At 42.2% G+C, this 72089-nt stretch overlaps 1 protein-coding gene across 2 annotated transcripts; it reads right to left on the reverse strand.

Moving 5' to 3' along the window:
* Nucleotides 1–11935: 11935 nt before the first annotated feature.
* On the reverse strand, nucleotides 11936–53681 carry RBPMS2 (RNA binding protein, mRNA processing factor 2). 2 transcript variants are annotated; one of them, XM_089652364.1, is made up of 8 exons: nucleotides 53381–53681; nucleotides 21307–21384; nucleotides 19860–19898; nucleotides 19721–19783; nucleotides 17809–17959; nucleotides 17344–17492; nucleotides 14631–14703; nucleotides 11936–12868 (listed from the first exon to the last, which is right to left on the reverse strand). In XM_089652364.1, exons 1-7 carry the CDS (start codon nucleotides 53429–53431, stop codon nucleotides 14641–14643), a joined length of 594 nt encoding a protein of 197 aa, XP_089508490.1. In that variant the 5' UTR covers nucleotides 53432–53681; the 3' UTR covers nucleotides 11936–12868; nucleotides 14631–14640. The 2 variants fall into 2 exon arrangements, with proteins under 2 accessions (XP_089508490.1, XP_089508491.1); XM_089652365.1 differs by lacking the exon at nucleotides 19860–19898.
* Nucleotides 53682–72089: the final 18408 nt, after the last annotated feature.

Raw genomic sequence — 72089 nt, forward strand, 5'->3', positions numbered from 1 at the left:
ATTTGTGAATAAGCCCTATAGCCGCGCTAATTAGATGGTATAATACACTATTTTTATACTGATTCACCGGTACATCTGACCTATAGAATAAACACACCCACGGATCCTTCTGTGTGGTTATCCCCAATATCTTTTGTATAAATTGGATAATATCTTGCCAAAACCCCTGTATTTTTGGACAATCCCACCATATATGAGCCATTGTTCCCTTAGCTCCACATCCCCTCTAACAGAGCGGTGAGATTTCTGCTCGTTGTCTATGTGCAACACTCGGTGTCAAATACCATCTCGCTAAACATTTGTAATTCATTTCAACTGTGTTCATATTCATCACCCCATGTGATAATTTAAACATATTCTTCTGTGATTCATAAATTTTTGTTCCCAGCTCCCGTTCCCATTTCTCTAAGAACAGAGGAGGACCCGCCCCCCTCAATTCAGTAAGAATCTTATAAATCACAGAAGTGACATGTTTTGCAGTCATACTACAGCCCAACATCTTTTTGAATGGGAGCATGTCCTTCGCCATCCTCAGGGGTTGTGGCAACTTCGAAGCAAAATGTCTTAATTGGTAATATCTCAATTCATCTAATGCTAAAAATATCTTTTTTACTCTTTAAATCTTGAAAAGTGCACAACTCCCCCTTAACTACTATATCCCCCAACCGTGCATCTACATCCTAAACCATTTCCCCAAAATATTATCCTTTCCCGGTGGGAAAGTACCCACCGGGAATAAACAGTGAATTATATTTCCAGTTCATTTGTTTATGTAATCCATCCCATACTCTTAACACCTCCTGGGTCAGTGTACTACTGGTCTCAGCCATATTACAAAACTATCTCTAATCGTGTGTTACAGTGCCTTCTATTTTAACCCAATTCCTCCCCTGTGAGTTATGTGTCCAATCTACAATTCATGACAGTATCACCGCAGTGTAATTCTTAATATCCTTAATCCTCCTTTTTCTTTCTTATTACACAGAAGTTCATACCAGATTCTTGGCTTCTTATTAGCCCATATATATTTAGGTATTCATTTTTTTTTATTATCGCAAAGAAGGATTTTGGAATGTGGACTGGGAGCATAAGAAATTTATATAGGATTTTTGGGACTATCACCATTTTAACCACAATTATACACCCAATCCAAGAAACCCTTCCCCCGTTTATTAATGGGATATAGTTTACCCAGTATATATTTTTTATAGAAGGGGTCAATTTTACTCCTAGATAGCTTAATTCCTTTCCCCTCCATGAAAATGGGAAGTTCTTTTGTAGAGTCTGCATCGCCTTCTTCGAAATATTAATATTCAAGATCTCTGATTTTATGGGGTTTATGTTCAAATTTGAAAGCTCTCCGTACTCTTTTAATAATCTCATTAGGTTAGGTAAAATTATCCCAGGGTTCCCAATATAAAACAATATTTTATCAGCGTATCCCGCTACCTTATGCTCTATCTCACCTATCTTGATTCCCCTAATATCTACACTATTTCTTACCGTCGCCAACAAAGGTTCCAAGGATAAAACAAATAATAATGGGGATAAGGGGCATCCCTGTCTTGTATCATTTACATCCTAAAAGGCTCAGAGAGAGACCCATTTACCTTAACCACCGCTGTCAGGCCATTATAGAGCTCCTTTATCCAACCCATCATCTTAGTACCTATTCCCCAGACCTCTAGGGTGTCTATCCTGAACCCTCAGTCTATCCTGTCAAAAGCTTTTTCAGCGTCGATCAACAATATAATTGTTGATCATTTTTCTCTTTTTGCCTTCTGTAAGAGAAGCAATGTTCTTAGACCATTATCCCTCCCTTCCCTTCCTGGGACAAAGCCCACTTGATCTAACTGTATACATTCAGGCATCAGCTCTTTTAACTTCGTAGCGAGCACCTTTGCAAACAGTTTTGTATCTGTGTTTAGAAGTGATATAGGTCTGTAACTAGCACATTGTGAGCTATCCTTTCCTTCTTTTAAAAAAATCATTATATACGCTTGCAACGATTCTGCTCTTATTCCCATTCCCTCTCCTAAAGCATTTCTATATATATATATATATATATATATATATATACACACAGAACTTGGGGACCAATAGGTCTCTAAATTTCTTATAATACCCCAACGTATACCCGTTGGGTCCTAGGCTCTTCCCCCCCCCCCTCCGCTGTATTCTTCAATGCCTTATTAATTTCCTCCTGAGAGACAGCTTGTTCTAAAGACACTAATTTTTATTTTGCTATTTTTGGCAGGTCCGCTGCGTTTAGATATTCCACCCGTTTTCCCCTATTTTCTCCCTCGGTAACTTTTGGGTTCTTAGATTTAACATCAAACAGCTTACTATAGAATTTTTGGAACGTTTCAGCAATTTTGGTGGTGGAGTAGACCAGTTCTCCTTTTTTTGTTCTTAATTTTTTCAATATAATTTTTTTATATTTTTCCTTAAGTCTATTCATTGAATATTTTCCTGGCTTATTCCCCCACCGATATCTTTCCTTTGCAATCTTATTGAAAATCCTTCTTGATTCCTGTTCCAATAGGTCAGCTAAGACTTGTAATTTTGTTTCTTCGAATTTTATTTCTAGGGGCTCTCGCAGGTTTTTCCATATTCTTTCCCTGTCCTCATAATGATGGAATCAGACATTCACGTCTCTAGGGGTGTCTGATGTTACTCCTGGTGGGCATTTTAATATGTGTATTCTCTCGATCTTCAGAAGATCTGTGGCTGATCTACCCGTCAAGGTGTTTAATACCTCCAACTACATTTCCAGATTCTATATCTGCTGAGCTTGTGTCGCTATTCTCTCCTCCACTTCTTCTATCCTTGTTAACATTCGTCTAAGATCCATATCAATCACTGCCATTTCATTTTTCATAGAAAGTTCCAGTTTTTCAAACATTTCTGCCATCTCTTTTGTGGGGATTTGTGATATCACTCCCTGTTTGGAGACATTTTGATTATTTACAACATTGTTTATCGATTCATTACTCAAATTCTCTTCCCATACTCCAATGACAGTCTAGACTACTCTCAACTTTTTAATCCTTTCCTGGTGTTTCCCCAGACTTTGTAACTCTGGGCTTTTTTCCTGTAATGGCAAGTATTTCTTTATTGTGCTAGTATTTGAGTTGGACTGCAGGTTTTTTTTCTCCCCCCCCCTTAGTGGATCTGTTCTTCATATTAGCTACACTTGGCTGCAGATGTTGCACTCAGTGTTCAAAATACAATGTTCCCACACCCCTGGAGGACCTGACCTCCTTGTTCTTCTGCAATGACTTTACAGTCCCAAGTAGTGTTTTTAGCACAAGCACGTTAACACATATAGGTCCCTGAGATACCCCAGCTCCTTGGTATTCTAACCATTCAGCCCCACAGCTCATGTATACAGTTGCTAGCAACAGAAGAAAGAGCGACTTAACTTACTTGCCATTGCCCCTGGCAACTCACCCTCTGAACCCAGGCTTCTAGATCTGTCTGTCGTTATACATTCCTCTATCCCAGTCAGGATCTCGTGCTTCAATCTGCAGAATCACCTGAGTGGGGGTCTGGGCAGGAGCCCATGAAGTCCTGTATCCTGGAGCTTCTCCCCATTCTCTTGCCGCTGGGATGTAGAACCAACTTGATTCCTCCACACATGGACCGTCCCTCCTGGGAACCTGCCTTGTTCAGGCACCTCCTCAGCCTCTCTCTCTCAGCACCACCCACACTCCAGAAAACACCTTTGCTGGCCAATGCTGGTCCCTTCAGTAACTCTGGGATCCCAGCCTTAGACCACTGGTCCCTCCACCAGAGACCACTGCTCTTCTCAGGACTGACACCATGGGGACACTGCAACACCAACAGGATCTGGTAGGATGTAGGGTGAGATGAAGATGCCTGGGGGCCCCGATATATCTCCTCATGGCAGGCTTCAGGAGCTTCTGCACTCAGCAGTCTCCCAAGACCCTGTTCAGGCCACTCCCCTAAACTTCAACTGAGCAAGCAAAGCGGCCCATTTAATACAATGTTTTACAGATTGTGTCAGCTCAGTGGAAGTGCTAATGGCTCTGGACTCAGAATAACCAATAAAATATAGATCAGTGGGGTGTGAATGAGATTTCAAAGCTAAAAGGAAAAAATATACAGGTGAAACTCGAAAAATTAGAATATTGTGCAAAAGTTCTTTTATGCAGTAATGCAACTTAAAAGGTGAAACTAATATATGAGATAGACTCATTACATGCAAAGCAAGATAGTTCAAGTCGTGATTTGTCATAATTGTGATGATTATGGCTTACAGCTCATGAAAACCCCAAATCCACAATCACAGAAAATTAGAATATTGTGAAAAGGTGCAATATTCTAGGCTCAAAGTGTCCCACTCTAATCAGCTAATTAAGCCATAACACCTACAAAGGGTTCCTGAGCCTTTAAATGGTCTCTCAGTCTGGTTCAGTAGGAATCACAATCATGGGAAAGACTGCTGACCTGACAGTTGTGCAGAAAACCATCATTGACACCCTCCATAAGGAGGGAAAGCCTCAAAAGGTAATTGCAAAAGAAGCTGGATGTTCCCAAAGTGCTGTATCAAAGCACATTAATAGAAAGTTATGTGGAAGGGAAAAGTGTGGAAGAAAAAGATGCACAAGCAGCAGGGATAACCGCAACCTGGAGAGGATTGTCAGGAAAAAGGCCATTCAAAAGTGTTGGGGACTTTCACAAGGAGTGGACTGAGGGTGGAATCAGTGCATCAAGAGCCACCACACAGACAGATCCTGGACATGGGCTTCAAATGTCATATTCCTCTTGTCAAGCTGCTCCTGAACAAACATCAAAAGCAACTTACCTGGGCTAAAGAAAAACAGACCTGGGCTGTTGCTCAGTGGTCCAAAGTCCTCTTTTCTGATGAGCAACTTTTGCATCTCATTTGGAAACCAAGAACCCAGAGTATGGAGGAAGAATGGAGAGGCACACACTGCAAGATGCTTTAAGTCCAGTGTGACGTTTCCACAGTCTGTGTTGATTTGGGGAGCCATGTCATCTGCTGGTGTTGGTCCACTGTGCTTTATTAAGTCCAGGGTCAATTCAGCCGTCTACCGGAAGATTTTGGAGCACTTCATGCTTCCTTCCGCAGACAAGCTTTATGGGGATGCGGACTTCATTTTCCAGCAGGACTTGGCACCTGCCCACACTGCCAAAAGCACCAAAACCTGGTTCAATGAGTGTGGGATTACTGTGCCTGATTGGCCAGCAAACTTGCCTGACCTGAACCCCATAGAGAATCTATGGGACATTGCCAAGAGAAAGATGAGACATGAGACCGAACAATGCAAAAGAGCTGAAGGCCGCTATTTAAGCATCTTGGTCTTCCATAACACCTCAGCCGTGCCACAGGCCGAAAGCTTCCATGCCATGCTGCACTGAGGCAGTAGATGCTGCAAAAGGGGCCCAAACCAAGTACGGTGTACATATGCATGCTTATACTTTTCAGAGGTCCGATATTGTTCTATGTACAAGCCTTGATTTATTGATTGCATGTAATATTCTAATTTTCTGAGATTGTGGATTTGGGGTTTTCATGAGCTGTAAGCCATAATCACAATTATGACAAATCACAGCTTGAACTATCTTGCTTTGCATATAATAAGTCTCTCATATTAGTTTCACCTTGTAAATTGCATTACTGAAATAAGTTAACTTTTACACAATAGTCTAATTTTTCAAGTTTCCCCTGTATATGTAAAAGACTAAAAGGATTCTCAGCAAATGATGCATCAGAAACTAGGTCATACTTGTGGTTCTGCAATGGTTTTGGATTTATGGATAACCGTGAGGTTAACTGACACAGAAATAAAGTCTGGAAAGCTCCACTGTCAGAGCTAAATGCCCAAAGATGACTTAACATTATCTTGCTTGAAAAGGAAGTAGTTAGACTAGGTCACACCAAATGGCAGTGCCACAGCTCTGAACCTGGAAAGCGCTCTAGGACTAACAATGTATACCGAGGTCAGGTAACACCAATGGCAGATCCTAGTGCCTAAGGGTCATATTCATGATTATCCCTGCAATCTTTGCTGCCATAGGATCTTGGTATGGTCTACAAAAGGAACTGCTGAGAAAATGCCAAATAAATAGCCACATTCAGACAGCACAATTAAGTCTTTATTACAAAATTTACAAAAAGACAAAAAAAAAATTCTCTAGAAAACCAAAAAAAAAATCTTAATTGAAACTATAGAAAAAGGTTTTCCACAGCAGTATTAAAAGCAGAGTTCCACTCACTGTCAAAAAAATAGGAGTCAGCAGCTACACAAACTCAGCTGTCTCTCAGTCCTGCAGCCCATTTCATCAGCTGTCTTCTCTCCCTGGGCGCCAGCATCTTCAGTGTGGGCACCCAGCTTTGACAGCTTGCGGCTTCACAGCCGGATACCCACTGCACATGCATGAATAACACTGCACTTCCAGAATGATCCTGTAGTCTGAGACCTGTCGTGTCACAAAAGACTACAGGGTGTGAGGGAAGGGAGAACACCTTCCACTTTTGATCGCCTAGACCAGGGGTGGGCAACTGTGGCCTGCCAGCTGTTTGTGAACTACAAGTCCCATCATGCCTCTGGGAGTCATGCTTGTAACTGTCAGTTTTGCAATGCCTCATGAGACTTAGTTCAACAGCTGGAGTGTTACAGTCGCCCACCCCTAGACAATTAGAGAAGTGGGAGTGGGTACCTGTTAAGGATTGGTGTCTTTGGGGGGCAGGGGGAGCAGGTACCCAAATTTAACAGGGAGCAGGGGGACCAGTCTTTAAAGTGTCTACTCAACCCTTTCTTAAAGTGGAGCTCCACCTAAAAGGGAAAGGTTCGAAGTCCAACCTCTCAGAACACTTAAAAAGCTGATACATTATGGTTGAAAGGAACTATTGAGGGGCTGGTTTAACAGTGTCAAAAGCTCCTGTAGACCTCAGTAAAACCCACATATACACTATTCTACAATCATATTTCTCTCCATAGATAATCATGAAAGTTTTGGCTTTAAGCATACCTTAAAACCCAACTTCATATTTACTTAGTCTCTTAATTGCCAGCTTGGCCCAAACAAGCTATTTTGTACCTATATGTGCCAGCACTGTATAAAGTGTATGTAGCACAAGCTTCAGAGTTTGATTTGAGTCACCTTATTTCCATATATCTGTCAGGGTGTTTGGTACAGGCCAGTTATCAAATCACTGCTTCATGGTCTTTCCATACAGCTTGTGTGAAAATGAAATGTCGTAAGTGTCTTATTGATCAGGTAACCAGATCCAAGATGATTTTCTGCACACATTCCCTATATTTTGTCTGTCAGTCACTCTGTTGTATGCAACATATCAGATGAAAAGCAGAGTCATAACAGATCAGCTGCTGTATAGCCAAAAGAGGAATTGTTGGAAGCTATACAAAGATAGCTTAAGAATTCTGGCAGAATAACTTCAAACACTGCCTAAGAAAAACACCTAGGCCAAATAAAATTAAATCTATATTAAACACAAAAAAAAAACCCACAAACAGTCAAACACATCTAGGGTTTTTGATTCAGGTAGTTTCTCTGCAGTACCATCTTCCGTGCAAAGATTTGGGTTTTATGACCTTTTATTCCTCTTGAACCATTTTGTTAATTTTTGTATTTCAAAGCCATTTGTTCAAGTAAATTCAGTGTTCAACAACCTGGTTGGATCTTTAGCTTAAAACAAAAAGTTGAACTTGTTTTCTAAACGGACAGATTCTAAATCGCTGTTGGCTTCTGCACTTAAAATTTCCTAAGTCATTTTTTTACATGACTTAAAGGGGCTTATCTTAATGTAGACCAGGGGTCCTCAAACTTTTTAAACAGGGGGCCAGTTCACCTCCCTCAGACCGTTGGAGGGCCAGACTAGTTTTAAAAAAAAAAACCAAACACTATGGTCATCTCCTGTACTGTGACCGCATTTGTTCAGAGACTGCGGACATACAACAGCAGTGGGAATACTGGGACGGCCGCTCTAAGACGCACAGGAATAGCGCCCCATCGTTGGGGTCAGTGGGAGGAATAGCGCCCCATCGTTGGGGTCAGTGGGAGGAATAGCGCCCCATCGTTGGGGTCAGTGGGAGGAATAGCGCCCCATCGTTGGGGTCAGTGGGAGGAATAGCGCCCCATCGTTGGGGTCAGTGGGAGGAATAGCGCCCCATCGTTGGGGTCAGTGGGAGGAATAGCGCCCCATCGTTGGGGTCAGTGGGAGGAATAGCGCCCCATCGTTGGGGTCAGTGGGAGGAATAGCGCCCCATCGTTGGGGTCAGTGGGAGGAATAGCGCCCCATCGTTGGGGTCAGTGGGAGGAATAGCGCCCCATCGTTGGGGTCAGTGGGAGGAATAGCGCCCCATCGTTGGGGTCAGTGGGAGGAATAGCGCCCCATCGTTGGGGTCAGTGGGAGGAATAGCGCCCCATCGTTGGGGTCAGTGGGAGGAATAGCGCCCCATCGTTGGGGTCAGTGGGAGGAATAGCGCCCCATCGTTGGGGTCAGTGGGAGGAATAGCGCCCCATCGTTGGGGTCAGTGGGAGGAATAGCGCCCCATCGTTGGGGTCAGTGGGAGGAATAGCGCCCCATCGTTGGGGTCAGTGGGAGGAATAGCGCCCCATCGTTGGGGTCAGTGGGAGGAATAGCGCCCCATCGTTGGGGTCAGTGGGAGGAATAGCGCCCCATCGTTGGGGTCAGTGGGAGGAATAGCGCCCCATCGTTGGGGTCAGTGGGAGGAATAGCGCCCCATCGTTGGGGTCAGTGGGAGGAATAGCGCCCCATCGTTGGGGTCAGTGGGAGGAATAGCGCCCCATCGTTGGGGTCAGTGGGAGGAATAGCGCCCCATCGTTGGGGTCAGTGGGAGGAATAGCGCCCCATCGTTGGGGTCAGTGGGAGGAATAGCGCCCCATCGTTGGGGTCAGTGGGAGGAATAGCGCCCCATCGTTGGGGTCAGTGGGAGGAATAGCGCCCCATCGTTGGGGTCAGTGGGAGGAATAGCGCCCCATCGTTGGGGTCAGTGGGAGGAATAGCGCCCCATCGTTGGGGTCAGTGGGAGGAATAGCGCCCCATCGTTGGGGTCAGTGGGAGGAATAGCGCCCCATCGTTGGGGTCAGTGGGAGGAATAGCGCCCCATCGTTGGGGTCAGTGGGAGGAATAGCGCCCCATCGTTGGGGTCAGTGGGAGGAATAGCGCCCCATCGTTGGGGTCAGTGGGAGGAATAGCGCCCCATCGTTGGGGTCAGTGGGAGGAATAGCGCCCCATCGTTGGGGTCAGTGGGAGGAATAGCGCCCCATCGTTGGGGTCAGTGGGAGGAATAGCGCCCCATCGTTGGGGTCAGTGGGAGGAATAGCGCCCCATCGTTGGGGTCAGTGGGAGGAATAGCGCCCCATCGTTGGGGTCAGTGGGAGGAATAGCGCCCCATCGTTGGGGTCAGTGGGAGGAATAGCGCCCCATCGTTGGGGTCAGTGGGAGGAATAGCGCCCCATCGTTATTAGTGACACCAATGGGGCACTATTCCTCCCACTGACAGCAATGACACTTAACTAGCCGAACCCTGTGCCAGCATGGTGCTGCTGCAGCCAGCATATGTGGTTGCAGCAGTACCATCTGCACGGCCCACTTACTGGGCGGTCAGCTGTCCTTCACTTTGGCCTCTCCCTCCCTTGATTTTTGTGGGGCTGCTCGGCTCTGCCTCCTCACTGGTGATTGGCCGCCTGTGTGCCTTTCCTAAGCTACAGTACTGGCACCCAATCACCGGTGAGGAGGCGGAGCCGAGCGGTAGCGCAGACATCAAGTGAGGGAGTGGCTGGAGTGAAGGAGCTGTACATCCTGGACTGGATTGTTGTGGACTGGAGCCAGGTAAGAGACAGCAGCCGCCTGCCCTTAGTGGAATGTGCCCGGCAGGACGCTGGAATGCGCCCGGCGGGACACACTGTATGCTCAGCTGTAATTAATGCCTTTTGGAGTAGAATGTACTGAGCACAATAATATGACTACATACCACTGCAATTTACCTTACATTCAAATTGTTACCACCAGACCAATATACCATACCATTTTAGATGTATGCCAGCAACCCAAAAAACACTGTATGGTATGTGATTTAGTCTGGTGTTATTACCCATTTGGATGCAAGGTAAATTGCAATGGTATCCAGTCATTGTGTGCAGTACATTCTACTCCAATAGGCATTACAGCTGCACACATTTAAATAGTTATACATTAATGTTCAATAAATGGCTAGAAGGTGCATGGGCAAATACACCCTTGTCTATTATAGATTTATTGGGATAGTTACCAAAAATAGGAAAAAAAATACCCCCCCTTCCTGACCAGGCCAGAGTACAACCTATTCATTTCACAGTTTTTATGAATGCACCTGAATGTAGATGCAGCTGAGCAGACCAAGACATACAACAGTGCCTCAAACATCCAGAAAGTGGTTGGGGGAATTCAGGTAAGGGGTAGTTTAACTACATGCTGCCCAGCCACTGTACATATACGGCGGCAGGGCGGCACTCCCAGGCAAAACCACGTTTTAAGATGTGAGTTTTGTAAACAAATAGGGCGGCAGCGCACCCCCTATCTGTCCTGTGCATCACCGCCGCAGATGTCAGTTGCTGGGTCACAGCCACTCGTTAGCAGCTATGTTCTGGCGATGGGTGGCAAACAGTGACAGCACAGCTGCAGTAGCTGTGCTGTCTCACTTCCCTGTCAGCTTGAGGATGAGCTGATTGAGAAAGAACAGTTTCTCTGGATCAGCCTTGTCCTGTGCAGCACACCCCCGCCCCCTAGTAAAACACTCCCATAACCCTTCCCTGCAAAATAAAGTTAACCCCTTCCTCCCCATTGCCATTAGTACAGTGTCAGTTTTTTGCACTGATCACTGTATTAGTGTTTTTTGGGGATGTCAGTGACCCCAAGTCAGTACCCCCCAATGTCAGAATGTCTGCCGCAGTCCTGCCATAAGTCCCTAATCGCTGCCATTATTAGTATAAAAAAACCTAAAAATCCCAGTATCTTTCCCGCCATTTGTAAACGCTATAAATTTCACGTAATACAATTTACATGTATTGGGTTTTTTTTTAGCAAAGACATGTCGCAGAATGCATTTTGGCAGAAATTTATGACTAAATTTGATTTTTGCATTTTTTTACTGGACATGTTTTATAGCAAAAAGTCCAAAGTATTGTTTTTTCCCCTCAAAATTGTCAGCTTTTTTTATAGCGCAAAAAATAAACTGCACAGGCGATCAAATACCACCAAAAGAAAGCTCAATTTGTGGGGAAAAAAATTTTTAAATTTCATTTATGTACTGTACTGCATGACTGTGCAATTGTCCGTTAAACTAGTGCAGCGCTGTATAGCAGAAAAATGGCGCAAGTTGCAGTATTTATACCATAGTTTGCTTTGTGTGGAAGTTATAGCGTTTACAATCAATATACACTCATTGGGATTTTTTATAACCAACAACATGTAGCAGAAAACATTTTGGCTTAAATTTATAACCAACTTTGAGTTTACTATATATTTTTTATAGCTGAAAGTAAAAAAAGTTGAAAATTTTTGGCCTTTTTAGGTTTATAGCGTGAATAAAAAAAGCGCACAGATGATCAAATACCACCGAAAGAAAGCTCTATTTGTGTGAAAAAATACATAAATTTCGTTTGGGTGCAGCATTGCATGACCGCGCAATTATCAGTTGAATTAGTGCAGCGCCGAGTAGCAAAAAGAGGCCTGGTCATTAAGGGGGTAAATCCTCTGGAGCTCAAGTGGTTAAGGTGTGGGGCACTGGTATGGCATTATGTTCCATTATATACCCTAAGGGTGTAACAAGAAACCTGGCATTAAAGGTGGCATAATCCTTTAATTATTCAATCCATGTTGACATTATTCATACTTAAAGGAAATAAAGTCTTAAAGCAGTTTTCAATTACTTTAATTTGTCAGAAACAATAGTTTCAAAAAATTCACACTTTAAATACATTATATTTTATCCAGTATCACATTCTTTTAGGATAGTCAATAGAGAAACTCCTTCTCCATACAAGCAGAAACCTTTCATAATACTGAAAGTACATCAATACCAAGCAGTAGGCTGCAACAAAACAAAAATTGCACAATTGTTCATAAGTACAGCAGACAAACCATACAGATTTGAGCTCTTTAACTGAACATTAACTTAGGACAGAATATATTCTTTTAATATCACAAAACACATGATGCATAAATATCTCCTTATTAAACAAGTTACAAAAATACTGGTACTTTTGTTCTGTTTCCCCATAGGTTTGCATTATATGGCAAGTACAGACTCCTATGAAAAACAAAAAACACAGAAACAGAAGATTGGAGTAGAGTTCAGTTTGCACTGTTGAACTGCATTTCTTTGAATTTGAGGTGGTAGACCAAGCAGTACATTAAGCCAAGTTTTCATCACTGCATGACTAGATTCAGGGTCACAAAGTGGACCAGCTGAAATTGGTAAACAAGCAATAGATTTTAACAAGCACACACACTTAAATAGCTAATTCATGCCAGAAAGTCAACATGCGATGAGGAAGATCCATAGCATTACAGAATGTAGAACATGGTCTGGCAATGGCAGCACCATGTCCTCTACCATGGTTTCAAGAGTCACATCTTGTTGCTCCATTTGGACTAAACGTTACCCACAGAGGCACATTTTCCACAGAAAGATTGCCAAATAATTCATCTGAAGAAGCTGAAAAGGATTGACATGACACTTCCACATTTGGAAGGCTTGGCCAAACATCCAGAGGCATCAGGAGAAGTACAATGTTTTACGAACACTTGTTCATTTCTGGCACATTACTTCATGGAGAGGAAAAAATCCTACAAGAGAAACACAGGTGTACACTAAAGTATATATATACACACACACACACACACACACACACACACACACACACACACACACACTGAAACATTACAAACCATCTAGAAGGAAAAAATAAATTAGATTGCAGCTCATCAGTCCTTATATGCAGTGGACTCATTAGTCCCCCCTGATGAATATGCCAGTAAACTTCCTGTCCTAGTATGGCAACTCATCCTATTATCAGAGGATACATTGACAAGACTACTGAACCTCCCTCTGGACAGGGTCCTGTAGTTCAGAATATAAACAGTCAGCAGATCAGTTGGTACATGAGAACAAGTTTGATAACTCACCCATTATGCACCAGTTAACACTTTTTCAATGGCATTATCCAATGTTCAAATGGCAGGACAGAAGCAGTGCTGAAGTACCTGTAAGTCACCTCAAACTGCAGACTCGTGGTGCTCAGACCCTGCACCCAGTGCTTGCCGTCTGCCAGACAGATCACATTACCACTGAGACCATGTGATCACCTGGACATACAATATGGTGGCTGTGTCCAATCACAGGCACCACATTGATCAGAGAACAGATTTTTACTTTCACTCTGCTCTGTTTACAGAGATTGGCTGTGAGCAGAAGTGCCATCAAGGCAGCCTGTGAACATACAGAAACATGTCACTGCAGTGTCCCTGACCACTGTCCCAGTGTAAAAAACTGCATACACCCACTAACTGCTCAGTGATCAGAAATAGTTTGTAACATATGCTTGTACAAGTTCCAATATGGCTAGTAGGATTTTTCTTTACTGTAGATAAAGCATAATACACTCTGCAATTCAGTACAATCCCTATGTAGGTTTGACTCCTTAAGTGGCCAGATTATGCATTAGGACATTGTGTGTCACATTACATGCATCATAATAACTTAAAAACAAAAGTTAGGGTATCTAGCAAGAGGCGTGGTGAAGGTTTTTGAAGTTGGGCTGTACTTTCAAAAAAGGTATTTGGGCAGCATTTGTACTGCCCTGGCATTTTAGGGTCATCAGGACAGATTACACACATACCATAGCTTGTAGACCAACCTGAAAAAACCTAATCAGTGTAGATTAGTTTTAGGCAGACTATTTTGTCTTAAATTAGAACTGCACTGCATTTGGGCATCAAACCAAAAATGCCATTTAATTTTTTTAAATATTCAAGGCAAACTCAACCATTTATGTCTCCATGTTTCATTTTCCTGAGAAAAAAATTTTTGAAACCCCCCCTGGCATTTCTGGCAGTGGCCATCTTAAGGGCAGGAAATACATGTATTGTTTACTGCCTGGAATCCATCTGCTCTTCACTGAAAGGCTGAGCTGGGAACCCTCCCCTCCTGAAAACTCCTGGGATGTATAACATTTGCTTAGGCATAGAAACCAGGAAGTAACTAAAGAAATTAAAAAAACAAGTTCACAAGTAAATATACCTTCCCATCTAATGATAGCTGCATAGAAAGGATTAAAAATAGTACCACTGAGAGTGAAGTTCCACTTTAAAATTCTATGAAGACAGGCTTGCAAAATTCATAACCAACATGTCCCGTCCCCCCCCACCACATTTTTGGTATTCCCATTTATATAGCAAATTATAAAAACCTCAGTGGTGAATACCAAAAGAAATGTCAAAAAATAAAAATTTCATTTGGGTACATTGCTGCCTGACTAACTGTCATTCAAAAAATTTGACAGTGCTTAAAGCTGAAAATTGGCCTGGACTTGGTGGTTAATATACTTACTAAAGAGCTTTTAGCAGAACTGGCGGGACTTCCATCCTTGTTGAGTGGCTTCAGATGGAGGATACCAACGCATCTGCAAATCAGTTTCATGTAGTTAGATTAACATGTGAAAAAAGAATGAAAGGTCTGCCTCCCATGAGCATTTTGTTGGTGTACAGTTAATCATATGCACAGCTGATTACCCAACTGCATAGCGTTTCAAGTGCAAGACATACACTTGGGTCACATGTCTGTTACAAGCATGGTGTAAACAAGTTGGTTTGCATTTTGCCCTTCCTAGGTTAGATGCCTCTGAAACTGGTAAAGGAAAGCGAGTACCATTTTGATATGCTAGACTACAGGCACACAGATGCTGCATGTACGTACCAATTACTTCATACCAAAGCCCCTTTACTGTGCACACTGCACTTTATCAAGCACAAAGATCTGGAGGTACTGCCCTATTTCATTTGTTATGGAAATGCTTTTTCCAACAGTCAGGTTAAAATTGTTAGATGGAAGATCATGATTTGGTGCTAGAGCTGATTTTTGCATGCATCTTCCAGTTTACACATGTGTAACCCCCTGACGTTCTCAATCTTTTCTGTGCTTCCCACTGCAGAAAGCTCATGTGGAATTAATTTCATGCAGCATTTTAGTGGGAACAGGAAAACCTCATTTGTCAGACAATGTAATGCTCCTCACCCTGGAAACATTCCCTCAGAAGGTTCAAAGTAACTACTTAACATGAAACCTTTCAGCAAAAAAGCAGCAACCACCCTTTGTTTGCAGGCAACATTGCTGAAGAGCAAAAAATACACACATATGTACACATGCCAACAGGATGCTTCTAAATAATGCTTTGTCTAGTAACATCTCAGGATATTTAAAGCCATACAAGAGTCGGTGTTCATATGTAGTTAAAAAACAATCCACTTGAAAGCTATAACTTGAGGTTTGTTAAATGAGCATTTTACACAAGTATCTGATAGCCATTTTCAAACAGATGTTTTTTGTTCCATCTGTTTGTGGCAAGAAGCAGGGGGAGGGAACAGAAGATAACATTCCTTTGCTAAGCAGCATCATTTTTGAAGCAAGTCTACGTCAGGGGTGAAGCTACAAATTTAGACTGTTTATGCTGTCAAAAGAGATCAGGATAGCACTTCCCAATGCTTGAAAAATCCTGACTGCATGGCAAGTTAGAAATATTTCAATAAACAGCATTTGCTGACCATTTTGCTCAGCGTCAAGGCTAAAACCAAAATTAAAGGAAAGTATTTCTCACATTTTGCACTAGTATTGTATAGTTTTAACTACAATTTCATACCCTTTATACTAGTTATATATTAGCTGCTAGATGCAATTCAGTGGCTCAATGCATTTGAGTGTTGAGCTACAGTGTGAAAGTGTTATAATTTCCCAGAAACTATCCCAAGTCTGGGATTTCCCAACAATGGGGAAATATGGTCTTTGATAGTCACTAATTCTTGTACACAGCAAGATTCTTCCCACCCCTCTATTATGGAGAAAAAAAAATATGGTTCTTAGGGTCAGACCCCCCTGCCCCCCCAAAATAAAAACCACAATCAGGTGGCAGTTTTAATAAGAGGGTTCAATAGCACTACCATAAACTCTTGGCAACCAGTACCACCAATTAGTATCAGTACCAACTGATGTTTCTTGGGGTACACAGTCCTGGAGTGCAGCATCCTTAAGTCCCAGTTGCCAAAGCTGATCACAGCATTGTTAGACTTTAGATTTTTGCTCAGTCTGCACATCAGTGAAAATGGCCTCTTTGGCATAAACCTGAGCTCCAGTACAGAATAGTTTTAGTAGTCTTTATAGCCAAAGTGTTTATATTTATTCTCCAGGCCAATAAAGCAGCTACAATAAAGGCACTTTAAAAACCTCCCTATAATGTACTCAACTGCACCTTCTAGAAAATATGGACAGCTGGTTCTTTGAGTCACTAGTTCAACTGCTAATACAAATTTCTAATGCTTGGCAATAGGTACCCATGTACTTGAAAAGCAAATCTTGCTATGCAATCTTGCGTCTTCATAAAGAACCAGATTATGTATTAATGAACCAGATGACTCTGCTTTAAGCATAACAGGAAAATCAGTTTTAAGTCACTTAGTGATATAATGTTTAACTATATGTAGTAAACCATTTACTTGGTTTTAGAACCTTGTACTATTAAAAAAAGCCTAAATATTTAATTTGAATAATTACTGCATGCTCCAGTGCATGGTGTGACAACATGGCCACTTTATGAGCAAATATGAATATAAACAAATCTCTAATACAGCTTATTACAGCGTGCATTCAAAAATAAGCTCCAGGAAACAGGACCACTGAAGTCCAGAAAATGCTACCACTTGTCAGAGCTCTGAAAAACCTTTCTAAAAACGGAACGAGAAGCATTAGGTTAAAATTTCCTAAATTCTTAAGTCTTTTAAGCCACAATTTCCCAAGAACAGACTAGAATTAAACCAATGCTGCACTCCCTTCCAAGTTATGGCTCTCAAATTGTGCAGGGACAACATGGTGGAAAGTGTTACATTTTAAAAAGGAGGTCCAGTATGATGCAAGCACACTGCAGGCAGACACTAAACACCTGTACAAAACCTGTGACTTTCAGCAAAGGAAAATTGCAGGAAAAAACCCACACATTTATAACCTATAGCAAACCAAGTGTCTTACTAGAAATTAAGCCAAAGAAAATGCTTACCTGTGCATGGAGGGCTGCGGCTGCAGCAGCTGCTGCTGGGTATGTAAAAGCAGCATGTGGGATTGCTGGTGCCAGCTCTGTAGTGTACAGTGGATAGGGAGACCAGGCTTCTGGTGAAGCTGGGATAAGTGCAGCACCTGTTAGGTCATCTAAAAAAAAACTCAAAGAAGTCAGACCTGGATGTAATGTGCAATACAAGGTTTCACGCAGTAACCAGTAAAGATCTGTTGCATGATTTGCAGCTTCATTGTGATCTAAATCCTTTAACCGGTACCATTGCCTCAGTTCAGTCTCATGTCCAATTACAAAGTGATATGCTAGAATATCTGAGGAAAATGAAAGCAGCACAAGAAAGTTTAGTTTAACAGATTGTCAGCTTTCACAGCACACCAGGCCCTCTGTTGTGGAAGGACTAAACTTGTCATTCCACCCCCACATAGCAAATAGGAAGGACAGACAACTTACATGGATCTCGTGCAATGAAATGTGCTCCAAGTGCAGGGTGCAGGTTTGTGGGATTAGGTGTAGCCATTAATTTGTTCTTGGCCATTTTTGTGTTGGCCTTGGCAAACTCTAGCCTTAAGGTCTGTGGGTTCTCTGGATCAAATCTGATGCCCTAGGGAAAGAAATGCCATAAGAAACTTATGTTCTACTCCAAATCTGCAGTTATTTGACAGAATACTAAAAAAAAAAAAAAAAAAAAAAAAGACACCCACAAACTTACTCAAGTGTGATCAAGATCAATACGGCATACAAATTTCCTAAATTAACAAAGCAACTTACTGGAAGCAAAACAAAATTGTGCTTTTTTGTGTGTTCCGCTGGCAGTTTAGGGGTTTGCAAGTCAATCGCCAACAGGTATTTTACATCTTTGATACACAATGTCTTGTTTCCTTGTTATAGTCAGTAGTTATTTTTACACAGTAGGTTGCAAAAATTTAACCTGAATATCAAGAATCACTTTTTAAAGCAGTATAATGGCCATCTCCCTGCTGCCCTCTTGGCTTGCCATCGTTTAACCAGGCTGTTTAGAGGCTAGGACATGACGTGCAGATGCCATTGCACAAGCTGTAGCCTGTTCCCCAAACCCCTATATTGATCTTCCTTTAATCAAAGTAGACACTCTGCAGGGCAGTACCCACTATTTCAACTTACAGGAAAACCTGAGTCAATGTAGGTGACCATTGCTGACCTGAAAATGCTAGTTGCCTGGCTTATGTGCTCACAATAATGCCAATTGATAAGCATCAGGAGCTTTGTTATGGCAAGCATCATAGCTTAATATAGGCAGGCAACTGACATTTTTGAAATAGCCTACACATTTCAGTACAAGTTCACTTCTAAGAATTTAGTAAACTTACTACCATATGAAAGATTTAAAAAAAAGAAAAAAAAAGAAAAAAGTGTGGCTCGTTGACCATTTAACCACAATAGTTGAGATTCTGAATCCTCACCAATGGTACATGCTTTGTGGTCCAGTCAACTTCCTGGGTTTTGAAAATTGAGTGCCAAAAAAAAAAAAAAATAGATAATTCAGTACTGCTGCATTTAGCAGTGGGATGCTTACCAGTCAACCTAGGACTAAACAGTACAGATCTGAAAATGTAGCCTGTGTAAGCCTGTAAAGTTTGATATGAGCCAAGTTTTAACCTCATGCTTAAAGAGGCAAGTAAGCTCCTTTTTATAGCTGCCAAAATGAAAGTGCCAATCAACTCAGGATAAGAACTCCCCTTGCTGTGGGGGATTGTATTCTGACAGGACTGCTGAATTTCAATCCATGTGGCTTTTCCAATTCAGTCTGGTGGGAATTTTTAAAGCTGGACAGAGACTAATTAGAGTAGGGGATGGTTAAACAAATTTGTCCAACTTCTCCACTTCTGGTCCTGGAGACTCAGTCGCTCCACGGTAAACAAATTCCCATCTTTGAATATTGGAACAAAACTATGTCCCCATTGGATATTTTCCAATTGCTCAAAAAAAAACACCTTCAGGCCCCTTGCAGATGGGGTGGACCCACCAGCAGATCAGTTTGCAGAAACAGCAGAGATACCCCTGCTGAACAGACAAGTTTGTCTGCTCCTCATCTGGACAGATGGGGAATCTGTTTCTGGCATACAGGATTGAGTGCCAGCGGGTCAGTGGACACTTGCCTGACACCCGCTGGTCCATAGGGATCTATGGATGGTCTGATTGGGTCCGCCTGAAAAACTGACAGGTGGCCCTGATCGGACCATCAGTGTGAAAAGGAGTGTAACGTGAAGCTTGTTGCAAGGAAAAATGTCAGACAGGTTCTTGCAGAGCCACTTTGCCATGATTAGATGTTCATATTTTCCTTTTATGAAGCTGTATACTAAAGTGGTAAAGATAATGTACTTACATTTAAGGCATTTTTTGCAGCTTCAGCCCCAGCTCTATTGTCAAAGGTAACAAAGCCTACAGGCTGCAGAAACAGAACACATTAGAAGACTGAAGAATTATAATCACTTGTCAGCAAGCAGTCTAAATAAGCAGTTTACCTGTTTTGAGGTTAACTTGATCAATGATCCTTCATAACCCTAAAAGCAGAAGAAATTTTAAAAGAAATGGCTTTAAGAGGCAGGTGAAGCATGTGGTGTTATTGCAGCTTTGGAGAGTGGATGTGCTGGATACTAGGAAAGGGTAATCTGGACAGCTAATTAGGGACAGCAGTGACAAGCTGCAGAGAGGCTGTAATTGCACCCTCTGCCATGGGGTGGTGCTGTGTTCCCAAGTAGCAGAACTGAAGTGGTACCCATATTTCCCAGCAGTGCCTAAGGCTGTGCTCTGTCAGTGTGGAATTTGTGCGTATGCTGTGCAATTTCTGAAGGATGAGATTACAAATAAATTGACATGGGCATACAGACTTTAAAATGCCAGATTATACACCCTGTGAGTTAACTTTAAAGGACAGTGTCAAGTTCAGCAACAGGACATTAAGCAGCAATAAAGTACATTTTAAAGTGTAAAATCCAAGTCAATTTTTGCCCATCAATTGATCTATGTACAGTGGCAGAGTGGTGGAATCTGAAATGGTACCTTTCACTGTAGTTAGACCCCCAGTTCAGGCAAAGGAGGGAAAAGAAAAATAAACCAGTTACCTCTTAGAACTAAGGGATTTTAACCACCCAGCATTTTACTTCCCACCTGATAAGATTCTCTCCCAGTAACAAAAGGAACCAAACTGCAGAATAGATTTTACATCCTTCGACATGAGAACACATGATAGTAGCCTTCCCCATTTTCTTTAGGATGTCTGGATATTCTGAAGTTTCACAATCATGAATGCATTACCAGATGTTTTACTAAAATTCTTATAAAGAGCAGATCATTTACATACAACAAAATCAATAAAATGAATGGCACAAGTCTAGTTTCAGTAAGCATTTAACATGCATCGCCTTTTTCACTTGCCAATACCAGACAAGGCACAGAGATTTTGCAGTTTATTATAATCCAGATAGCTTCTAAATGGAGAAGAGAAACCTCTATATAATTAGGGCTATTAAATGCCAAGCTTGCAGCAACCAAAACATTTTTTAGGTTTGGCATGATTGAGATAGACCTCAGGTTTTATTGCAGTGTCACCAAGAGTTTTGATCATTCTGTCCTTTGACCTATGTCACTGGAACAAAGTGAGGGAAATGGTTTTAGAGTATTTTAAACAGGTGTGGCGTGCATTCAACTATTAAAAGCAGCCATTTCCCCTCACTTTAGGGAGATTATGCATCCAGGGTAGGGAGATTATGCATCCAGGGTAAGGAGAGGGGAACCAACATTGCAATAACCCCCCTTCACCAAGCACAGACTAGAAAGTTTCTGGCTGCACACTTAAGTGGTTATTCACAAGGAAGGGGGACAGCAAAGTTGCACATATACTGCAAGCAGCTGGAATATAGCAAGATAGAAGTCCAAAATTTAAAAAGTAAAGGAACCAGTTATCCTTACCTTGAATGGTCGAAATAGTAAATAAAGTTCTCTGGGTTTGATGTCTATTGGTAGACCGCTGACAAAGAGGGTACGGACCTGTAAGTTAGGACAAGTGTTAAATAACTTTTAGCACCAGTGTTCTACATGCTAGAAGAACCAAAAAAACCAAGCTAAATGATTTAAGGCTTTCAGAATATTCTGTCCCATCAGTTCTTGTTCAGCTCTCAAAGCTTTTCTCCCAGGGTCCAATCAAAGCAGTTAAAGTCTATAAGACAAACCATTCATTTTATAGAATGAAAAAAAAAATCAAACCAAATCAAACCAAGCTCATGAAAATTAAGTTTTCCAAAAACCTCTCACCTTTGAGCCTACAGTTCTAAGCCAGCCATCTTAAACCAAACCTGCATTCAAAGAAAGTGTCAACTAGATTAAAATGTGCCTAGCAGGACCCTGAAAAAGTCTGGGTCTATTTTGCTCATCACTCCAGATCCGGAGAGTCAGGCCCCATGCCTTAGACTCTGCAGGTAATAGGGGGATGTTTACGATGCTTCCACATTTCTGCCTGGGATGAGAGGCTTTATATAGTGGACCTGTATTGCAAGTGCCCCTTCCTGAACATTCCTACCATTCATTGAGGTACTGCTGACATAAGCAAGCAAAGCCTTGCTACTACCTAGATGAACACCTCCACAGGGAGACAGGGCAGAACAAGGCATATTACAGGTACTTAAATAGCATCACTTTACATACATCTTACATTCACATCAGTCCCTAACCCTCAAGGGGTGTACAATCTAAGGTCCCAAACGTAGATTTACAAACTAGGGCCAATTTAGACAGTATCCAATTAACCTACCAGCATGTCTTTGGAGTGTGGGAGGAAACAGGTGTACCTGAAGAAAACCCACGCAGGCAGTGAGAACATGCAAACTCCAGGCAGGTGATGCCATGGTTGGGATTTGAACCAACGACCCTAGTACTGCCAGGCAGAAGTGCTAAACATTTAGCCACTGTGCTGCTTAATATTAAGTCTAATGGGGAACAGTCTGACAATACTTGTTGCTTTAAACTGGACATTTTCCCCTCACATCAGTATGCACCTCTGTACTAAAAAGGACAAATTCACCTTTTAGTAAATAAATGCAATTTATTTAAAATGCATTTGTCTGCAGGAGCCTGTAAAGCATTGTGCCAGTGATCAGAAGATTGCTGGTGCCATGCAGGTCTCCTGCAAATCTGTCGGTATATCCACTTGCCCGTTTGGGATGTATGAGCAAGCAGATATACTGACAAGAATAAACTACCACAGTGCTGTGGTAGTTTGACTACGAGCCAACAGCTGCTAAAGCTGTACAGACTTCATTCACAGTGGATTGTGAATGAGCGACGTGGCTGGGCAGTTGGAGCCCCACACGGGCTCTTTTAAAGATTTGACAGCTAGGGATTGGGAGAAGATCACCACTAGCTGTTAAAGCAGGGAGCAGAGGCTGATCTGAACATAACATGTTACTCTGAACACATTTTTTATCACATGCACACCCCCCCCCCCCATTCAATGATTGTGCCCTACTTCTACCTTCCAATTTCCTACCATGGTCATATGGGTACTGCTACCTTTGCAGTTTGAAACAATCTGAGGTAAAGAATGTCACCAGCACATCCAGGATTCCTCAAACCTTTATGGTGCCGTCACATGATAAAAAGGTGCAGTCACGGGATAAAAAGGTGGTCACATCAATCAAGCGACCACAAAAAGTTCTAGCAAGCTGATAAATCCTGGCAACATTCACTTGGGATTGTAGGCGGTTCCAAGCCCATAGTCACTGCAGCACCCATCAATACTGAATAGCCATTTACAGAAACATGTATGTTAGGAATACCACGTTTGGACTTGATTGAGGGGTACTGGAGTGGACTACAGTTGGGATTATGTAGTTTGAGCTGGGGAATGCCCAAAGGCTGTTTTATAGAGTATTTCTAAACCAATTCTAGAAAAAAACCCACACACCACATGTTACACAGGTGCAATTACTTAATTTGCTCAAGTCTTACACAGACAATGCACACAGCTGCATGAATATATGTCGTGATGCAGCAGTGTGTTCAGAGCTGTAAGTAGGTTTTACCCCTGGTTCACATCTGTGCTGCTGTAGGACTTGCAGGAGGGTGCCATTAATTCTAATGGCATGCTGCTTGTACTGGAAATCACAACTTACTGGGAACCTCTGTCCCCATGCAGGCTGTGATTTCTCAAGTAGTGCCAGGACTTCATCCCTGCATGCCCCAGGGCATGAGTCCAAACGAATGGGCTTGTGCCTGCACAAATCGTGGCCCACACAAGTGTCAAGGACTGGCTCACCATGCACAGAGCTGAATTTTATAGAACATACTGTGAGCCTCTGTGCGATTCACATGCGACTGGTGCGATTTAAAACCCAACAGGCTCAAAACTGCACAAAAAAGTGCATGCACTGTTTATTGAACACTAACGCGATTACAGGGTACACAAGTACTATGTGATCTGATGTGAGCAAGTGGAATGTGTTTGTGACCTGTGTTTAGGGTGTCTAACCTTTTGACACTTGCTGCAGGTCACAAAAGCAGTGTTTTGCAGGCAGGTTGAATTGCAGTGCGTTCCTGTGTGATTCTAGTGTGGGCATGCTGTGAACAGGCACTGAGTGCAGTAGTTTACATGTATACAGAAGCACATACAAGTGTATATAATTGAAACCCTGGCAGCTACAACAGTATGAAGAATCTTTTCTGCCAGCAAGATCCTGCATATAAAATCAGTTACCATCTGTGTGCAAGAGGCCTGAGACTAGTCAAAATGTTTAGGCAGACCATACTGGTCACATCACTGAGGCTTAATGAGGAAACAGAAGATACAAGATATAACCTTTGCATGCACATTTTATAAAGACTGATTCTTTCACTTACATGCTGTTTTGCTAATAAAGCCTCAAAAATTAGATTTATTGCTGATCTATAGACCATTAAAGTAATCAAGTGCTATAAATGGGCATTCAAGGGATATTTGCAAGTTACAAGGTGCTGCAAGAAAATAAATGGTCTTTAATGTATTCTGTAGGGAAAAGGCATGGCCAAATGCAGAAAATTCACATTTCCTTTGTAGAGAAATTTTACTAGATTTAATACAAAACCAGCAACACAGATAAGGGATCATTTAAAAAAGTCTCCATCATAGGTTTGTTAAAAGATTGCTTCTTTCCAGCAATGTCATTCAGCTGTACTTCCATAACCAAACCTGTCACAGGCTTTTACTTCCACACAAGTTAGCAGCTCACTTCTCAAACCACCAGGGATATTTTCTGTCTGAGTTAGGACAAAACCGTACACATCAGGACCAAGCTCTCTACCCTCTAAAATATTTACCAGTTCTGTCTAATCAGTGCAAAAGATGCAATGTTAGACACCACAAGGGTTGCATCTGGGCTTCAAAGTAGGCAGTTTAGTTGGTTACGCATGGTTGCTTGGAGAGGACATCTGTACTGCACTTTAAAGCAGTAGGAGTCTACATCTTTATGGCTGCAGGTCCTGTTGGTAGGCATTTGGCATAAAAGATTCAGTATTAGGTTTACTAGATCATATGCAATGTAAAGTTCTTTAGATAAATTGCATTTTATAAAACAAATTATCAAGATATCATGTACATATTTGTATGTGGGGAAAAAAAATCTGAAAAAAAAACTTAAAAAAATTAGCAAAGTCAAGATTCTAATATGATTTAGAAGCTCAAGCCACAGAAAGAACTACTGGTAGAAAAAATTAAAAGTTAGCCTGTTGTACCATGTCTTAAGGGATGTGAAAGTCCACCAAAAGCAGGGAAAAATCCTAATCCCAGGTGGGATTATTTTTACTAAAGGTCTTTACATCCTATTCATGGAAAGCTTTTAGTATGCAGATATACAAATAGATCTACAGAATTTGCATCTATTAGATCTAGCAAGTAGTTAAAGTGGTAAACTCCTCTGAATATCTTCTAAATGTGCACGGTTTAGAAGATATTCAAGCAGCAGCCAGCAACAAACATACGCTCTAAAGGAACAGCATACCCGTACTGTTCCTTCAGAGCTCTGTGCCATGTGTGGGAGTAGCATGGCAGCTTGGCCAGGCAGACAACCATAGTCAGCAAACCTGGAAGGAAGACTGGGTGAAGATGGAAGCCCTGTCAGCTGTGACAGTACACTGTTGAGGGCTTTGTTTTAAGGCAAGTATTTCATAAGGTGCTAGCATATTGTGATACTACCTTGCAGGGGGGAACTAGAGACTTCACTACTGCTTTAGAGGGTTTCTTCAGTCGGCCTAACTTTTCTTCCCACAAATACTGTAGCTGCTGACTTAACATAAGGACACTTACCTGCCCAGGAATCCAGCACAGTCCTCACCCAATCTGGTGATGACTCCCTGTGGCTTCAGCCAACTACCCACTGCACATGCAAACGTTGTGCTGTACAACATCCAGTGTAATCACCCAGGTTATTCTAGTGGGAGCAGGTTCCTATAAATCTAGGTAATGCCCACCCCCAAAAAACACCACAATTTTATGTATACACACTGGCCTTAGTTACACCTGTTCAATTGCTTGGTAACAGATTTCTAGTCAGCCACATGGCAGCAACTCATTTAGATGTGGTGAAGACAACCTGCTGGACTTCAAACCGAACCATCAGAATGTAAATCCTAAATGTTTTTATTTTTCAGAGACGATATCCAGTGAGCAGCAGTTGGGTGGACAAAAATGCCTTGTTTGTTTATTTCAAAGGTCAGAATGGGTAGCCTGGTTTGAGACGAAAGGAAACAGTAAAATAACCAGTTACAAGCATGGCATGCAGAATACCAACTGTGAATGCACAACACGTTGAACCAGATAGGCAACAGCAGCAGACAACCACACCAGGTGCCACTGTCAGCTAACAGGAAATGGAGGCTGCAATCCACAGGCTCACCAAAATTGGATAAAAAAAAAAAAAAAAAAGTTGCTTGATCTGACGACATCCCCTTGAGATGGTTGTGTATGAAAATTCCCAGTACATCAGCAGTTTTTGAAATGCTCAGACCAGTCTGTCTGGCACCAACCATACCATGTTCAAAGTCCCTTAAATACCCTTTCTTCCCCATTCTAGTGCTTGGTTTGAACTTCAGCAAGTAATCTACCATGTCTAGATACCTAAATGCATGGAGTTGCTGCTATGACTGGCTGATTAGCAATTTGTGTTACCAAGCAATTGAACAGATTTATTTAATGAAGTGCCCATGTGTATATATTTATTAACCTCCAATATTACTAGTGGGGTAGGATTCTTAAGTGGAACTTCCCAAAGGTGCCATAACCAGAACAGGTCTTCCACAAAGAATTAGAAAGTCACTTTAGTGAAATCCTAATTTACTTAACAGCCAACCAAGTCTATACAAGAATGGATTAGACTTAAAGTACTGGCTCAACTTTACTTCTGATATATCATTGTAACATGTTCCAAGCTGAAAGTGGTTCTAAATTCAAGACATGTTACCTTAATACATTCCCTGCATTAAGGTAAATGGCCTAGTGTCTAGGGAGGGGTGCATACAACTATTTAAAAGACAAGTCCGCAATCCAGCACTGTCTGCCCATCTGCAGTGGCGCATCCCCCCCCCCCCTTTTTCTCTTATAGGCCATTGAGGCAGCAGGAGTCATTGGCTCCTGCTGCCATCAAATCTGAGGAAGCAGCAGGGGTGGGGCTAAGCAGCATTGTCCATCTATGGACACCACCTGGCCCAGCAGCACACCTGCACAAGTGCCCCAATGGCAGCAGGCTTGCTATGTAAGCACTTGCAGAAGGTGAACTGATAGTGCCGGACCCCAGAAAGGGAGGCAAGACCACTGGTCTTTAACCACTTGAAGCTGTGTAATGCAAATATTTTCCAAGTTAAAGACTGTACAGAAACAAAATATATACACGTAGTTGATTTAGTATTCGTATATGTTGTACAGACTACTCAGATGGTGGGGAGAATAAAGCAGTTTATTTCTCTACCAGGCTTCAAAAAGTAAAACTCATGTTTAACTACTTCTCACTCCCCATACACAGATCATTCTGTGAAATACAAGAGGCATGTGTATTCTCTGGAATCTTGTGTTTTCTTCCACATTGGTTCAGCAAATAGAATGAACCTTTCCTCTGCAGAAGCTTTTATAGACTGGCTACTGCTGCCCTTTGGATAAGACTGGTCTTGTCTCCACACCTTCCTGCAGGCAGCTTGTTGTGGGGTGGGCCTGCTTGGTCCCTCCCACACCTCTGCAGCACAGTCACTTCTAAGTTTACTCTGTGCTGGGGGAATACTGCACCCCTTTAGTCTGTCAACCCCCTGCCCACACAGCATTTAGAAGTTGCAGTATTGCTTCATGAACACCTGTCCCTTGTTGCTCTGAAAGTGATCCACCATGATCCACTTTTCAAACAAGTGTTAACCCTTACAAGATTGCAATACCTTAAAAACCAGATGCCACGTATTTATATGAAGGTTAATTTTCTACCCAAAACCTTTAATTACCTCTTTGGGCAGGCAATATTCCCAGATCCCCTCTACAACTGAGATTTGCCCTTTGATTAAAAAAAATTAAATAAATTTACTGGGCTGCAGTAAGTTACTGGGACAGTGGTTCTCAGACGGCTACCAATTCTGCAACAACCTGGAGGCTGCATTGCTAGGCTGTCACTCAGTTGAACAACCTAGTGTTCAGAAGTCCCAATTTGAACACAAACATTACTATGATTATGTAAATTACTGGTTTTGAGACTGGGAGCAAGACTATGCTCTATACCCAAGCCAAAATGTCTGGACTGAATTTTGTATTAACACAAAAACCTTAAGGCGAGAACATACTTTGGGCCCAATATGTTGAAAATAATATTTTACCTGCCAACTGGACATCTTCAGCAGGTCATTCAGGCCCAGTTTCCTACTCCTATTACAATCATGTGCCATACTGTTGAGAAGCTATAATAGACCATTTTGCTCATCTACCAATACTGACCTCTAAAGCCTTACAGCTTTTTTTAAGTCTGGCAGATGTTCCAACCTTAATGCTGACTGGGAGGAGGCAATGCAGCAATAGGTTATGATTTTGTCTAGACAGGTTTATCAAGCTGATGTTTCTACAGTGTGCATTATACCCCCTGAGCCTGTCCTAGATGGAGTACAGAGGCTGGCACATATATATGGCCCGGCCCTGCTCTTCTAAAGTAGGGCTGTAGTAAGTTGACCCTCAAGATTCTGCTTCTGGGAGTGGCAATATTGATAAGACTAAAGTGGTTCCTCATTTACACTGCCTGCCATGCTAGACAGACCATTCTTTGCAAATTGAAACTGACCAACCCTCCTACTACAGTTGAGATCAATACTAATGCAGTTTTACCATTCCATAAGCACACGGGGCATAACTGCCTGAAAAATGTGAAACCTTGTGCCTCAACCCATATTTTCCAAATAGCATACTGTTGCTACAGGATTTGCCCATTTGTTAAATTTGATAAAATTCATAAAAACCCACACACCATACATGTTAAACTTGCCTACACTCCCTTGACCAGTGACCTCAAGCTGCTTGCTATGGGGCACTAGTGTGCTTGCTTTTGAGCTCCACTTTAGGAGTCCATAAGGCAGAGCCCCACCCCCTGCTCTACTCATTGGCAGAGATTGACTGCAGTGGGAGCCAATGGCTCAACCAATGGAAACCTGGGACAGCCAAGGCTCTTGTGCATATTGCTGGATTGAGAGGGGTTCAGGTGAGTAGTGGGGGTTGTGGAATGCATGAAGATAAAACACCTTCATCCTTTACAACTAAAGTGGGCTCATGACAAAATGACAATCCCACTCAAGACTTGCTCACTCTACAGGGTTCTCTTATATCTTGCCCCCCCAAAATTCTCCTTTCCACTCATACCACCCCCCTTAAAAACACCCCCACTCTTGGATAATCAATGCATGGGTGTTCTAGTTCAATATATAACTCGTATGTGTTACACCTTCTGTATAGGCGTCAACATATTTATGATTGTTTTAAATACACATTACCATGTAAAGATTCTCTTCATCCAAAACTAAAGTTTTGCCTTTAGTTATACTTTAGAGTAGAGGGATTAAAAACACCTCAGTTCCTGCCATTTGAGCCCGTTGGGGAGATTCACCATCTTTGTCTTGTTTACCCCATCACTGATTCACCATCTTTGACCTGTTTACCTTATCATTGTAAGTAATTATATATAACACTTTTCTGGGTACAACTCAAAATTTGTAAATGTAATTTACCAATGGGGACACCAGTTCTAGTGAACTGGGTGTTCAAGGAAATCTTAATTTGCAGGAATCTTCTTCCTGTGAGGCTATGGGCAGGAATTGGAGAATTCCACAATAGGACAGATTTGAGGGGTGGGGGCATGTGGGGTTTAGCACATGGCCATGCAGGACTTGGCTCTGCCCACCCTTATCACTCACAAACCTCTGAATGAGAAAACAAGTCTCAACAGCCTTGGTGGCTTTGCTTGCAATTCTCAATGAACTACCATGGTGCTGTGGTAGTTAAACTCTTCCTGCCAGTGTATTGGCTTGCTTGTACAGGACGTATGGGCAAGCAGATCTACCGATAAGTCTGTAGAGTACTGCATGGCACCAGCATTTGTCAAAAAGGTGAACTTAACCTCTTCACGTTGGTCACACACAAATGTGTGGCCTCCCGGCGTCTGGGCCTAGACATCGAGCAGCCGCACATTTGCGTGCAATTAAACATGTGCTGAGAGCGCGCACCCTGCACACTCCCAGCACACGTCCGGTACTCAGAAAGGTCCTGGTCTGCTCTTTTGATTGGGACCTTTCCCGCTCATGCGACCGCTGTGATGAAACATCACAGTGGTCATGATCCCTAAACGCCAACCTGCCTCCCGGCTTTCGAAACTCTTAAAGGGCCAGGAGGTGCCAGCGGGAAGGGGTTAACCTGCCCTCATATCTTGAAACTGTACTAGGTAATTTATTAAGTTAGATTTCCCTTATGAGCCACTGTTGTATTTATAATTTAAAATACTGTGTTTAAACTGTAGTCAAGACTGAAAATAGCTGCCAAATAGGAACACTCAGGTGTTTTTGCTACCCTCAATGTGGAGTTTTAGGCATGTGATGTTTTGTTAATCAGAGTCACTTTAATCAGTCTGGAGCTCTGGCAGGAAAGCATGTTACATTTACATCAAGCAAGAGACTATGCTGACTGAAGTCAATTGGAATGTTATGATGCAAAAGTACTTATAAGGTTCTAAACAATACTGATACTGGCAATGTTCTGCACAGCCCTAAACCAGCAGCAAACATTGTTTATGCCATGTAGGGAGATTAGACAATTTAGTCAACCTCAAAAAATAAAAAATTGTACTCCCATAAAGTTCGAGTTCACCAAGGTGCAGAGGATCAGAATTCAGAACATTGATTTTGACAGCGCTGCTGTATAACCAAACATTGCCTGCATCCAACTGGATGCTGGTGCTGTTTGGCTGACAATTTGACAGGCTGCTTCCAACAAGGTAAACAGCATGGCAGCAGCACCATACACTACTCAACTTTCAGCAGAGCAAGCAATTGTATGCCAAAGTTTAAAGTGCACGGCCAGCTTAAGACCAAGAACAAACAAGTGAAACATGGGAGCACAGCCTGGCAATGGCAGAATGAGCACATTGCATGGGCTCTGCACTACAATACTGTACTTCAGGAGGCCTAATTTGCACCAATACCATGCCCAAGTATAGGAAAACCGCTTAAACCAGGCTTGGAGCCAAGCCCTCCCACCAAGACTCATACCTGGCCCCTAACTCTGCTCCATCAGCCTCTGCAGAGACACCAAACATGGCTGGCAAGGAGTTGGTCGTGCACATTGGCACCAACCATCTTTTATAATAGCTCTATACCCTTTGAAATTCCACCTGTGCCAAGGACATTTACAGCTCTGGGAAAGATCTTTGTACCTGGCACCACATTTGAGTGAACTAAATTTGAGCTGAACTAAAGAGCAACCTCACCAAGAGGTCCAAACTCTTGGACAGTTTCAGTTCAAGACTCCAATCAATCATTCTTACTTGGCAGTAGTCTTTAGACAAGTTACAGGTGGCATATGCCACAGGAGTGTTCAGACAGCTCCAGATAGTTGACCTGTTGCAGCTAGCAAGATATCAAAGCATTTGAGGAAATTGCTGGCACAGAGCTGACTGCCAATGTGAGACATTCATAAAATACTTTCCTGACAATACCTACCTCTGCATTAAAACTAGATTTGTCTATTGTGCAAGACCCAAAATACTCCGCAGGGAGAGTGAATTTAAGGTCATGTCCCAGGCTTACAGCAAAGGCCAGCTCAACTGATGACCCAAGGTTACTCTTGCCTGACTTTTCCTACTGTGCACTCTAAATGCGCAGGCTTCCAAAACCACTAATGGAACAGACTGAACACAAATCTTACACATGGGGGTTGATTTACTAAAGCTGAAGAGTGAACATTCTGGTGCAGCTCTGCATAGAAACCAGATTCCAAGTTGTATTGCCAAAGCTTAATTGAACAAGCTGAATTTAAAAGCAGATTGGCTACCATGCACAGCTGCACCATATTCTGAGTGCTAGTTTTAGTAAATCTACCCCATTGTGTTACACTTGCATCCAACGTCACCCTGCACTTGGCAGAGCAAATTGTTTTTATTTCTGGATGAACCCCAGATTGAGGTTATTGACTGTTAGTCAATACCCCTCACTTTTAACCAGACCCATGCTCTTATTGTGGATGACCAGTATGTAGACTGGCTCCACTGGGCAATGAATAACTCAGACTGCAGTTGCAAAGCTCCTGGTGAAATTGCATGCATTACTCTTGCCACCCATCACCCTAATGTACAGTTTTACCTTCATATGTCAGCCTTGTGATCTGGACATGCAGGTGACCTCCCTACAGAAACATGCCATTTTAAACCCCTGATAGTTAGAATTATGCATTCTTGTCAATTGCCATGTGCCAGATTCCTGTCCTTGCTTTACAAGACAACTGCCCACCCAGTCAGTCCTCCCACACAAATGAACTAGGCACGCAATTTTTTTCTGATAAGTTTTAGCATTTCCCAGGCAAGTAAAATAGATGTATTGTATTTGTTCTTGCCTGGGAAATTGAACTCCCGATTCTATTGCATTTCTCAGGGTTCTGGGTGCCCTGCATGGTATCTCCCTTTGTTACCATTGTCTGTCCCTGGGAATGGGAGGGTTAGGGCACTTGTTTCACCTTTTAATACTGGACAGCGAGTTAAGGGTATACCCATTTGTTTCCATGTACATGTAGCGCATCTCACTGCCCCTCAGCCAACTTGACTCCCACCAAGTGTAGTGGTTACTCAGTCAGGGCCAAACACTGATTCAATTTTCTCTAGACTGAGTTCACACTACCCATCCCAAGGAAGGGAAAGTCCCTCTTCCCATGCAGGCTACCACCCCATCTGGCTTAAACACTAGATCTGAAACTCCTCAGCAAAATCTTTGCCTTGCCAAACAACCCCTTCAAGTGGCAGGCAGTTTTTTTTTTTAAGGTAAAAAAGTTTAACCTTATCCACAGCTCCCTCTTCAGTCTCATATCCTTTCCCATCCAATGCTGAAAAGGCCTGTGACAATGTAAATTTGCAATTCATAACAGCAATTCTACAACACATTGGCCTGGTGTCATCTCAAATGGATCAGAACCATCAATTCCTTCCCCTCTGCATCTGTCAAAGGGAATGGTATCTTCTCAGATCACCCTACTGCCTGAAAAGGACACTACCTGCATAGGCATAGACAACTTCACAGTATCAGTCACTAATCTTCTGAAAGAATCCCAATATAGCAAACTTTCATTTCTCAAAATCAGAGATGCGTTGCACTGCCCACTGTAAAGCAGACTAAGGGATACCTCTGTTCAAATGCTTCTTTTGAACCCATCAAAGATACCTCAGAGCCACTGGAGGCTGTACAGGTGGGACTGTGGGCTACACCTTATACAAAGGCTTTGAGGTGGCAATAGGCCTTGGGACAAAAATTTCAGCTCCCCAGCAGAGTCTGAGTATCTTCAACTGAGCACTAGGTGTTAGGGAAAAAACCCACACCCTACTGGGCCATATTTGTGCAATGTGCAGTGGAACACTCCATCTTGATCTGCAAAGCAGACAAGACCGGAGCTAGGAGCAAATTTATGATTATACAGATCCTATGCAGTTTCCAGGTCATCCATGGGATCCTTGTATCTGGGAGTTTGTAGAATTTAGAGGTCCTCATCCAGTAAGGCCCCACATACCTCAGGGTGAAGAGAACATTCTGCTCCCCCAACCCAAGTCCAGATGCTAATGGTTGAGGTAGTCCATGCCTAAAATGTGAATGGTGGACAAAGACTGGGTGAAGTTCTGCCCAAGACAGTCTGTTGCCCATGGAAGCTACTCTATTAAGTCTTATGGGTTTCAAGAACAAGGTACCCTGCACTATTAGAATCGCCAGAACATCTCCCCAGCCTCAGGTTAACATTTGTCAAGATCTTCCAGACTAGTGAAAAAACCTCCCTGAACACTAGAGCAGAGTTGGTGAGCCAACAGACCAGAGCTGCAACCTGGTCCCAGGCACTAGGGGTTTGATAACATTCTGGCTGCATAGAACAAGAATGTTAAACATTTGAGTGGAACTGGGCAAATGACTGCCTTGTATGAGGCCACCATCAGACCCAGATGTCTCATGCAAAAGCAGAGTGTTTGGACAGACTAAAGGTCTGTCCAAACATTAAGACTAGTCCAAAAAAGGTATGTATGAACAGCCAATTATCTGATCATAGTGTTTGACAGTCAATTCAGACTTTTACAAGAACACAATGTCTGATTCACATTTAATGTGTACAGGAACCATATGGAAATAAGCGAATAGAAAAAAGTGCATGACCGAATAGAAAAGAATGACCCTATAACACTTCTATGCAGCTACATTTGCCTTCATCAGCCAAGAATTCTTACAAGTAAATACCATTCTGACTAAATACGCATGTGGAAAAGGGGACACTTAGACTGCGTTCTGGGCTTAAAGTTTGGCTTAAGGAGTGAAGATTTAGGAATTCTCTTGATATTTGGATTGAGTTTTAAAGGTCAGAGCCAGATCTAATCTGTTCCATCAATGGCTTCTGAAGGTTCAAAAGCCAAAAACAGATCCTTCCCAGAGTCAAAACTGCATTGTTTGACAGTGTGCCAACAGGTCAGTAGGAGATCCAGATATTCAACTATGGTGGGGTAGGCAGGCAAACTGGACCTTCAGCTGTTTCAGAACTAAAATCCCATCATGCCCTTGGGAGTCACTTGTGGCAGATTAGTTCTGCAACAGCTGGAGGGATGAGGTTTCCCTTCCCATGCATTATGGGAATGACCTCTGCATTAAGGCTAGAACTGGAGTGGGGAACACTCAGTGCAGAACCAGCCAAGAGGTAGGGCAGAAACTGGTAGTTGTGTGCACACAAAAGCACAGATGTTAGGGATAGGGGCATTAAATCACATCCATTACTGTATGCCCAGTCTCCACATTGACTGCTGTTGGATTTCATGCAAAAATTCTCTCACTTGAGATCCAGGATATGGTGGATGTGCACCTTGGTAACAGATGGGTATGGGGTAAAGCAGATGTGCAGCACACTTAACATACAATTGTCACCAATATGTACAGCACATGCACAAGGAAAAATAATCTACATGTGACAAACTATAAAGTCCACTTCCATCTAAATTTGTTATATAGTGAAGAATGTGAATCACTACAGAAATTTAGTTTGTCAGTTTTATTGTATATCAGTGGTCACCAAATGGTGGACTGCAGTCTGGAACTGGACTGAGGGACAGTCCCGTCTGGACTGGCCATGCCTCCGGTGGGTGCCCTCCCTCAGGCCCCCCACCCAGCCACCAAGGCCATCCCCACTGTGGATGGGGTGCAAAAAGCTGCAGATCAGGATAAAGGGGTGGGAGCTGACCAAGTCACCATGTCAAGTAAGCTGGCTCTGCCTCAAGCTTCAGAGAGGAAGTCTCCACACACCCACCACCAACAAGCCAGGCAATCACCAGCTCCTGCCCTCCAGTCCCCCACTGTAAAGGACACCAGTGGGAGGCCCAGAAGAGGACACCCAGCAGCAGCGGCATAGCCAAAGTCTAGACAAGACCCCCACACCTAGCCCACCTTGAGGACAACACTGGTGGTGGGCTGGAGGCCCAGGAGAGGACACCGCAGAAGGATTAGTGTGCCCTGCCTAAGGTACCAAGGAAAGGCTTGCATTAAAAAGGGGCACTGTTGTGTGAAGGGACTGACACTGGGGCTTCTTTAAAGAGGGGACTACAGTGTGATAGGTATGCTAAAGATCATGATGTAGTGGGGGACTGATGTGTTATATTGCTAAGATTTGGACCTCAGCTGGAAGGAAATTTTGCTGACTGGACCTCAATTTTATTTCAAAGACCCCTGTTGGACATTATGTTTGGATATACATATTGAAGATTAGGGGAGCATTTGCTTTTGTTATGGCAAAATGTGCCAGTGGACCACAAAGTGATAGAGGGCTGCTCCAAAAGGTGTTCACATATTAGAAAAAGACACTCATCCTGGAATGAGTGAATGCACCAATCCAAAGCAAAATAATGCAATGCAGCAGACAATGGCTTCAAATTCTTCATAACTGAATCAGCAATGATGGCTTTGGGTCCTTTGACGAGGGTCACCCTAGAGTTTGGCAAACTGACATGACTGCAACAGCCAGTTAAAAGGCCTGCTAAGGGGGACACTTACAAATTTTGACAAGTATCTAGAATTTTATTGAACTCAAATATCCCTTACAGAAGCAGGAGGCCTTGTTTAACGGCTGGGTCCATAAAGGAAACATCCCACTGACTCTTGATCCATTGGGTACTAAAAGGTGTTGAACAAAAGACTTTAGTCCAATCCCCATACAAACAGCTTAACAAGTTTATTTGTAGCACCACTCCTGTAGGGGGATGCTGGATGTGGCTTGTCATCTTATGCTGACATGACCCTGGGAGCTTTCCAACCCTTCTGACAGTGTATGCCCCTTCAAATGAATCAGTCACAACAAGTGACCACAGCAGACTAATATTAAAGGAAAAAATGACTGAAGTCAGCCAATCCCTGGACTGGGGGGAACCACAGTAAAAAGCAACACTGGTTGATTTACTAAAACTGGAGTGTAAAATCAGTCATCTTCCAGGTTTTTAGTTGGAAGCCGAATGGCTACCATACACAGCTGCAACATATTTTGCACACTCCACCTTTAGTAAATTAACCCCCTTACCTCTATATGAACTAGTGTGCACAGGGTGACAATATTCAGAAAAGACTCACAGGTGAGGGGAGTTGTAAAGGGGAAGTTTGTCTCAGAACCCCCAAGCCTACAGTGGAGAATTTAGCTCTACTTGAGCAAATCCACATCCTAATGAGATGGGGTGTAGCCCTAGTGCCAGGCCTCAATCTTTGACACATTGAAGCCCACAATAGAAAATCCTTAGGGAGTTTAAGTAAACAGGTGAAAAGTGGATAGCAGACATGGAAAGTTACTTTGTAATCCAGGTTATGTCTGCATGCAGCATCCCATGTGCTGAGTTACTGGGAGAAAAATGTGAGCAAGCCTGCTCACCAGGAAGCAATAGAGGGATGCTGTAGGTCAGTTGAATGCCAAGTACAGCAGTTTGGACTGGTGCCCACAATGCAGTCCACAAACCACAGGAGAAGCAGGATCTTCTAATGCCACCCAGAGATTCAGGTTCACCTGTGAAGTGACAGCTAAGACTTCTAGGGTCTTGATAGGCTGTTGTATCAGCATCCAGCTCTGATGCCAACTAGGGCCCAGTGCCTAGTCTTGCAATCTCAGTCCAACGGGGTCTGGTCTCCAAGTCAGTTTAGGATGGGCCAATTTGGACAGCTGTATAAAGAGCCCCAGCTCAGCAGCATAGAGGAAAAAGTCCCAAGGAAAACCATTTTCAATAACTGGGTATACTTCTCTGAAGGTAAATGGAATCCATCTTAGGACACTTGCTAATACTGAAGCATTGTGACCAGTGTCCAATCCCTCCTAAAAGGCAGGAATATAACCTAGAAACACCTGCATTCCTCCCTCAACTCCCTTGAGTAATTATTCAATGCCACTAATACCCCAAAGGCTGCATACAGCACTTTTCTGGCAGTAGTCTGGTGTTGGGCCAAGATGGAGACTCCATCTTCCCACCTCAGCCAGATTAAGCCTTGCAAAAAAAAAAAAAAATTCCCTGTAAAGCACTGAATGCTGCTTAGCCAGAATTTTGATCCAGAACATTATGCACTTCTGGAAAGGCACCGTATACTGTATGTAGCAGGTGCTGCACAGAGTGTCAAGTGCATTGTGAAATCCAACTGATCTATATTGGACAGCTTGGAGAAAAACAAAACAAAAAACTGTATAGCATTAAAGCATAAATGAAGCCTACTGGCCCAAATTATTCTGGACATTTGAATTCATTTACACTTTCTGCTCAGAAGCTCCTTTTAGAATATGCCTTTGGTGCAAGCACACAGGCCAAAAGGTGCTTATAATTTTAAAGTTGAAATCTAGGCAAAACCACTTCATTTTGGATAAAGTAAGGCGTCAATCACTTTTGCCCTGTTCCATTGAAGAGACTCACTTCCTGTCCCATAGCAAAAGTAGGAAGTGAGGAAATCCCTGCAAAGGGAATTCCTTGGGGACCCCTAGTTTGCCAGAACTAGTGTCCCCATTGGAAAAGTTCCCCCCCCCTACTTATAGGCAAATCTGCAGGCTTTCAAACTTCATGCCTGATTTATAAAAAATATGGGAGATTAAAAAAGTCACTCCACTTTTCCAACCATTCCTGCCTCTGGGTGACCCATGTACATTGCAAGGATAACAAGCTTTGTTGCAGATTCCTACTTCATTCTGAAGAAACATCCATTTGTGTTCATGTGGAAAATATATATGCAAAGAGGAGTTTAGTTAGCTGCACTTACATGCTCCAGTGAGCAAAGTGGCAGGGTCTGCATCCCTTTAGGTAAGATCTTTTGGAAGTCTCCCACCAAAAGACATGTTGCAGGGGATGCCAAAAAAAACCAACTTAGTGCAGATTTATGGGAGAAGTCAGTTATCCAATCAAGGAAATTTTTGGGAGTGTTGTATACCATCTGTGTACAGAACACCTCCAGATTGCCATATTGCATTTACCTATAAAATTAAGACCACAGTATACTAAAGGAGCCTTAAGTTGGGCACTGCAACTTAAGCATACATTTGCAAACAAATCCCTTCATTTTTAATATGAATTAGACCAGGTCAATCTGGTTATTTTGTAGGCTGCATCCTTCCTCAAAATTCCTACTGTTACCAGTCTTGGTACATCAAGTGCAATGAGGAGTTGAGCTTCATGAGGCATGCGATTGGCTACCTGGACACCTTTGGCATGATTTATCTGGAGCCATGCAAGCCAATGAGAGGCTGGTCTGAAAGTCAAGGATCCACCATTGGTCTGTTTGGGTTCTCTCCACACAAGTGATTAGACTGCTTCATTTATGAGGTCTATTCTTGTAGGCAGCACTATGGATATCTGGTGGCTGACTGATTCTTGCTGCAGTTTCCATTTACTGGTGGAATGTATCTTTTATGTATTGGACTTTGATTAATGTAGAGACTTGTGGTTGACTCATTTGATGAAATTTTCATGTTTAATGTATTTATGCACTTTATATTTTTTGCCATTAACTGCACATCAATGAACATCATTTACATATGTATTGACAGTGCTACACATTTAGATATTTATAGTCAAAAAAAGGATTAGAGTCCAAGATTTGCATGACAGTTATATAGTTAAAGTAAACTCCAGTCAGGTTGGCTAGTCCAGATATGCTTACACAAAAAAATGGCACCAGTGTGCAGCATGAAACTAAACCACATAACATAAAAGTTGCCAAGTGTCAGAGGACCAAGGACATCACATGCCAAAGGAGAATATATAAACAGGGATTTAAGGTTGCATAATTCTACAAATGTGTTTGAAGTATTTTGGACCACCACCCAAATTGTATTCAAGCCATATCAAAGCAGTGCGGCTTGAACATTAATGAAGTAACATCTGCTCTACATGTTACCAGAATGTTGCTACTTCAGGAGTCTTACAAATACTGCACAATATTTCACTATGCCAGCTTAAAATCTTTATGTTTACACATTCTTGCTAAACCAGATTTACTCATAATTAGTAACTCACTTGTAAAAAAGGAGATAAAGTGCTTGTCACACAAAGCTGATGAGCCTACACATCCAAGCAATGTAAATCATTTGGGGTATCTGCAGCTCCAGCCTGATACAGGTCTGCTGGAAGACATGGTAATCCAAGTGACAGTGGGCCAAATCAGGGCCATGGGATGCTGAGCCTTGCTGACTTGAAAGGATGTCAGTGCTAAGAGCAGAGGGTGTAGCTGATGCACTTCAGAACTGCCCAGTTCCTTTGTCAAAGCCATCACTTTACAGTACATCCAGAAAGTATTATACTCAAAATTACTTGAGGCTGCAATTGGTGCTTCAACAAAGTATTGGAGCAAAGGCTGTGAATACTTGTGTACATGCAGTTATGGTTTATTTGTAATAAACTGCAAAGAATTCAAAACAAAAACTTTCATGTTATCGTGGTGTATGGTTTGTTGAATGTTGAGGAAAAAAAATTTAAACACATTTTGGAATAAGGGTGTAACAAAATGTGGCAAAAGTCAAGGGCTTTGAATACTTTCTGTATGCACTGTATGATTGTATTGCAGTTTTACAGAACTAAATACTGCTTTTGTCAATTTTGTTAGCTAGCATTAACTAAGGTAAGACAGCACTCTACACAAGCATAAATTGTGAAGCTTTTTGTAGACGTACAAGTTTATTCACTATAAAATTAGATAGTCTTTGTATATCCACCAAGGAAGCAGACTTCTGAAATTCCCCAAGAGTGCCCTGTCCCACTATGATACATCTGACATGTTGAAAGCATTTGGAAATGTGTGAATCTGAAAAATGCAGACAGCAGGCAATATTAACTGTCATGTTTCACATGACTGTTATATGCCTTTAAGAGTTTTCTATATTTTGTTTCTGCTCCTCTTTCCTTTGGTTTAGTTAAGACTGTATAGATATCCCACCCCTTTTCCCAGTAAGGCATTGCAGCAAGCCCCATGGCATGGAGCAGAAACATTATGATCTTTTGACCTATCAAATGTTCATTGCAAGATTCTCAGTTTGTGGAATAAACTTCACAAGATGTCATTCTGATAAAGTCACTGACTGGTATCCAACTGAGGTTGACGTTAGTGTGATCTCTGTAACTTAGTTGTGATGAGATAGCCATCAATGCTTAAATTGGAGAGACAGAACATGAACAGATTTATAGGATGGGAGGGGTGGACATGTGAATGGATGGGCAATATAGGAGCTTGTGTGTTCACAGAAGGTCAGTGGTTTATAGTAGGTTTGCTTTTATGAACAATCTTGCATACTGGTTTGAAAAAAAAAGTCAATGAACTTTTAAATGTATGGCCTATTGTATACTGCCCTTTTTTACAATAACTGTTCGTACTTGTCTAGCTAGAGTGTGACAACTCCCCATTACAAAGATCCCAATGTCACAATCATGCCCACAGGGAGAGGCAGTTCTCCATTTTGCTCCAGGTTTCTGCATTTTGGTATTTCTCTTAAACTCCCAAATCAGTCTGCCTCCTCCAATTTCCCCCCTCCCTCAGGAATGCAAGCAGTGTATGATGCTGAGCCCTGTCTAACAACTCCTCTGCCAAAGGTAGGGAAGATACTAGTTGATGTGTAGAAAAAGAAGCAGTTTGTTTTTGTGAGGAGTCAGACAAATGAGGACTGTTCAATATAACATCGGACAGAAAGCAAAGGAGAATCTCGCAACAACGAAACACAATGTGAGACCAGAAAACCCTTTAGCTCAGACTTGAAACTGCTTAACTCTAGGCATTTGGCAAGTACTTATTTACCTAAACTTCTGTTATCTGTGCTCTGTATATTTATATGTTACATCTTTCTGTAAATATTTGTACTGCACCCTTTTAACCTTTTGGTAATAAATCTTACTTTCTAAAAGTGTTGAATTGTTTCTATAGCTCTTAATTGCAATTTACAAATCCCTGCCTCTAAAAAAAAAAAGAGCGCTACTATGAGTGTTTAACCCTCTATAACCGGACTGTAGAGATAGCGGTATACTGTCAATTAACCAATCATCCTAGTGTATTGCCGAGTTCCCTCTGTATAAAAATTAGGTGGTGGCAGTGTGAAAGGTTAATTGCGTAATTAACCTGACCCAGTAACAATTGCATTCAGGCTGCCGGTACGTCAATCATGGTCCAGTTAGCGGGAACATCAGCGTGCAGCGGGTTGTGGCATTGGTATGCACGTGACAGCGTGGTTTTAGATTGGCTAGTCCTTCGGTCATGAGTTTGGTGATAAGGGCTGGGGTCTGACGCCGTGCCTGTCACACCCAATACTGACCATTTCTCCCCCACATTGCTGTAATTTTCTGGAATATATTTGTCCACAAAGGGTATTTGAGTGCTACTTGACTGATGCAGTTTCTTGCTGGCTGCCCTCATCTCATAGGGCCTCCAGTTTCAAGATGTTACCATCACAACTCCTGACAACCATTTGATACTGAAAAATCTGGTTGCAGCAAGCCAGTAAAGCATTTTAGAGTGGTGACCCCTCCCCCCCACATTTAAGATGTAGTTAGGAGATTTGCCATGTTGCACTGGTTCTAAACCTGCAGATTGATTGTAATATTAAACCCTCACACATTGCTTTTGTTGTAGTGTTTTTAATGTGAAGCAAATGAAGTGGGTGTAAAGCCTTATTTACGCACTGAAGTGACTAGTGTCAAGTGATACAAATCCTCCATGCATAGGCGGTACCCATTTATCTGCAACCTTCTGTCCTTTGTAGCCTTTTAGAGCACACATTGATCCCCTGCCTCTTAGTGATGAAAAATGGCTATGTGCAAATGCTACACTGCACAGCATAGAACAAGAACAGTGTAATTTGAGACCTGAGTGGAGGGAATGGCCACCCCCAGTGTCCTCACAGGAAAACATGCACAACTGAGAATGTCAGTCACCTGTGTGCTGGAGGTGGAAGAGAGGCAGAGTGGGGGTCATCTCCCAGGATTGCTTGATGTCAGCACAGCCTGGCAGAAGTGACCATAACTACAAGGGCAGACAAACAAAAGCCACCGTTTTGAATCAAGTAAAGTAAATCACTATAGAAGGGTATGATTTTAGTTTTAAAAGTTTAAACCCACTTAAAAGCTGAACTTTGGGAACAGAGCCAATACTCACCTGATCCTCTGGGGGGAGAAAAAAAATATGACTCCTAGGTCCAGCAGTGCACTGTTCCTGCCATCCTTATGTCTAGAGTTAGTCTGGCTGTGAAGAGGTCAGGAATAGTCTATCCTACAAAATCCCAGGGAGTGGGGGGAGATGGTGGCCGAGTGGCAAGACAAGTCTTGAACTGGGAAGATTGGTGAATTAGGTGTCTCTGCTATAATACTAAAGAAAAAACCCAGTTAACCCATATAGTGTGGGTACAGCTGCACTGCGTGGGAAAAAAATCCCATTGGAGCTTTAGTGTGGAGTAAACTGAGAAAAATCCACACCTGGGTGCCCTGCAAGTAAGGTTATAATGTACTATACACTGCATACTTGCACATTAGACTTGAATGTCAAACTGATGCCCCCAGCAGTGCCCTGCCACTGCTGACAGGGAATCCATCTTTAGCCAATCTTCTGGGTTCACTGGCTGAAGCCACAATGATCCACACCTTTGGGTGTCACCATTTACAGCACAGGGCTTTGAAGGAACAGTCCGGGTATGTCATTCCACCAGAGTACATGTGTCAGTGAAGTCACCTGGCAGCTATACAGGTAAATCTCATAAACTGCAAGTTCAGGAGATATTTACAGTACCTACAGGTAAGCCTTACCTGTAGGTACAAAGTAAAAAAAGGAGTTGACTCCCACTTAGTCATTACCTTCTGTAAAGCAATTTGCAACAGTTTACATGTATTTTGCCAAACTGTGCTGCCATTTGAAAGCCTGAAATTACCTGTTCAATGTATGCATTTTAGATATTGCATTAAATTGTTAGGTTCAGCCTTCTATTCTCTGAGTGTTTAGTTACTGAGGGCACCAATTACCCATCTCATGGTTATGTTGCAATTTATCCACATATACAGTAGAATATTTGGTGACAAATCAAATAGGATACCACAATCTGCAGCACATGGCAAGAGCCTTAGCCATTTATTGCAGTTAGAACAATTACAGATTTACACCCAAAACCTCCAGCTGTCTCTAGGTTTGCAACTTTTATAGACATCCAAAAAAGGTTGATAAAGCTGACGTCTATAGAAGGATTGCTGCTATTCACAACCAGCCTAGGTGAACAATAAGGAGCAGCCTCAGACTACATGTGTCCAAACCACACTGATTCATTTTGCCCTGCCCTCCAGGCTCCTACTCAAGAGCCATAGACCCCATGACTAATCCCTGGTGGGCAGGGTGAAACACTTCAGGATGTGCAGTTTGGTGGAGACATGTAGGGTTAGGTGGCTTCTTATTTACAGGATAGCTGTCAGAAGTAGCAGCAATCCTCACATTTACTAGTCCTCTGGATATGCCTGCACCCCATGCTTTGAGCTTTATTTTGACTCTAATCTGGTCATAGCTAGAAATGCCAGGGGGTGACCGATTCATTTAACATTCAAAGCAAACTTATCCAGTTTGGTTTGCGGTGCTCAGATGCAGTATAGTTCTGCTTTAGTTGCCCTATAATCTTCAAGAAATGGTTTTACTGCGTTTCTGCCTCCTTGTACTGTCCTTTGAGCTCCAAGCTTTTCCTCCCCAGTTTTGTTTGCCTGGGGTAAGCAGGACACAGTTGGCCATGTGTACTGCTCTATGAACACTAGAAAAATTTCAGCTGACAACACCCCTATTGGCCATTGGCGGATATGAAAATAAGCACAAATACAGGTGCTGAAAATAACCCCCCACCCCCTCACTGCCACCACAGCCTTAACTGAGAAACCAAGGAATGATCTTAGTGCTGGGCATAGAAATAAGTGAAGCTAAGATGGCCTATGCTCATATCTATGCCCTTGGACAGGAGCAATGCCAATTCTGGTGCTGTGTAAAGGCCTTTAACCACTTACCCACCAGAGGTTTTACCCCCCTTCCTGACCAGGCCATTTTTGCGTAAAGGCACTGTTACTTTGACAATTGTGCAATCATGCACTGTTGCACCCAAATGAAATTTAAATCTTCCTCCCGTGACTTATGCTCTTTTGGTGGTATTTGATTGCTGTGAGTTTATATTTTTTGTGCTAAATAACCCACATGACAATTAACAACATTTTGCTTTGCCATTAAACATGTCCAGTAAAAAAAATATAAAAAATTTAGTCATAAATTTAGGCCAAAATGTATTCTACTACATGCCTTTGCTAAAACAAGTCCCAAAACATGTAAATTGGTTTATGTGAAAGTTAGCGTTTACAAATGGTGGTATAGATACTGGAATTTCTCTTACTAGTAATGGCATGGATCAGTATAGGACTGCAGCAGACAATCATAGCAGTGTGCCTGAGCTGACAGGAAGGACTGTTAGTAAACAAAAACAGTCCTCCTTGTCCGAGATCCTCAGAAATCACCAGCAACTACAAGCCGGGGCCCGGTGATTGATGCAGATAGGGCTCACGTTCACCCCTACCCAGAAACATGCACCCATGCTGCCCTATAGCAGTATTTCTGCTATAGGGTGGCTAGGAACTGGTTAAAGCACTAGATCAAACCTTTTTATATTGTGGAGGAGAGATGTTGGGTCTTGACCATAAAGAGGCCCTGTCACCAATCACAGGGGATGCATGCATTCCTTGTGATAGGAAAGCATTTTTAAATGTATTTTTACACTGCCCCCAAAAAGTGCCCCCATCCCCCTGTGCTTGCATGTAGTGGTGAATGCACATGTAGGCCACACCCACATATGTAAATTGTGTTCAAGCCACCCATGAGGCATCACCATGAATGTCAGAGCAAGAGAAATTCTAGCACTAGACCTAAAAATTTCTACAGGTTACCAGTGTAAAGCAAATCACTCATGGAGATTTAAGTACTGTAGTTTAAAATTCTACATGCTCAGAATGGTATCAAAGCATGACATGTTGGGTATTTACTCACCGTAACATTTAACAAAACAAATTGGGTATATATTGTGAGGTTATTAAACAGTGTATTTTTTTCCCCCCAAAACATTTTAAAAAGTCCATTTTGGTTTTCAGCCAAGAGCATCCTGAGTTTTAATTTTTGTTCCCCACTAAGTAATAAGTGCAGCCATACTCTAGTTTGAGGACAGCAGTTTCTAATCAGATTCTGGAAAAAATTCTATTCTCAAAATGTAGCAATACTAAACCCTAAAAGTAGCTAAACATCCAGTCTGAATGATACTATTAAGAAGTTACCTGCAGTTGTATGCATTTTGAGCATATTTCTAAATTCATATACGTTCAGGATTGCCTCTGGGATTCTGAATGAGAATTAAGGCAGTCAGGCACCCATGCCATCAGCTACCCCAACAATGCCAGTCATCAGGATGATTACAAGGCAATGTTCAGAGAGCTATGCCCAAGGCCACTTCTTGCCAAAATGTGCAATTATGAAAACTAGATTTTATCCTGTACCAAAGGTTTAATACAATTTCAGCAGATGCAAGTCTCTAGATTGTTTTGGCATTAGGCAGTCAGGGATTTTAACCACAGGATGTGCACTACAGTGCACCTTAACAAAGTGTTCCTCTCATCAATACAGAAGTATTGTGCAGTTCAGTTAAGAATGAGTTGTTTGAAACTGAAAAATCTGGACCACATACCAAGTGACCAGAATTAGACAGTAAAGCACTTCAAGCCCAATCACATTTTCTGAGGTGTTGCAGTGCAACACTTACACATGTGATGTCAATTTGCATGGGCTGCCAGCAAACTGCCCCAAAAAATGTATATCATTTTTCACACAATGTGTGGTACCCAGTGGTATGCTGAGGTGTCATGAATGACAGTCATGGTAATGCACTTTTCTATGTTGATGCATAAAAACAAAAGCCTTATCAACTATGTTGCAAGGCAATGCTAAATCGAACCAAGAAAGATGGTGACTCAAGCTGTGTTATAGTAAATTTCAGATCATAATTTCCTCCCTCTGCAGCCTTAATTAGCACAACAGATCCTTGTCCATGTAATTGTGCATGTGTACTACAAAATGGGTAGTGTACCTTGCAATGTTTTTACAAACTTAAACATCTGCATATATTTTGCCACAGCATAATTTCCAAAATGGGGGTAGCCTTGTTTGCTTGACAATGTTCAATTAAGACAATGTGCATTGATGTGTGTTCAATGCGTTGCAGCGCATTTCTCTTCTCCCCACACAGAAGAGAAATTATTCTAAGGTGTGGTGCAGCATGCTGGGATGCACTGTAACAGTGCAATGTGTCAAAATGCTGTATGCTAGATTTTAATCCAGCACACACCAAAAGAATTGCTGTGAACTAGGCCCACTGAATTTATACTTTGGTATTGGGCTTGAGGTGAGCAAAGCTGCCCAACGTGTCAATGAGACCTAAACATTCCCATTTCAGAGGACCACATGCAGCTTAGAACCATTCTACATGTTCTAGTTAAGAGTCATTTGTGACAAAGGATGTAGGGCATAAAAATTAAAGTCTTAAAAGCAGTAGTAAATGTCTAGTCTACAGCTAGCTTTAAAATAGCCCCTCAAAGTATAACAAGCTACATAAAAGCTCTCCATTAGTGTCAGCTTTGCCATCCTAGCAAGCTTATCAAAACAAAGGGGAGGTGGAAACCGGGTAGAGCTTAGCGATTAGCTACAGCCAGTGATTGCTATCCTCCAAGATTGGGGAGGGAGGTAATCAGGACTGTATAGGTTTCCCCACCCCCCCAATAAGGTTATCTTCCCAAAGCTGTCAGCCATCATGTCCATAGGCCACTTTAGAAGTTAAACCAGCATCTGCCTCCATAGATGGGCAGGTTTTAGGCAAAAATGTAACCATGAGTGATGCCAATATACAAATCTGCTTGCCCATAACAAAAAAAGTGCCCCAAACCACCTCCTCTGGGGTGAAATCCCACCATTAAAACTACAGTCCAGAATGATGTAAATCTTCAATGGGGTATTTGTTTCTCCAACAGCAAATACAGTCAACAGAACAAAAAGTAGTCACATGCAACTTAATGCCAGTAACCGAGTATTTTATTTTATTTTTTTTTTTTTTTTTTTTTTTTTTTAGGTAGTTCAAGCAGCATAGAATGCACATGTCTTTGGTGGCAGGGGAACCCAGGTACGGTTCACTTAGAAATACAAATGCAAGTCTGATGTGATTGGGTACTGAAAGCAAAAAAGGTCAACTTATTTAACATAATCACTGGACAAAGCGAATAGCCTCTACTCATTCAGAAATCAACCCCAGTGTGATCCCTCTGTACAGCATTCCATCTTGCTTTGTTGGTGTATTTCCCTCTGTACAGCATTCCATCTTGCTTTGCTGGTGTATTTAGGTACCGATGTATGCAAGTTAATTTTTCCCAGCAGAAAATAAAAACCCACAAACCAAAAGGGGCTGCATTTTTAAACTCAAGGGCATGTGTATACAATACTGACATTGCAGAATTGAGTTTTTTACAGATCTACTTTATATGGAGCCCAAGTGTACATGCCTGTGTGTACAGGCCCATTAAAAAGAATGGGCTATATGTAAAATCAGTGTGGGGGGGTGCAAAGTGTTTAGTCCCATGTGCAAGAGGCCTTAAAGATTAGCACTCTGGCCTCAGGCTCAGCAATACTTTGACCTTGTGCTAAAGTGTCATAGCTTTCCAGCTGAGTGATCAGTCAAGGAATAAGTGTAACAGATCTTTCATGTCACCCTACCTTGCCTTAATATACAGTACTTCCATTCAATCTCTATTAGAGTTACAGCTCACCAACTAGCATGACAAATTAAAATTAGGTGGGCAAACTTAGATCTCTTCACTAAAGATAACCCTTAAATTGTGAGCTCCTTCACCCCATATCCACTGAGCTGTGTGGACCAGAAAGTGTATGGTATAAACTGTGCAGAAAAGTGAACAAGCCCCAATTCTATAGACTGACCATCTGAAGCCCAAGAAAAACCCACAAACCCCACATCATAAGGTGTGAATCATGATCAAAGCTATCCAGTATGGGTGTTTGACGACAGGGTTCCAGGTACGTGAAGGAAATCTGGATAAAAAGTATGGCATTCTAGACAGACAAGGCAAGACATTGCCCCAATATATGTAGACCTTTTGAGGTTGCAAACATGAGAACAATTTCCCCCCCATCACCAGTTACAAGGCATGGGCAATATGCATCACAATGAATATATGTGTGTAACTTGTGAGCCACTAAAATACTCCTCTGGATCGCTAATAAATCACACACTCTTAACTGTACATATAAATACATATCACCAAAATGTTGCACTCCCAATCTCCAACTAATAGCTCCAAATTAAATATCCACAAATATAAAATGCAAATAGATCCCAAATTAATAAATGTGATATAACAAAAAATGTCCCATTATTCAAATAGTCCAAAAATGTTGTGATGACGTGATCCAAAAACACCAATTGTGACTTTGTGAATCCTTATAACATTAAAGATGTGCGCTCACTTCCTTGCAAGCCTAACAGATAGGTTTAATACACTTTGTTCATATAGATGGAACCTGCTATAATTTGCTGCAGCAAGGAATGGTTGGATGTCTCCTATCTAGGAGACATCACAACAATTTTTGGACTATTTGAATGGGACATTTGATTTAGATCACATTTATTAATTTGGAATTTATTTGAGGCATTTTATATTTGTTTGTGGATATTTAATTTGGAGCTATTATATAGTTTGTTGGAGATTGGGAGTGCAACATTTTGGTGATCTGGATTAATATGCATCACAAAAGCAATGTGTAAATATGCAGCATAAAAAAAAAATTCAAGAGCCATGCAAACAGTTTACCTTTTACTATCATTTGACAAGAAGAATCACAATGCAACAGTAGTAACTGCCAGGAAGTATGCAGCAAAAAAAGTGGAAATGCAACATGTCAGTTTTCATGAGCTGCAGAAAGCATATGGATTAGCTGGTTATGTTCACCAGGCAAAACCTGTGCGTTTTATGGGGTGGATCAAGTGAGATGAATGAATATCACTGTCTGCAGCACCAGACAAATGTATCAGGGGCGGACTGACAACTCATGGGGCCCCCGGGCAATAGGGGATCATGGGGCCCCTGTGTCCTTGCCCAAACTCAAAAAAGCCTATTAAAAAAAAAACCAGGGAATCTCATGGGGCCCCCTACTGACCCCAGGCCCTCGGGCAGTGCCTGAGTTTGCAAATGGTCAGTCCGCCGCTGGTATGTATTATATGCCAAAGCTGGTCATACACTAGAACATTACATTTTGTTTAAAGGTGGTTTGAAAATTAATTTGTTTGACCTTAATGATTAGAAACTAAACAGACTGCTGAGCAGGATAGCAAATTTCTGAGGAACAAATTTCTAACACTAATTTCATTCTGTAAAGTCCATTCATTCCAGAACTGAATGAAAACAAAATGTAACTAAAGTAAATTTTTGAATGAACACAATCTCCGTACATTTGAAAGTAGTGCATGGCCAGCTTAAAACAAAAGATTTCCTGATTTTATTCTGCATTGAAAAGATTAGGGTAAAATGTGATCACATTAGTACATAACGTGCACATTTTAAACTCTGGAAAGTATACTTTAAGCAAGGTCACTGTAGGAGAAATTGAGGAAGAGGTTTGATCATGGTTTATAGAAAGGGCTCTTTACTGTAAGCGAATATTGTAACATGATGAAAAATGGACTGCCTTAAAAAGGCTATGTGGGTGGAAAAAGGGGACCAAAAACCTCCATAATGAAACTGATACAAATATACAAGAATACCGACAATGAGAACTGTACTAGTTAAAAGCTCTATAGAAGATTGCTCATTCAGTCATGTTTACATCCTGAGTGACAGCTGAGATACAGCAAGTGCTCAACAAAAACATTTATGAAAAAATACAATACAAAAACAGTGTAAACACTAATTAAACAGTTACATGCCAACTCCAATTCTAGTAGTAAGAAGAAACTTCAGATCGGGGGGGTAAATGTACAGTAACTATCTTGAAACCTGTGCAGAACAAGCAATATACTATTACCCAAGTAATGAATGTTGCTGTGCCCAATCACTAAGGCTCCATTCACACTAGGGCGTTTTTCAGCTTGACGCCTAATGCTCAGGAGCACGCAAGCACAATACAATTTCTGTGGCCCTTACTCACATGAGCATTGCATCACCTATAGCAAAAAGCCTGTCACGCAAAGTACTTGCGTTACTTTCCAGGCAGATCTGAGAGTTTCATCCCCATAGACTTGAATGAAAGACGCCTGAACAGTGAGTTTCAGCTCAAACAGCAGCTATTTCTATTGGCCACAGCAAAAGCACCTAAATGGGAAAACTTCTATATTTGTAAATCTGCAAAAGAAACATTTTTAAAGACGCCTGGAAAACACAGCTTCGTGTTAATGGGAGCCTTATGCCCCGTACACACGATGAGAATACCCGACGAACGATTGGCCATTTTTCTTCATCTGCTAGTCTCACATCGAAAGTGAAATGGTTACTAAAGATACGAAAATTCTCCTATGAAAGAAAAGAAAGAATTTTGAAAGTGATGTCATGTGTTGTATTTGTATTGTATTTTCAGACAACTACTGTACTGATTAAACAAAATCGTATGATCTGGTATCATACGAGAAATTTTTGCGCTTGTCCCTTCGCATATTGTCGTGATCAGCTCTCAAAAGCTGTGTACTAACGATCCGATTATCGGACCTCGTATGATTCTTATAGTGTGTATGGGGCATTAGGGTCATCATACAATTGTTCAACCTGACCATACAATCAGCTTTAGATTAATCAGCTATGAGGACCCAGTCAATTGGTAACCAGAGACCTTTCTACTACAAAGTGGCTGGCAGATCAAATGCTCAACAGTCAGATTGTACAAGTATTTTAGATCAACCAGATATTTACCAATTCATAGTTTACAAGTCTGATTGATTGGACCCTTCAGGTAAATCCTCATTGCATAGTTTTGGTAAACCTTAAGATTGTTATACAAAACATGTATGGGGACCCCAAAGCTCAACATACACATTACAATCTCCTTTAGATCCACAACTAAGTGGAAAGGCCTGCCTAGCTAGATTAGATAGGGATATATTAAAATAGTTCCGGTAAACTTAACTTTGTACAATTACCTTTAGATTTACCAATGGGAAACAGAAGGCAACACCTAGACTGTATTCAGGTTGTACAGGCCCTTGCACTACATAGTTGTGGGTAGATCCGATGCTGACCATAGATGGATCAAATCTGAACCAGTTCAGCAGGGACCAACCACAATTCGATCCATCTATGAGCAGGCTTGTTGTACTGAAGTTTATCAAGCAATCAACTTCAAACAACCAGCCTACTGGATTTTATTTCTCATGTGATCACTGCTGGTGGCTACAGCCATCAGCAGTGACCATTGTGTTATCTGCCAGCCAGGAGCATTCCCCTCCAGCAGATAATAGCACTGCAGGAGGGATTCCCCATCACTGACTTGACAGGAATCCCCAATAGCAGGGGAGTTCCCCCAACTGTTGATGTGGGAAGTTAAACAATTTTCTGCCTGTGGAAGAAGGGAAGAACATTGCATAATGATGGGCAGCTTAAAGCTAGGCTCACAATTGAGGGTATGTGTGTAAATTACATGAGTTTCTGAACTTACGCCAAATGTTTGGGGTGCCATTAATTTTTAAATACACTGGAAACCAATGCACTGTTGCCAAAGCAGACAAAACCCCACACAAACTAGACTTGAGGGTTGTACAGACTATAGTGCACAACCACCATTAAAACAGCAAAATCCTACACAAGCTGATTGGACAGTGCTCATTAGATCTACTAACTACTTTGAAGTGTAGGATCACCAGATTGCATAATAATTGAATCTCTTTTGTACACTTGTCCTCACATGCCAGGCAGTGATAGGGTCATTGGTTCTTATCCCAACCACAGCACCACCTGCCTGGAGTTTGCATGCTCCCTGTGCGGGTTTTCTCCAGGTACTCCGGTTTCCTCCCAGACCCCAAAGACATGCTGGTAGGTTAATTGGATCCTGTCTAAATTGACCCTAGTATGTATGTATGAATGTGAGTTAGGGACCTTAGATTGTACACCCCTTGAGGGTTAGGGACTGATGTGAATGAGATAGATAGATATCTGCATAATTCATCATCACTATAGAAGTACCTGAAATAAGAGTGTTAAAGCTAAAGCCTGTACAATCAGTAATATAGGATCCCATGAGATACAATTGTACAGATCACCATAGAGATTTAAAAGGATATGCAATTTTCCTATGAACTTACTGTAGTGCACAACAAACCAATGAAGTACTTTCTTCCTCCACTGAAGTCAGGCAAAGGCTGCACATGGCGACAACCATGATGTAGAATTTGTAGTGGGAGCGATCAGTGAGGAAAGGTGTGGTAAGATATGGGCAGCGCTCCGCTATTCTACTACCACCCCCCATATTACACCAAGACACTTACTGGGGGAACAGAACACTGACTTATAGAAATCAGCACTTTTCTGAACAAGTGAACAGTTGAATCATGTATTGCAAAGTATCCCCCCCCCATGTGTCCAGACTATAAATGTAAGATGGAGGCAGCTGACCCCCATGGAGCCCAGGACAGGGTGGGACTCCTCCAGCACTGGTCCTCTGGCCATGTCCGGGTGAAGGGAGGGCTCTGGGCTGAGGAGCTGACACTCACCTCTTCTTCCAGGTTATTGTTATGCTCGCTGTCCGTCTTCAGGGTAGTCATGGTGTATAAACCGACAGCGGAGTCCTCGGCAGAGTCCACGGTGGCGGGTGTTGGGCTCCTCTGCCGGGCCAGAAAGTGTCTCCTTGTCCCCGGTGCTGCAAGTCTGGTGCGGGATGGAGAGGTGAGCAGTGCGGTCGGTGTGGTGAGTGGAGCGGGGTCTGTGAGTGCTGAGGGGGGAGAGTGCAAAAGAGGAGGGCGGGAAGACGAAGCTTTATACCGACCGGACCCACTGAGGGCAACTCTTCATTGGAGGGGAGGGAGGGGGGTCATCAATTAAACTTCGGGAGGAGGAGGAGGGGCGGTGCCGAGTCCTGTGATGGATCAGCTGGTGTCCTCCTCCCCGGGAGAATAATCAGCCAATCACAGCGCGTCCTCCGCCGACCAGCTGATCCAACGTTCTCAGTACAAATACAACAAACTTCCCAAACTTCAACTCCGAGCAACTCAGACTGAGAGAATCACACGGCCCTGGTCGAGACCCGCACTGACATGGAGGGCCGGACACTGACAGGGGGACTACAATGGACTGACATGGAGAGCCCGACACGGACGGGGACTACAATGGACCGACATCGAGGGCCCGACACTGACAGGGGGACTACAATGGACTGACATGGAGAGCCCGACGCTGACAGGGTGACTACAATGGACTGACATCGAGGGCCCGACACTGACAGGGGGACTACAATGGACTGACATGGAGAGCCCGACGCTGACAGGGGGACTACAATGGACTGACATGGAGAGCCCGACACTGACAGGGGGACTACAATGGACTGTCAAAGAGAGCCTGACATTGACAGATCATCAGACAGATCTCCACACATAGGAATCCCAGCACTGAGCTTCTCACAGGACAGACCTCCTGACATATATATCCCAACCTTCTCCTCCCTTGCCTAGAAATCACAGCCCCGCCCACTTCCAGTAGGGATCTCAGCCCCGCCCGCTTCCAGTAGGGATCTCAGCCCCGCCCGCTTCCAGTAGGGATCGCAGCCCCGCCCGCTTCCAGTAGGGATCGCAGCCCCGCCCGCTTCCAGTAGGGATCGCAGCCCCGCCCGCTTCCAGTAGGGATCGCAGCCCCGCCCGCTTCCAGTAGGGATCGCAGCCCCGCCCGCTTCCAGTAGGGATCGCAGCCCCGTCCACTTCCAGTAGGGATTGCAGCCCTTTCCTCCTCCAGTAGGGATTGCATCAGCTCAACATGCTGCCATAATTGGTACAGACTATTGACAGGTGTTGAGGCTTTAGATGGGATGAAATGCCTGTACTTGGCGCACATGTAAATTTAGCTAAGGTTCAGTGTGTTTTAGGTAGGAAAAAAAAGGTTTTATGTTTTTAACCACTTCCTGGCCAACCTACTATAAAATGACGGCCAGGCAGGCGCTTCTTTATCCTGGGTGGACACTATATGAAGTTTACTTGCTCATGCAGCGGTGCGATATGCTCTGGTAGATACAGCAAAACTGCCAGATTGGTAATGGGCTGCTGTGAGTGGCCCAGGTATCATGTGATTGCTGTGACCAATCGCAGCAATTACATGTTTACAAGCAAACAACTGTCATGAAAGGCTTTCATTCATAACAGTTTGCTTACTATTGTGATCTTGTGAATGGTCAGTGATCACATGGTGTACGGGGCCAATTACAGCAACCCTGTACCATGTAATAGGTGTGGCCAATCACAGCATCACAATAGTAAGCAAGAGCCATGAATGAAAGCCATTCGTGACAATTTCTGTTACAAAAAAAATCCAGATCACCCCATAAGAGTATAGTGTCACTAGGGTAACACTGCACTACTCTGGTGACAGTATGTAAAAAAAAATTACAATTGTAAACAAAATATATAATTTTTTTACATACTGACACCAGTCAGTCTCCTTGGCCACTGCCGCACCAGTTCCAGGGTCCGTGATCACCGTCACAGCAGTCACAATGTCTCTGATCACCGTCCGTGTCACCATAAAGACACATCACATGTGCGATGCTCTCTGAAGAGCCGTTTATGTTCACGTCACTCTTCAGAAAGCACTTGACAGGCAGTGAGGAGGCATTTTATCACCTCCTTACCACCTGCTTTAACTCCTCGGACTCCACACAAGCAACCCCATTCACTTAAATGGCTCACAGTTGCTGAGTATAGAGGGTATAAGTCCTGATACAGCTGTGAAACAAAGCATCACAGCCACGGAATGTGTACAACCCTGCCTCTGCAGCTAAAGGGGATAAAGGTTGAGGGGAGGCAAAACTTCGGCTTAACCATAAGGTGTTAACCCCTCACCCCCCCACCACCTCACCTCACATGCGAACAATCCCTAATAGTGCAGCCAGTCACAGTCCTTCGATGACCACCACAGTGTCACCAGACCAGTGTAGCTAGAATCATTGTTCCTGATTGCCACGACACCAGTCCAGTGCGACAAGCAACAGTTACATAGTATGCCTGAAAAAAGACAAAAGTCCATCCAGTTCAACCATTAAAAAAAAAAAAAGTTATTATCCTACACCCACAGTTGTTTCAGAGGAAGGCAAAAAACCCAGCAAAGCATGATCCAATCTGCTCCTGCAGGGGAAAAAATGTCTTCCTGATCCCCCGAGAAGCAATCGGATATTCCCTGGATCAACTTTACCTATAAATGTTGGCATCCAGTTATATTCTGTGTATCTAGGAAAGAATCCAGGCCTTTTTTAAAGCCATCCACTGAGCTGGCCAGAACCAACTCTTGAGGGAGACTATTCCACATGTTCACAGCTCTTACTGTAAAAGAAACCTTTCCGTATTTGGAGATTAAATTTCTTTTCCTCCAGACGTAAAGAGTGCCCCCTTGTCCTCTGTGATGACTTCAAGGTGAATAACTCTACACCGAGTTCACTATATGAACCACTGATGTATTTATACATGTTGATCATATCCCCCATTAATCTCCTCTTCTCAAGAGAGAATAAATTCAGTTCCTCTAATCTTTCCTCATAGCTGATCTCCTCCATGCCTCTTATTAGTTTGGTTGCCCTTCTCTGTACTTTCTCCAGTTCCCCAATGTTCTTTTTGTGAATTGGTGCCAAAACTGAACTGTATATTCCAGATGAGGTGTTACTAATGATTTGTACCGGGGTAATATGATATCTCTCTCTGGAGTCTATACCTCTTTTAATACAAGAGAGGATTTTGCTCGCTTTAGAAACCGCAGCTTGGCATTGCATGCCATTATTAAGCTTGTGATCTACCAGAACCCCCAGATCCCTCTCCACCATTGATTCCCCCAGTTGTACCCCCCCCCCCCACCCCCAGTATGTATGATACATGCATATTCTTAGCCCCCAAGTGCAGAACCTTACATTTCTCAACATTAAACCTCATTTGCCACATAGTTGCCCAATTAAACAGTGCATTGAGGTCGGCTTGTAAATTGGAGACATCCTGTAAGGACATTATTCCACTGCACAGCTTGGTGTCATCTGCACAGACTGAAATGGGATTTTTAATCTCAGACCCAGCAGATCGGTCAGTGTACCACCCGCTGACCAATCACAGCAGATCACATGACAATTGTACACAATAGATGGCGTTCATTCATGCCACCCATTGTGTTCTATTGTCTTGATCTCTGTGATTTGTCACAGTGATCACATGATACAGACAGGGCCAATCACAGCCTATTACTCGTATAAGCAATCATAGTGTGTAAAAAAAAATCCTGATCACTTCCCCAGAGTAGTGCAGTGTTACTATAGTAACAATGTATTGCTCTGGTCACAGTATGTAAAAAAAAATATTTAAACAAATGTAAAAAATGTTTAGTTTGCATACTGTCACCAGTCAGTGTCCCTGATCACTGCCACACCAGTTACAGTATACTGCACTGGTGATTGTATGTTAAAAAAAGGGGGAAAAACAATTTTTAGAAATGTCTTCATGTTCCAAAAAAATTAAATAAAATTACAACTTCAAAAACTTACCACACCTCTCACTAAATATCATGGACTGTCATTTGGGGGATATTTGTACTGTCCTAGCATTTTCTCAGCCTCATTAAATGAGATAGGCAGTCAGTACCTCAGGACTAATCAGTTTTCAACTGTACAGTTGGGTCCATATATATTTGGACACAATTTTAGTTTTTTTCAGGTATTTACCAAAACATATTCAAGCTATAGTTATATATTGCAGTGGTGGGCAACCTTTTTTTTTTCAACTGAGCCAAATCTCGCCAAAACCACGATTGAAATTTATTTTGAGAGCCACATTTTTAAAACTGAAAATACATCCCCCATATAGTAATTCATCCCCCATATAGTAATTCATCCCCCATAGTAATTCATCCCCCATATAGTAATTCATCCCCCATATAGTAATTCATCCCCCATAGTAATTCATCCCCCATATAGTAATTCATCCCCCATATAGTAATTCATCCCCCATAGTAATTCATCCCCCATATAGTAATTCATCCCCCATAGTAATTCATCCCCCATAGTAATTCATCCCCCATATAGTAATTCAACCCCCATATTAATTCATCCCCCATATTAAGTCCCCCTGTGTCAATTCACTTACCTTTGCTCCGCGCGTTCCTCTCGCCGTGTGCAGATACGTCGAGGGGGACAGATCCTCATAGGAGACAGATTTTCATGCTACACCGGTCTTCAGGGCGGACTGTGAGAGGAGCCTAGCTCCGCGGGCCGGATTAAAAGGTCCGCCGGGCCGTAGTTTGCCCATTGCTGCCCTATTGCCTGTCACCTGGTGAGCAGTGTGCTCCGGAGCCGCAGCCAAGGTGAAAAAGAGCCGCATGCGGCTCTGGAGCCGCGGGTTGCCGACACCCGATATATTGGATATGGGCTGAAAGTGCACACCCTCAGGTTTAATTTTAGGGTATGTACATCCAAATTGGAGGAAGGGTTTCGTAATTACAACTCTTAAGAGTAGCCATTTCCCCTTTTTCAAGGGACCAAAAGTAATTGGACAATTGAATCAAAAGCTGTTTCATGGCCAGGTGTGGGCTACTCTTTCGTTATTTCTTCATCAAATAAGCAGGTAACAGGTCTGGAGTTGATTCTAAGTGTGGTATTTGCATTTGGAATCTATTGCTGTGAACCTACATCAAGCATTCAAAGTATCTGTCCATGCACGTGAAACAGGCCTTAAAAATGAAACAACTCCATCAGAGAGATAGCAGCAACATTAGGAGTGGCCAAATCAACAGTTTGGTACATTCTGAGGAAAGAAGAAGGCACTGGTGAGCTCAGCAACATAAAAAGGCATGGACGTCCGCGGGAGACATCAGTGGTGGATGATCACAGGATCCTCTCTATGGTAAAGAAAAACCCATTCACAACATCCAGACAAGTGAAGGATATTCTCCAGGAGGTGGGCATATCATTGAGTCTACAATCAAGAGAAGACTTCATGAGAGCAAGTACAGAGGGTTCAGCACAAGGTGCAAACCATTCAAAAGACTGAAGAATTGAAAAGCCAGATTAGACTTTGCCAAAAAACATCTAAAAAGCCAGACCAGTTCTGGAAAAGTATTTTTTGGATGGATGCAACTAAGATTAATCTGTACCAGAATGACGGGAAGAAAAAATTATGGAGAAGGCTTGGAACAGCTAATGATCTAAAGCACACAATGTCATCTGTAAAACATGGTGGAGGCAGTGTGATGGCATGGGCATGCATGGCTTCCAGTGGCACTGGGTCATAGGTGTTTATTGATGATGTGACAGAAGAAAGAAACAGCCGGCTGAATTCTGTAGTGTATAGAGATATACTGTCAGCCCAGATTCAGCCAAATGCAGCAAAGTTGATTGGACTGCGCTTCACAGTACAGATGGACAATGATCCAAAACACACTGCTAAAGCAAACCAGGAGCTTTTGAAGGAAAGGAAGTGGAATATTCTGCAATGAGTCAGTCACCTGATCTCAACCCAATTGAGCATGCATTTCACTTGCTGAAGGCAAAACTAAAGGCAGAAAGTCCCACAAACAAAGAACAACTGAAGACAGCTGCAATTACAGCCTGGCAAAACACCAGAAAGGAGGAAACCCAGTCTTTGGTAATGTTCATGAGTTCCAGACTTCAGGCAGTTATTGCCAGTAAAGGATTCTCAACAAAATATTAAAAATGAACATTTTATTTATGATTATATTCATTTGTCCAATTACTTTTGAGACCCTGAAAATGGAGGGACTGTATATAAAATGGTTGCAGTTTCTAAAATTTGTACTTGATATTTGTGTTCAACCCCTTGAATTAAAGCTGAAAGTCTGTACTTCAAATTCATTTGGATTATTCCGTTTTAATTTATTCTGGTCGCATACAGAGCCAAAAGTATGAAAATTGTGCATTTGTCAAAATATATATGGACCTAACTGTATATACCACAATTTGTTGCAGAATACACTTTGGTCTAAATTTATTTGCAAAATGATATAACACAATTATTAAGAAACTAGATTAGGCCATCAGTACATAAGGATCGATCAATTTTCAGAGTTTGTGGACTCTATAACTTTACTACAGACTAAATAATCTACAATGATTTGGGTTATATTCACCAAAATGTGAAAATGTAGCAGAATACATTTTGTCCTAAATTTATGAAAAAAGATTATTTAATTGCAAAATTAAAAAAAATGCATTTTTATTAAACAATTTCGGTCTTTTTTGTTTATTTAGCAAAAAATGAAAAATCAGTAGTGCCTAAACACCACCAAAAGAAAACTCTATTTGTGTAAAAAAGCCTAAGATTGGCCTGGGCAGGAGGGGGCTGAAAGTGCTCAGTACTGAAATAGTTGAATTGACAACATTGTGTAACAAAATTAATTTTCATTTTCTTTCTACATGTTCCAGAAACTTGTGGCAAAAAACGAAGTCTTCAAAAGACTCACCGTGCCTCTTAGAAAATACCTTAGGGTGTTTGCTTCCCAAAATGTGGTAATCCAATGGGATTTTCTACTGTTCTGGTACTCCAGGGCCTCCACAAAATGTATAGGTAGAGAGGAAATGAAATGCATAATTTATCCTCCTAGACGGCCTTAAGGTGCTCTTTGGATTTTGGGCCCCTCTGTAATGTTAGGCTGTGAAAAAGTCTCCCATGCTAGGGAGAAGTAGCAGAATGTGTTTTGGGGTGTAATTCTAAGTATGCCTATAATGTGCCTTAGAAATATCTTATAACTGGACAACTTTGTGTTAAAATAAACATTTCCATCTTATTTCCTGCATTTTCCAAAAACTTGTTGCAAAAAATGGTATTTTCAAAAGACTCATTATGCCCTTTTGAAAATTACCTTGAAGTGTTTGCTTTCCAAAATGGGTCATTTTGTAGATGTTTCCAATGTCCTGGTGCTCCAGGGTCTCCGAAAATGTGATAGGTAGTTAAGAAATTAGATGCGTAATTTATGCACCATTTATGCTCTTTGAAAACCAAAGATTTTGGGCTCCTCTATGCATCTAGACCAGGGGCGGACTGACAACTCATGGGGTCCCCGGGCAATAGGGGATCATGGTGCCCCTGTGACCTTGCCCAAACTCAAAAAAGCCTATGAAAAAGGTACCAGGGGCATCTTATGGGGCCCCCTAATGACCCCGGGCCCTCGGGCAGTGCCCGAGTTTCCAAACGGTCAGTCCGCCCCTGTTCTAGACTGTGAAAAAGTCTCGCACATGGTATCGCCATACTCGGGAGGCATATCAGAATGTGCTTTGGGGTGTCATTATAAGTATGCCTACGCCGTGTGTAAGACATAACTTGCTGAAATGACAATTTTGTGAAGAAAAATGTTATTTAGTTTCTTCCTTTTTCGAGAAAGTGTGACAAAAAACTTCAGAAAACTCACCATGCCTCTTACCAAATACTTTGGACTGCCTACTTTCCAAAAAGGGGTCATTAGGAGGTTATTTGTACTGTCCTGGCATTTTAGGGCCTCATTAAATGAGGTAGGCAGTCAGTACCTTAGGACTGATCAATTTTCAAATACACTGTATATACCATAGTTTGTAGCAGAATACATGTTGGTCTAAATTAAATTGAAAAATGTTATAATAGAAACTAAGACAAAAGTGGGAATCTTTTCAAAATTTGGGGTATTTTTATTCATTTCTATAGTAAACAAAAAACAAAAAAACCCCAGTGGTGATTAATGCAGAACTCCAGTCACATGTTTGTTGTACAATGCAGTGGGGCTGTGCCCGCATTGCATGGATCAGCTGCTTGTTTTTTCTAGGGGTGAGGGGGAGCGTCAAAAACTGTCCATTTACAAGATCGCTGGACCATGGTGAGGGGGAGCAGGAGCTGAAGGGACTAGTCTTGTGCAGGGAGGATCGATGGGTCAGGTGAATATATCTTCACTGCCCTCTCCCCTAGAACAAAACGAACCGTTAACCTATGCAGTGTCGGCACAGCCCCACTGCACAGGCTAAAAAAAATTGGGCGGAATTCTGCTTTAAATACCAACAAAAGAAAGCTTTATCTGTCCCAAACAATGAAACAAATTAATTTGGGTACAGTGTTGCATGCCTGAGTAATTGTCATTAAGAGTACAATAGTGCTGAGATCTGAAAATTGGCCTGGATGAGAAGTAAAAGTGTCTAGTATTGAGGTGGTGCGAGTGTTGGTGTCAGTGTGTTTAGGCAGCACAAAAAGTATAGTTTCTGGGCAATACTGCAGGTACAAAAAACAAATAATGCATGCATATGTGGTATTATTGTGATTGTAAGTACAAACATTTGTTTTGTTTTTTTAGGTCATGAAAATAGCATAAAAATAAACAGCAAAATTAAAAAAAAAGTTTTTACTATTTTGTGCTAGTTTTCCTTTCATAATAAAACAAAATCAGGGGATATCCTTTACCATTTACAACAAAATAAAAGCCCACTCTGTCCTGAAAAAACATGGTACAATCCACCTGGCTACACAAAGTAGTTGCAATGATATGTACAGTTTTCCTAACAACATGGCAAAGTTGCAAAACTGTGTTCAGGCATTAAGGTTTGTTTTGACTTTAGGGCCAGTTCACACCACATGTAGTCCAGTGTGTTTTTTTCTGCATCAAAAATGCATGGAAAGTAGATTATATGGAATCCAATGGTAAAGTGCAGTCAGTTCCAGAAAAAAATTAGAACATGCTGTATTTTTCCTGCACTGGACTGTACTGGAACATGGTAAAACGCATAAAATAACGCACTGGAACACAAAAAAATGCACCAGACCCCAGTACAGTGTGGAAAAAAAGCATCTTGAATGCATCCGTAAAAGCATAAAAAAGCAACAGGAACGCATCAAAAATACAGTAAAAACGTACATGCAGAAACTCATCCAGAATGGATCTGAAGAGCGTTTTTGTGGTTTGAACTGGGCCTTAATCATGAAGGGATTAAAAGGAAGAGGTAAACAGTGTGATGTGTTGTAACAGCATATCACATGACCCTTCACTACCCCACACAACATACACCAGCGTGCTGGTTGGTGTGAACAAGCCCTCATAAGGTGACCCCATTTTGTAGGTACATTCAGAAATGTATAGTGGGGTTCAGTCACTTATTTGGTAACACTAATCCTGCTCACACCTGTGTGGTTTGTCACAAGACAATGAGGAGGAATCCTATTATTGTCTATGGAGCCCAATCCCACCTATGCAACATGCTTGTACTGAGACTCACAAAAAGGTGCAAGCTCTTCTTTTGGTGGGACATTTCTGGAACCATAGACTACATGCACATGGGCAGTCTGGCCCGCCAGTGTTTTTCTGAACACCAGAGGCACAGATGCAATGTCCAGCCCGTTGCCAGGAGCCTGTCAAAATGTCTGGCTGGAATACGGGGCGGCTGGATGCTGTACCCAAACGTACTGATGTTTAGGGCCATACATTGTGTTCAGGGATGTATGCCCCAAATGCAGGAATTCCTGGTTAGACACTGCACCAATGCCTAGTGGGTGCTTGAAAATGCTGGGATTTGACACTGATGGGACAAATTGCCTATGGTAATGGAGCCTAATATTTTAATGGAAGCACATAAAAAAATAAAACAAAATGCCAAAGGTTTAACCTATGATAAAATGCATAATATAGGTTGTGTTTTATCCAGTTAGTTGTTTTTGAACGCCTACCACATATCAGTGCAATCCAAAAAAATGTCAGCAGAAGCTAATGTCACACATTAATCAGGTTTACATTATGGAGAGCGTGTCTTTTTCTTTTACATAATACTATGTCCAACTGAGTATACAGTTGTGTTCAAAATAATAGCATTCAGACATCACTAACCTGATCAATCACTGTTTTTGGTAGAAATGATATTTCTACATGGCAAATAATTTACTAGCAGGTGTAGTAGAGTAATAGAAATCCAACAGACCCAACATTCATGACATGCATGCTGCTGATTCTGTGTAATTGAATCACTAATTGAAAGGGGCATATATATACATGATTTTGCATTTCCGGGTAGGGGACACATGCGAGTTGCGCGTGTGCCCTACCCACGGCACTATTGGCAGCCTCACCTGTTGATCACCGGGTTCTGGCCGGTGATTCCCTGCCAGCACCCGGCGATCGCCGTGTATTACAAAGCAGTGTGCTTACAGTGTAAAGCACACACACAGTACACAGTTAACCCTTTGATCACCCCAGATGTTAACCCCTTTGTGCCCAGTGTCATTAGTACAGTGTCAGTTCTTTTTATTAGCATTGATCACTGTATTGGTGTCACTGGAGATGTCAGTGACACCAAGTCAGTTCCCACCAGTGTCAGAATGTCCGCCGCAGTCCCGCAATAAGTTGCTGATCGCTGCCATTACTAGTAAGAATAAAAAAATTCCAGTATATATTCCGCCATTTGTAAATGCTAAAACTTTCACGTAAACCAGTTAATTTACACGTATTGGGATGTTTTTTAGCAAAGACATGTAGCAGAATACATTTTGGCCTAAATTTATGATGAAATTTGATTTTTTAAATGTTTTTACTGAACATGTTTAATAGCAAAAAAGTCAAAAATATTGTTTTTTGGAATAGAACAGCAACGGATCCTTTTCTTTCCTGCTAAATACAGAACATTATGCTGTAACCACCTTAAAGTGTTACTAAACCCACAACAGTAAAATCAATCTGTATATGCAGTAAAGCATGTTTGTTATACTCACTGTGGAACCTAAGGGGTTAATCCTCTGCATTATGTAAAATCACTGATTCTGACTTCTCTGATCCTCCCCTTCTTCCAGTGTTCCCCTCTTATCTCCTGATAAGACATATCGGTGGAGTCACTCTGCACATGTTCAGTTTGGTGGGTATTGCAAGAGAACTTTTCTTTTCTTGGGAGAGTGCATGTGATCAGCACAGGGCCAATTAGCACTGTCCAGACAGAGGTCAGGGGTTCTGTATCCTTCTAGAGCAGAAAGAAAACTCCTCCTACAAGCGTTAACCAGTGCTCTGCTGGACACTGATAGAAGTCACAAGACTGCTCTAGCTGCTGATGAGAAAAGGTATTTAGCAGTTTATATTTACTAAAATAATTGCATTTCCATGTTCTGTGTACTGTAAAAGTCCAGATTTAGTGAATGCAGGGTCCTGGGTTTAGTAACACTTTATGCAATCTTAAAGCTGAACTCTAATCATCACCATATGTAGAAGCGTTATTTCTACTGCTTGTGTATATGACACAGTACAGTATGCCATCTGGGGCTGGCTGAAGTAGTCAGGCACCAGTCTTTGTGACCTTTCTGGATGCTGTTCTTCTTTTGGGCTTGGGCATTCACATTTGTAGTGGCCTACACCTCCACAATTATGAAAGATCACTGAATCTGTAGACTGCTCAGAAGACACTTCCCCTTTCAGTGTAGCAACTGTTTGTGTCTTTTGGGATAAAGGTTTTTACATAAACAAATAAAAGCTGATTACACAGTTAACGTTACCAGAGTTATTAAACTGCCCAGTGTGCATGGACCTTTATAAGCATCCCTGTCAGTGGCAAATGGTTTGTCTCAAAAGAACACCTAAAAAAAAGAAAACTAATGCAGCCATCTAATAATTTAGCATTCTCTGCCTTGGGGGAATGACATTTCAACCACCCCCTTAAACACTTACTGTGAGTCCTTTCTCAATCCTGTGCTGTGCCCATCTGCAGCAGCTCTTCTCACCTCTTCCTGTATTCACAGGAGGCTCTGACCTCAATCAAATTCTGTGAGGAGACTGTGGGGGGCATGGCCATTCTGTGCTGTGTGTGTCTACGGATGCACACAGACTGGCTCAGAAGCATGCTCGCAAGAGTGGCCCCATAGCAGCCAACTTGCTATGGGGTACTTGGAGAAGAGGGAGAGCAGGACCCCAGAAGAGGAGGTAAGGGATCACTCAGTGCAGTATCCTTGTTTAGAGCAGGTAAGTACAGTAGATCCACTTTTTTGGTTTAAGGTTTACAATAGGTTTACAACCACTTTAAATTTGTTTGCCTAACATTTTCCTTTTTCAGGGTATTTTTGTTAAAGCTTATTGACCCATTTTTAAGTATGTCAGTGTTCACAGGGTGTTCCAGGTCCAGGGTGGGTTATCACTAGTGCAGGGCACAGGCACCTAAACAATCCAATGGCTCCTCTGAAGGTAGAGCTACACCTGAAAGATGTGCCAGTCTAAAATGCAATTTTTATAGTTATATTTTTGTGTAGTCTTTATCTCCTGGATAGGCAAACAAAATCACTCATTAGTACACCCCACTACACAAAACACCAAACAGCTCATAAAAATGTACAAATACTTACCATTCAGGAGAAAGATCTAATTGAATTTTCATGCCCTCATCTCTGTAATTCAAAAGATAACAGCATATCCTCTTCTATCTCTGCATTAAAAGGAAAGTACAGTTCCCATCAACCACAGGGAATTATAGTGAATGTAGCTGGGTGCACTAGGCCTGTAAATGTCGAATGTGTCTGTGTGTCTTGGTCTGCCCACCACTGCAAGTGGGGCTGAATTACATCACTGCTCCCTGGAGAAAGAACTACAGAAGGGATGTGCCAAGACCAGTGGCTGGGGGAATAGGAGGCATAGCAGTCACTGGTCCTCCAAACAGGAAACCAAACAGAATTTACGGTTTGATTTGAGAATTATAGCTATTTCAGAAAAACTACTGAGTGAACCAGAAGATGGATGACATATGCAAAAAATCAGCAACAAGGACATGTAAAGAAGCTTTTGCCCAGAGTTCTGCTTTAAGCATGTATTTATGTTTTAGCAATATATAATCAGTATGTAATTCACTTATCAGTTCACTTATTAGCTGTACACTGTGGATTGGTAGAACAGGGCAATCTGATGATTGTGTCCTTACATGGTCCAGTCATTTAAATTCCCTTTGTAATCGTACAAGTTTGAAACAGGAGCTGCATCAACCTCTAGACAGGCTTCTGGCTGAAGTAGCAGGGTTATTATTATACAGGATTTATATAGCGCCAACAGTTTGCTCAGCGCTTTACAATATAACTGTAGACAATACAGCAATAATACAGTTCAATACAAGAGGGATATGTGGGCCCTGCTCCTTGGAGCTTACAATCTAAGAGTGCCACCTCATCCCTTTCAAACCAAACACATATTAATTACACAGGTTCTGAGGCTAATTTAATGCAGATAAGACACTAGGTGAGTTTAATTACCACATTAATCAGCCACAGAACCTGTGTAATTAATAAGTGTTCGGTTTTAAAGGGATGAGGTGACAACCCTAAAAAGTAGGGGTGAGCTAAAGCCAGCTTAGACTCATCCCCAGCCTTGGGAGGGATGGGAGATACAGTGAAGTCAGGGGGCCTGGTTATATTATCTTACTTTAACAACTCCCTAAACATCATTTGAAATATTTGGTTTATGAAAAAAACAATTGCTTTGAGGAAGGGAAATATCCCCAACCTTTCCCCTCCATTTGTTGCAGTGATTTCTAGATAATATATAATGTGGATGTAGTACACTGATTTTTTGTTAAAACAATCACTAAAGTTTACTTATATTACACGACTATGCAGTGATCATAGTTATTGATCAAGTATGTAAATCTGCATAAAAAATATACTAAACGTTTTATGTTTACTCTGTATTTAGCCTGTACAAAGATAAGTAAACCTGTTCAGATTTTTCAGCAGCTGTGGTTTGCAATTGCATGTGCTTTTGTGGAGATAACGCAGATATGTCAGATAATCTGACAGGTTAATCCCACACCAGACCCGAGAATCTGAAAAATGTCTTCATTGCTCCCTGATGTACAGAGATCCTTTCCCAAAATGTAGCAGAAATGTAAAGGAAGGTATGCACAGAACGCCAATACCTGCTGCAAATAACAGTGTAACCCAACTAAACTTCCTATGTCAAAGTACCAGAAAGAACTGAATTCCTATTATTAACCTCAGTTGTATCAAATTTTTTTTTTAAATCAATGAGATATTCTGGAAAGTAAATGTACAGTATATGAGTTGTTTTATTTTCTGAAGATCTAAAGAGTATTTATTTAACAATAACCTGAAGTTATTCACAAAATATAAATACTCAAGGGGGCAATGGAATAGGCCCTGGGCTCAAAAAAACCTATTAGGTCTTTTTCAAATCAGCAGCTGCACTGAACTCATAGCCACTGCTGTGCACTGGAAGGATTCACTGTTTATGGTCCATGGAGAGAGCAAATCATTCACTGATCCCGGCGCATCGCACTGTTTACTTTTTTGTTAGAACTTTATTGAAAAGTTAGATTTTTATTAAGTTCTATGGGTTGCAGCGCATTGCACCATAAAAAGTATTGCATATTATACTTTTTCAGTGCACTGAAAAAAGTGGTGTGTACTGGCCCCATAGGAAACAAGTCTTTTTGCCTTGTCTTCCATTGAGACTGTGCTGATTAAAGGTGTCCAGTGCAGTCCCAGTGCACTTGGTGTGAAACAGTCCTTACTAATGCAGATCATACATGGGTCAAATTCCAAACTAATTTTCTTTCGAAAATCAGACATTTTGTTTGTTTTCTAATTCGATGGTGCCACCATTATTATTATTATTATACAATATTTATAAAGCGCCAACAGTTCGCTCAGCGCTGTACATTGCAATGGGGGACAATACATGAGACAGTACAATAACAATACAATGTGATACACGAGGGGTTTGAGGGCCCTGCTCCTTGGAGCTTACAATCTAGGAGGCAGGGGATAGTGGTATAGGAGGAAATGGCTGTGGGGGATGGAGTTGTAGGAAGAGTGGAGGAGGGCAGCAATTAGCAGGGGGTGGGGTAGGCTTCCCTGAAGAGGTGGGTTTCAGGGTGCGCCTAAAGGAGAGGAGAGTAGGTGATAGTCTGATGGATTGGAGTAGGGAGTTCCAGAGGATAGGTGAAGTCCTGGAGGCGGGCATGGGAGGAGGAGACGAGGGAACTAGAGAGAAGGAGGTCTTGTGAGGAGCGGAGAGTGCGTTTTGGGTGGTATTTGGATATTAGGTCGGTGGTGTGGTTTGGGGCAGTATGATGGACAGCTTTGTACGTCAGTGTTAGGATTTTGAATTTGATCCGTTGGGCAATTGGAAGCCAGTGGAGGGATTGGCAGAGGGGGGTGGCGGAAACGGAGTGGTTGGTAAGGTGGATGAGTCTGGCTGCCGTATTCAGGATCGACTGAAGCGGGGATAGCCTGTGGCGAGGCAGGCCAGTGAGGAGGGAGTTGCAGTAATCGAGTCGTGATATGATGAGGGAGTGGATAAGCTGCTTAGTGGTTTCTGGGGTTAGGAACGTGCAGATTTTGGCGATGTTGCGGAGGTGGAGTCTGCATGAGTTTGTGAGTGATTGGACTTGGGGTTGGAAGGATAGATTGGAGTCAAGTATGACACCAAGTACTCTGGCCTGCGGGGCGGGCCTGATGGTGGCATTGTTGGACGTGATGGAGAAGTCAATGGGGGGGGGGGGGTGTGCGGGTTGGGGATAAGACTAGGAGCTCGGTTTTGGAGAAGTTCAGTGTAGCCTCCCTGGCAGTATTCCCGAGTGTAGCTCAGGGTAAAGTTTCAGTACCACAAGCGGTAACCCCGAGCTACACTCAGGAATACCATGCGCCGCTGCTCCACGATCCCTCGATCACTTACCTTGTCCTGCGCTCCCGCGATATCCCTCCTGCAGTGTCCCTGGCAGTGTAATCCGGCGGATGCCGGTATCTGTCACCTGGGTTCCGTCCCCTGTGAGCGTTGGGACGTCCGGGGGACGGAACAGCAGGGAATTCAAAAATGACAAAAAGTGACATTCACTAAAATCACTAAAATCACATAGTATTCCATTACTGTATCAAACCATTTCACATATATTTTGTCCCTAGTGCTTTGTCCTGTGCCCTGCTTCATTTTTACTGTTCTTTCTGCCTGGAGACTGAGAAATGTCCATGGCGTCCAAAAAGCGTCCCTTTAGGTCAAAAGCGGTTTTAGACCGGCTAGAGAACTGCGATAGTAAATCAGAATCACTTGCAGAATTGAGTGATAATGATTCGTGGGGAAATTCGTCATCAGACAGTGAAAACGATTTTGCAACTTTGCTCAGTGATGTGCGAACTTGGCGCTATATTTCAAATTTCAGTGTTTTTGGTTTGACTATATTATTGAATTAAATTTATTATTATTATATTATTATTTTTAGGATTATTTATTAAATTATCATTTATGATTTTGTGTTTTAAATTTTATCATACCACCCGGGATGTTTACTATACTCTTGTTCGGACAGATTTCAGTGAGTTATTCCTAAAAATTACAGGCTTACAATAGAAAAAAACATATTTCCATGCAAAAAAATGGTACCGCTTTCAGCACCAAAAATCTGAAATAATCATACTGCCAGGTTAAGGAAGTGGAGCGACATCCAGTCTGATATGTTGTTCAGTAGGCTTGTGATTCGGGCGGAGACTGAGGGGGTGAGGCGAGGGGTCGAGAGATAGATTTGCGCATCGTCGGCATAGAGGTGGTAGTTGAAGCCGTGGGAGTGTATGAGTTGGCCAAGGGAGGAGGTATAGATGGAGAAGAGAAGGGGCCCGAGGACAGAGCCTTGGGGGACCCCAACAGAGAGGAGGAGTGAGGGGAAGATGGTAGCATTATAGGTAACGCTGAAGGAGCGTTGTGATAGGTAGGACGAGAGCCAGGAGAGAGCGGAATCTCTGAGGCCAAGGGAGTGTAGTTTTTTGAGGAGGAGGACCATTGATTTCGAAATTCGACCAAGCAAGTCTACAATTTCACCTCTTGTTGCTACAGAAAAGGATTTTCATGGCTTGGAATCTTCTTTTCTTTCCAAGTCAGCTCATGCTCATTTCTTTTTTGATTATATTTCTCACACGATTCTCCCATCATTAATTAGAAATTAGTTTGTCTTTCAAAACATTTCCATCATGTCCAATCACTCAAATTTGATGGCCGATGACTAATGGTGCAAAATTTCAATGAAAATTCTTAGTTTCGATTTGTGGAAGAAAATTTGTTCAGAAATCAAACCATTTATGGCCTGCATTAGGCTGATGGGGCAGCACAGTGGCTTAATGGTTAGCAGTTTCACCTGGCAGTGCTAGGGTTGCTTTTTTGAATCCTAACCACGGCCTGGAGTTTGTATGTTCTCCCTGTGCTTGCGTGGGTTTCCTCCGGGTTCTCTGGTCTCCCTGCCACACTCCAAAGACATGCTGGTAGGTTAATTGGCTCCTCTTTAAATTGACCCTATTATGTATATGTATGAATGAGAGTTAGAGACCTTAGATTGTATGACCCTTGAGGGTTAGGGACTGATGTGAATGCACAATATATATGTATATGTATATTGTATGTGCTGCATAAATTGACAGCACTATATAAGTACATGAAATAAATAAATAAAAAGAAAATTAAAAGGAGTTATGTACACCACTGAACAGTTTACGCATAATGAGCCGTAATTCTGGAGCCTCTATTTCCTGGTATTAGATAGTGAACAAGAGGAGGTGGGGGTAGTGTCAGGAGGAGGTGAACTTAAAGTGTTACTAAACCCAGGACCCTGCATTCACTATATCTGGTCTCCCACAGAACATGGAAGTGCAATTATTTTAGTAAATATAAACTGCTAAATACCTTTTCTCATCAGCAGTTAGAGCAGTCTTGTGACTTCTATCAGTGTTCAGCAGAGCACTGGTTAAAGCTTGTAGGAGGAGTTTTGATGCAGTCACAATATCCAGCACTGTAGATTCCTCCATCCACACTCTAGTGTGGATGGGGGAAGCCACTGATTTTATTATATTCACCCAGCAGGCTGAAACTGAGAATATTGAGCCATGTATGGCAAGCTTAAATTACTAAACAAAGGGACCAGCAGCAGAAAAGTCTCTCTGGAATGCTTTCCTCTTCATTTTACCATTGCCCTTCAATAATGCTATACATGGGAATCCCATTCCAGATCTTGCTTTATTTAGGGACTCTATCAGCAAAAAATTAGATCAGCTATAATAGCTGATGTGAACTGTAACAGTTTGCCAAGTCATAGATGAAACAATTTTCTTTCCTTCCACCACAGGTGGAAGGAAAGAAAATCAGTCAATTACCCAAAAACACAGTCAGTGTTGATATGGGAATCCATCCTGCAGCGCTATTGCATTCTGCCAGTGAAAAGCCTTCCCGGATGGCAGAGCACAATGATTACTACTAACGGCTATAGCCGCCAGC

The sequence above is a fragment of the Staurois parvus genome, unplaced genomic scaffold (genome assembly GCF_062004578.1).
Source record: "Staurois parvus isolate SC_StPar_1 unplaced genomic scaffold, SC_StPar_1.0 ptg000682l, whole genome shotgun sequence".
In the NCBI taxonomy this organism is placed as follows: Eukaryota; Metazoa; Chordata; class Amphibia; order Anura; family Ranidae; genus Staurois; species Staurois parvus.

What these genes read in the sequence shown, in the direction of transcription:
- RBPMS2 (XM_089652364.1), bottom strand. Translation starts at nt 53,431, where the DNA reads ATGACTACCCTGAAGACGGACAGCGAGCATAACAATAACCTGGAAGAA. An exon ending in CTGCAAAAAATGCCTTAAAT is followed by an intron (nt 17,960 to 19,720) that starts GTAAGTACATTA and finishes TTCTTTCCCTAG; the next exon opens with GGCATCAGATTTGATCCAGA. An exon ending in CCGCAGCCCTCCATGCACAG is followed by an intron (nt 14,704 to 17,343) that starts GTAAGCATTTTC and finishes ACTGATTTGCAG; the next exon opens with ATGCGTTGGTATCCTCCATC.